At 43.5% G+C, this 61,247-nt stretch overlaps 2 protein-coding genes across 2 annotated transcripts; one reads left to right on the top strand and one right to left on the bottom strand.

Annotated features, from left to right (window-relative positions):
* Window positions 1–12,859: 12,859 nt before the first annotated feature.
* Window positions 12,860–13,819, top strand: LOC116637075 (olfactory receptor 10H1-like). The gene has a single exon (XM_032412274.1). The coding sequence runs from the start codon at window positions 12,860–12,862 to the stop codon at window positions 13,817–13,819; it is 960 nt and encodes a 319-aa protein (XP_032268165.1).
* A 9,511-nt stretch (window positions 13,820–23,330) lies between these two features.
* Window positions 23,331–24,278, bottom strand: LOC116637074 (olfactory receptor 10H1-like). Its single transcript, XM_032412273.1, has one exon. It carries the CDS (start codon window positions 24,276–24,278, stop codon window positions 23,331–23,333), a length of 948 nt encoding a protein of 315 aa, XP_032268164.1.
* Between the last annotated feature and the right edge of the window lie 36,969 nt (window positions 24,279–61,247).

The raw sequence follows: 61,247 nt of genomic DNA, 5'->3' as shown, positions 1-61,247 counted from the left end.
CTCAAGAATGCCATAAAGAAAAGCTTCCAGAGAAAATTCAGTCCCCTTAGCTCCTGATGGCCAGTTTGGTCATGAGGAAATATGATAGCAGGGCTGACAATAATACCGACTCTCTCCATAAGACTGTTGTAGGAATTCAGTGTATGAAAATACTGAATAGGAATTGTTGGATGCATCCAAAAGTGTTGGAGCAAGCTATGTATTTTTTTTTTCCCCAATATGTTGCCCCCTCTTGCATAGACTCTATCTCTTGTCTTGACCCTGTGTGATGAACTCCGTCCCATTACCTCTGTCTAAATATGTGTTGTCTACCTCTGGATTGGTGGGAGACATCACATGGATATGTCTGGGCATGGATGCTAATGGTTTTTCTTGAATGGACAAGCAAGGGAGGACCTTCCCTCCTCCACCATAATGATAAACAGAAATAAGCATAATAATAGAGACCACCAGCATTGGGGCTTTTCTTATCACACACTTTGTCCAGTGTTGTATAAGCATTATCTTTTAATTATAACATATGCACAAAAGAACATAAACTATTTGTCTCCAAGGAGATGGTTGACTGTTAATAGTTCCTCAATGTCTTTGGAGGGTATAGACCCTAAGGAGGTTTCTATGTTGATCTGAGTTTAGTCAAGTATGTCAGAATGTGAAGTGGAGAAAGAAAGAGACAGAGAGGCAGAAACAGACAAAGGGGAGACAGTTCAGTGATTAGGTAAGAACATACAGAATGTTAAAAGTGGGTTGTTATCTGACATCTTACGGAAGTCCTTTTCCCTTTCCCCCCACATTACCTTCAGTAAACAGCAAGTTCTCATTCCTGTGTTTCCTTGAGTCTATCTGGGGGATGTGTTGTAGGCACAGTGTTATGCCAAGATGGCACAAAGAGAGGTCAGGATATGAGTACTCCTAATATGCAGATGAGAAATGTTGGTGGAGGTCATACAACACCTGAATGAAGGAGTCACGTGGAGGTCTGTCTGACTTCCATGCTGGGGTTTGAGAAGCATATATGTGAGGGAGAGGGCTTTCCATTGGTGTAAATTCTTACTCAAAGCTGTGTCCAGATATTTGGGCTGCAGGCAGAAGATGTTTTATAATAATAAATGTAAGAATGGCTATCACATATGAGTGCCTGCTGCTTGCCAAATGTTGTGGGAAGGGTTTCCTGTGCATTCACTTTTCTAAATCTCAAAATAAATTATTACTTTTGCACATTTAGATATGACCCACGTCTATTATTATTCACATTTTTGAAATGCAGGAGAAATCAGAGAGGGAGACGAACCATGAGGGACTATGGACCCGGGAAACAAACTGAGGGTTTCAGAGGGGAGGGGGGTGGGGCGATGGGGTAACAGGGTATTGAAGAGGGCACATGTTGTGATGAGCACTGGTGTTATATGCATCTAATGAATCATTAGTTCAAAAACTAATGATGTACTATACAGTGGCTAACTGAACATGATAAAAAAAAGAGAAATTCCAAAGACTTTAGAAACTGTTGTCATATTCTGAGAAAGTAAACTTTAAAGAGAAACCCATGACTCTGATTCGTCATCCCAATAATTTCTTGCCTTAGAAATAATATTAAAATTGAAAGATTGCTGTTTCTAAACAATATAAATACATTAAAAATTGCTCTGTAAGTCAGAGGAGGACCATCAGCACTTTCTTCTTTTCCCTCATGTATATGGCAAAAATAAAAGCCTTCAATACTGGAAAAAAAAAAAAAAAAAGAATATCCAATGGAAAAAAGACAGTCTCTTCAACAAATGGTGCTGGGAAGATTGGACAGCTACATGCAGAAGAATGAAACTGGACCATTCTCTTACACCAACCACAAAAATAGACTCAAAATGGATGATAGACCTAAATGTGAGATAGGAATACATCAAAATCCTAGAGAGCATAGGCAGTAACCTCTGTGACCTGGGCCGCAGCAACTTCTTGCTAGACACATCGCCAAAGGCAAGGGAAGCAAGGGCAAAAATGAACTATTGGGACTTCATCAAGATAAAAAGCTTTTGCACAACAAAGGAAACAGTCAACAAAACCAAAAGGCAAACAACAGAATGGGAGAAGATATTTGCAAATGTCTTATCAGATAAAGGGCTAGTATCCAAAATCTATAAAGAACTTATCAAACTCAAAACCCAAAGAACAAAGAATCCATAAAAAATGGGCAGAAGACATGAACAGACATTTCTCCAAAGAAGACATACAAATGGCCAACAGACATACTAAAAAATGCTCAACATCACTCAGCATCAGGGAAATGCAAATCAAAAACACAATGAGATAGAATGTCACATTGGTCAGAATGGCTAAATTTAACAAATCAGGAAATGACAGATGTTGGTGAGGATGCAGAGAAAGGGGAACCCTCTTACACTGTTGGTGGGAATGCAAAGTGGTACAGCCACTCTGGAAAACAGTATGGAGGTTCCTCAATAAGTTAAAAATAGAGCTACCTTACGACCCAGCAATTGCACTACTAGGTATTTATCCAACGGATACAAACATAGTGATTTGAAGGGGCACCTGCACCCATGTTCATAGCAGCAATGTCCACAATAGCCAAACTATGGAAAGAGCCCAGATGTCCATCAACAGATGAATGGATAAAGAAGGTGTGGGTATATATATATAAAAGAGTGAAAGACAATTATCATACGATTTCACTCATACATGGAATTTAAGAAACAAAACAGAGGAGCATAGGGGAAGAGAGGGAAAAATAAAACAAGACGAAATCAGACAGGGAGGGGTGCCTGGGTGGCTCAGTCGTTAAGCGTCTGCCTTCAGCTCAGGTCATGAGCCCCGCATTGGGCTCCCTGCTCTGCCGGGGGCTTGCTTCTCCCTCTCCCACTCCCCCTGCTTGTGTTCCCTCTCTCGCTGTGTCTCTCTCTGTCAAATAAATTTTTAAAAAAATCAGACAGGGAGACAAACCATAAGAGACTCTTAATCATAGTAAAGAAACTGAGGGTTGCTGGAGGGGAGGGGGTGAGGGGATGGGGTAACTGGGTGATGGGCATTAAGGAGGGCATGTGTGGTGATGAGCACTGGGTGTTATATAAGACTGACGAATCACTGACCTCTACCTCTGAAACTAATAAAACACTACATGTTAAAAAAAAAAATGCAGAAAATGCAAATCTGAGAGATGATTTGTCCCCAGCCACTCTGCCCTGAAGTGTGAAGCAGGAATCCATTACAATCTGCATGTGTGTGCAGTTGGTGATCAGGAATGCATCCCTCTCAGGTGCCTGCAGAGAGAAGTGTGGTCCTGACTGGGAGGGAAAAGCTGTCATTAGAAGGAATAGACACCTTTCAGGAAAGAGGGCAGGTGCAGCCCCAGGCACACACCCCTCTCACACAGCCAGAGAGAACCATTGACTCCAGAGAAGTTACAGAGACACTTTGTCACATCAACACTGACAATGAGACCCTTGGGTTCCATTTCATTATTTTAGAATTATTGGTCTTAATGACTAATGCTACCTAACATGTCCTTTTCCAGAGCCTGTGACTATGTTCCCTTACCCAGCAAAAGGGACTGCATGCAGATGAGATGCAATTAAGGATCTGAAACAGAATTACCCTGGATCATCCAGATGGGCCTGATATAATTGCAAGTGTCCTTCTAAAAGGGGACAGGAAGGGTCAGACACAGAGAAAAGTAGGGGATGTGACAATGGAAGGAGGCATCGGAGTAACTGAGCCAGGAACCTTGTGCCAAGGAATGCCTGCTGCCTCTGGAAGCTGGGAAAGCAGGAGAGAGATTCTCCCCTGGATCCTCCGAAGGACGCGGCCCTGCTCACACCTTGACTCTCACCTGGTGACTCTGATTTTTTCTTCCGGCCTCCAGCATAGAGGAGGATAGATGTGTGTGGCTTTAAGTCACTAGGTTTATGTGCTTTGTTACAGCAGCCCTAGAAAACTGACCCGTGAAACGGCATCCTGTCATTCTGTGTGATTTGGTTTCATGACAAAATTAGTTTCAAGCCAGATTCTTAGGTCATTCTTCTCTATGGAGAAGACTTAGGGCATTGAGATCGCTCATGAGAAGGGTTGAGTATCCTTGGAAGTCCATCAGCAAAGGTGAAGGAGCCCTGATAGCCCAGCTGTAGGATTTGCTCATTGGCAGCAAGGCCCTTGGGGTGTGTTATGAAGATACATGTGACCATGAAGCTGTAAGGTACCCAGCCCAGGGCATATAGTCTACACCTAATGAACTCAGCGGAGTAGGAACTGGAAGATACCAGCAACATTCTCGGTGCTTGGTGTGGACCGTGTGAGCTCTGAAGAGATGCTAAAACTCCTGTGTGATGGGTCCTCTGCGTTATAATAAGGATACATGAACATGCACATCATCAGAGAGAACGCTGAGTTGCAGGGCCTGACCTGGTGGAAATACTTCCACAAAGGAAAAACCACCAGGGATCCGGAGATCTGGAACTCATCTTTTTAGATGGAAACGTGACATTTGTACAAGGCTTCTTTTTCTTTTGGATTTGTGGATTAGTCAGAGTTCTCCAGAGAACTACCAGGATGGATGTGTATACATATCTGTGTGCTATATACGTACGAGTATATATTATATAACATATGTAATAATGTTACAGTATGTTTTGAACTCATCTTTTTACTGCTTATTTCTATTTTTTTTAAATGCACAATCTTATTGCACATATAACATTTTTTCCTTGGTACTATAACAATAGTCTTGCAGCTAAAGCCTAAGTAGCTCCAACTACTAAGCTAATGGGTTATAAGATGTGTAATTTCATTTACAAATTATAATGCCTTTCCCTTTTGGCACTAATTTTAAAAACAAAGAAAGAACTTTGAAATAGTATCAAAAAGGAAAAGCTTGCTTGGCACATAGTAGGAGTTTATTAAATATTTGTAAATTGAGTGAACAACTCAATGTAAAGAGTAAATAATGTTCTTGTGCAATTACAATATGCTATAGATTATAACACATTGTTATACTGTTGCATTTTATATAATGTAATACGACTGCATCCAGCTCTGCTTCTCCCTAGACAGAGGGCTCTTTTAGGGTTACAGCAGTGTTCTTTTTGGGTTCCAAGATTCAGACCAAGTTCCTTAGCTAGAGCTCAGTGAAGATGTGATGGATGGAGGAAGGAGGGAGGGAGAGAGCATGAAAGACAAGAAGGGAGGGATGAAGGAAAGAAGGGAGGAAGGACCTGAGGGAGAGATGGAGGAAGGAAAGAGAGAGAAAGATCCAGAGAAGAAGGGGCATTCCCAGGGCCCCAGCCACCCTCCTTGGACTTCGAAGAGCTGGCATCCTGCATCCCAGACTCTGGGGAGAGACCTCTGGGAATCCGCCACAGGGGAGGGCACCAGGGAGATAAAGCTCCCGCCTGGCTTACCTGTGGCCCTGGCTCACCGTTGGCCCCGCACGTGGCAGGAGGCCTAGCCCCAGGCCCGGCTGCAAACAGGGCATCCCAGGCGGACAGTCTGCAAGCAAGGCAAGAGGAACTCTCTTTCCAGCAATGTTTTCCAGGAACAGGTGGCAAGAGCGAGGGGAGCTGGAAGGGAGAAAGCATGGGGACCATGGAAAGCCAAAGCAGAGGGAGGCTCTGGTTGGAGGAAGGGGGCTGGGAGGGCGATGGGGTGGAGGAGGGGTTACAGTCCCAGTAACCTGATCCCGCACTGAGTCCATCTACTGCCCACACTGCCTCCTTCCCCCAAAGCCTGGACCCACAGCAGTCAGGGATGCCAGGGTCCATTCCCCGGCAGGAAACGTTCTCTGTACCAGGCGTGGGGAGAGTGGTCTTGAGCCAGAGGGTGACACTGAGTTTGTCACCATGTACATGTGTTTCTTCATTTATGCGGTGCTGTGTGTGCTTCTGCATGCACTGTTTGTGTATGTGCACTTGTGTTTGTCCATATTCATTTCCTGTGGTTGCTGTGACAAAGTCCCACAACCAGGTGGCTTTAAACAACAGAAATTTATTCTCTCACAGTCGTGGAGGCTAGAGTCTAAACCCAATGTATTGGTTGGGTCACGCTCCCTCCAAAGGCTCTAGGGGAGAATCTTTCCTGGCCTCGTTCAGCTTCTGGCAGCCCCAGGCATTCCTTGGCCTCTGCCTCTGTCTTCATATAGCCTGCTTCCCTCTGTGTGTCCCTTCCTATTCCTGTGAGGACACCAGTCATTGGATTTAGGGCCCACCTGTATCCAGGATGATCTCACCTTGATCCTTACCTTGATTACATCTGCAAAGACCCTATTTCCAAATAAGGTCACGTTCTGACATTCCAGTGGACATGAATTGGAGGGGGATGCTATTCAACCCACCATGGTACCCTTGTTTGTGTGTCTCTGGCTTATCTCCATCCCATACAAGCTCCAGGCACCTGGTTTGTTCTCAGTGGAGGGGTGCAGAATGAGCAACAGTGTCTCTGTTCCTGGCCGAGTGTCTCCTGGGTTTCACTGACAGTGTGTATTTCAGAACCCATGTGTATCTGTGTGTCGGTGCTCAGCTCTGTCTGCTTATGCTCCTGGGAGCCCGATCTTGAGTCTCTGACACAGGTGCATAAGCAGAGAGAGCTGAGTGGGTTGAATAGTGTCCCTTCGAGGAGTAAAGAAGGGCACAGGGGCAGGATGTGGGAGCTAGCCCAAGTGTGCCCTGGCTTGGGGTTCTGGCTGAGAGCCCATAGGTAGGATGAGGGCTTGGCCTTTCTCCTCCCTTAAGTCACACCTATACAGGTCACTTGGAGACACCCCCCGCCCCATGGAGAGTATTGCACAGGTGCTGTTCTGGGAAGGGTGACACAGAACAAGTGCCAGACAGAGACACAGAGCCAAGAGAGACCCCCTTTTTTGGTACCATTTATACATTTTGGAGCACATACCCCTGGGGTAGGGGGCATTCACAGTGTAGACAAAGGGTACCCCAGAACAGGGTTTGGCACCAATATGCATCACCTGGAAGAGAAAGGTGACTGACAACCAGCCCAATAATGACGATAAAAAATGACCACAATGCCAACTAGCATTCCTTGAGAACTTTCTCTGTGCTAATCACTTGGCATCAAATCCCCACAGGGAACCCATGAGGGCAGTTCTCTGGTTATCCCAACACATGGTGAGGACACAGGATTTGAACCGTGGGTTGGCATGACTCCACACGGTGCATGTGTCTCAGAGGATGGACTCTGGCAGCCAGCAGAGGGGTGGAGTCGAAAGGTGAGGTGGGCAGGCACAGTTCACCAGGAGACAGGGAATGAGGCCAGAGCCAGGGCTAGCCACGGCACAGAGAGGCCGGGAGTCAGAGTCAGAAAGGTGGCCAAGGGATGAGGCAGAGAGGGAGTTGAGACTGGTATTCCTGGAATTGCTGGGCTTCCCCAGGCCTCTGTAGCCCACAAATGCTGCTTTCTTGTATGAGGGACCCCATTCTGACACTCAGCCCAATTGTCCGTTTTCCACATGGGATTCTGGGTCCTCCAAGCATTGGCTCACCATGGATCTGAGATAAAACTTAATGACAATCTTCTGGGGGAGGAAGTGAGGAGGATGGAAGCAGTGTTGTAATATTGGGGTGAGCCCTGCCCCTGGGTAAGTACTTGAAAGCTTGTCATTAAATGTATGTAATATATGTATATGATAGATATGTGTATCATTATATATATGCATGTATCATTGAGATATATATGTATCAGTGATACAGGTATAAATATGAATATATATACTTCTTTTTTTTTTAAGATTTTATTTATTTATTTGACAGAGAGAGACTCAGAGAGAGAGGGAACACAAGCAGGGGGAGTGGGAGAGGGAGAAGCAGGCTTCCCACAGAGCAGGGAGCCCGATGCGGGGCTCGATCCCAGGACCCTGGGACCACGACCTGAGCCAAAGGCAGACGCTTAACGGACTGAGCCACCCAGGTGCCCTGAATACATATACTTCTTTTCTAATTTTTCACCCAGAGCTACAGTTTAAGAGCCATCCATGTTGCTATGTGGATGTCAGGTTTGTTTTTTTCCTATATGTTGTTTAGAGCTTCATGGTTCACGCACACCACATGTTACTTTTCCACGCCCTCAGGTGATGGGGGTCTCTTAGACTGTCCCCGACTCTCTCCATCACAGACAATGCTGCAGTGAATGGCCTTGACCATGTCCCTTCACTGAGCTGTGTGTGAGTTTCAGATGGAGACCTTGGAGCAGTGTTTGTGGGACTTGGGGTAAGTGTCCCCTTAATCTGGCCATGAACCACCAAGTACCCTCGAGAGTGACTGCAGTCCACTTACCTCACATCTGGGCCAACACATAGCAGATCCAGCTTTCTAAGTCTTGCTGCTCTAGCAGGTGGAAGGGGATGCCTGTACTCACTGTTCACAGAGTGTTGCTGTTTTAAATTGAATTCCTCTAATTGCTAATCAACTGCTCATGTCTTTGTTTGCTGCTTGCCTATTGCATTTCCTCAGCTGTAAATCTCCTGTGCCCCCCCCCCCCCCCGCATTGCTCGCTTTCTATCATGATCCTGTCTTTTTTCTCCTTGGTTTTCTCATTTCTCTTTTTTCTCATTGTAGATTCTAGATATTGGTCTCTTGTCAGTGGATTTTTTTTTTTGTTTGACTGAAGTATACATAATATACAAAAATCTGCATTTATTTAATGTATACATTTTGATGAGTTTAGACATATGTGCCTATAATTGTGATACCATCGCCACAATCAAGGTAATAAACATACCCATCAACTCCAAAAGATTCCTTGTGTCCCCTTCCTCTGTGTGTTTGTGTGTTAATAACATTAACAAAATTTATCATCTTAAGTTCTTTTTTATTGACATATATGCAACTAATGAATCATTGAACACTACATCAAAACCTAATGATGTACTGTATGGTGGTTAACTTAACATAATAAAAAAAGTGAAATATAGTGACAGATAACATTGTATCAATTTAAGGTGTACAACATGCTGAGTTGGTATGTTTATATATTGTAATATGATTGCCCTTGCAGTGATAGTTAGCACTTCTAATCAGGTCACAAAATAATTATTTCTTTTTTGTGTTAGGAATAATGAAGATCTAATCTCTTAGCACGTTTGATGATTATAACACAATATTGTTGTCTATATTCTTTTTTTAATTTAATTTAATTTTATTATGTTATGTTAGTCACCATACAATACATCATTAGTTTTTTTGTTTTTGTTTTTTTACGATTTTATTTATTTATTTGACAGAGAGAGATAGCAACAGCAGGAACACAAGCAGGGGGAGTGCGAGAGGGAGAAGCAGGCTTCCCACCAAGCAGGGAGCCGGATGCGGGGATCGATCCCAGGACCCTGGGATCATGACCTGAGCCGAAGGCAGACGCTTCACAACTGAGCCACCCAGGCGCCCCACATCATTTGTTTTTGATGTAGTGATCCATGATTCATTGTTTTCGTATAACACCCAGGGTTGTCTATATTCTTAAGAAGTTTATTTTTTTTTAAAGATTTTATTTATTTATTTGTCAGAGAGAGAGAGAGAGAACACAAGCAGTGGGAGCGGCAGGCAGAGGGAGAAGCAGGCTCCCTGCTGAGTAAGGAGCCCGATGTGGTACTCAATCCCAGGACCCTGGGATCATGACCCGAACCAACGGCAGCCTCTTAACTGACTGAGCCACCCAGGCATCCCTATTCTTAAGAAGTTTTTAATGCACACTATCGTATTGTTAAGTATAGGCTCTAGGCTGTACAGCAGAACTCTAGAACTTACTTATATTGCAAATAGCTCCCTGTTCTCTGTCATCTGTTAACTTTATCCGTGATGCTATTTGTTAATATGATTCATAAATCTGATGTAAGATTTATGTAGTAAAGAAGGGCATCAATCTTTTTTGTTTAAGGTTTGTGCTTTTTTTTTTTTTTCTGTTTAAGGAACTTCTTTCTTGTTCTTAGAGCACAAAGATCCTGTTATACTTGCTCTCATTAGCTAGGTTTTTATCTATCACAATTATGTTACTAATCTATCTTGATTCTCTTTTCATTGGGATATTGAGAGTCTAGTTTTGGTTTTTGTTTGTACAGAGATACTTTCCTCAACAGCAACCCCTAAACAATTCATCTCTTTCCAAAAGATCTGTGGTGTGACTTTAACCATATACAAATGGCTGGCTCTGTTTCGGAGGTCTGCATTCGGAACCACTGGTCATCCGTCTGTCCTTGCACTAATCCTACACTGTTTTGTTTCCAAGACTCTGTAGAATGTCTCCGTATCTCAGAAGGCAATTTCCCCCACCCCCCCACCTCTTTTCACTCTTCATTTCAAGACTTCCTCAGTGATTCATGGGTCATTATTTTTTCATAAACTCTTTGGAATAAGTTTATCATCTTTCTCAAGCAATCCTACTGGATATTTCTGCAAAGATTACATTGCATGTATAGATTAAATATGGGAGAGAATGAACATCTTTATTATATTGTCTTTTCTTTTCATCCATTTATTTATATGATCTGTCATGTTTTCTATCTAATAGAGGTTTAATTGTTCTCCATGAAGCTCTTGTGTGTTCTTGTTTAGATTGTTGACAGGTTTTGTACAACTTTGAGTGATATCTTATTTTGTAATGTTTTATTATTAATGAATTTTAAACTTATGAAAAAGTTGCAAAAATAATACAAAAAATTCTTATCCTCCCCTCACCAACCCCTTCTAATGACAGGATCTTACAGAACCCCAGGACAATGATCAGACCCAGGAAATGATCATTGGTATATAACACTATATAGCAAACAACACATCTTACTATAATTTTTCTGGCTCTCCACTCATATCCTTTTTCTATCCCAGGACACAATCCATTTCATTTAGTTATTTCAACTTTTCATTATCATGCACTTCTTAGTATTTCTTTTTTTTTTTAATTTTATTTTATTATGTTACGTTAGCCACCATACAGTACATCACTAGTTTTTGATGTAGTGTTCTATGATTCACTGTTTGCATATAACACCCAGTGCTCCATGCAATACGTGCACTCCTTAATACCCATCACCGGGCTAACCCATCCCCCCAGCCCCCTCCCCTCTAAAACCCTGTTTGTTTCTCAGAGTCCATAGTCTCTCATGGTTCATCTCACCCTCCGATTTCCCCCCCTTCATTTTTCCCTTCCTTCTCCTAATGTCCTCCATGCTATTCCTTATGTTCCACAAATAAGTGAAACCATCTTAATTTTCCTTTCAACCTGAAGATTAATGAGTACTATGTAACTGTGGTAATGTCAAATGGTTCAACCTAATATTTACATTCTAAATATTTGGGAATTTTGAGTTATCCTCTTCTTATTAAGTTTTAGTTTCATTGCCAAATGGTCAGATACCTGGGTCTTTGTAATATTGGTACTTGGGAATGTACCTGCTCTTCCTTTATGGCCTCACACAGGGTCCTTTATGGTGATAATTACATGCTCTTAGTGTTTGGGTTTTTTTTTCTTTTTGTTTGTTTGCTTTTGGTGTAGTAAATAGGAATGTACATGTGTCTGTGTGTATTTGTACAGATTAAATATACCTATGTAAGTATATATTAGCTATGTACATTAATATATATATATAACAGCTCAAGTATTAAATAATATGACAGAATTAAGTCTTAAAACACCAGTAATTACAAAAGAGGTAAATGTTTTAAATACCCAATTAAAAGAGAGATACAACCATAAGTTGCTACATTTTAAGAGAATCTGATTCTGGTCACTCATGCTTGTCCTCACTCTTAACTTCTCCAGTGTTTATTATCTATTGCACACCCTATAGTAAGTACATTATATGTATAATCTTATTTAATCCTTATAACAACTTTGTCAGCTAGATATTATTATGATCAACTTCCTTTTAGGGATGAGGAAACTAAGGCTCAAAAAGATTAAGGAACCAACCCAATGTTGTTGCTGTTGGTGTAGTTGTTGGAAGCACTGTTTTAAAACAACTTCTCAAACTTATTTAACTCATGTGGATAACATGGTAGAGTTTTGTCATTAAAAAAAAAAGCCACCACGTAATACTTGCTAAGCCTTGCAAACAGCCCCGAGTTGATGCAGCAGACTGGGGATAGTAATGGCAAGATGTGCATTAACCTTTCTTTTTTTTTTTTTTTTTTTTTTTTAAGATTTTATTTATTTATTTGACACAGAGAGAGATAGCGAGAGCAGGAACACAAGCAGGGGGAGTGGGAGAGGGAGAAGCAGGCTTCCTGCCGAGCAGGGAGCCCGATGTGGGACTCGATCCCAGGACCCTGGGATCATGACCTGAGCCGAAGGCAGACGCTTAACGACTGAGCCACCCAGGCGCCCGTGCATTAACCTTTCAAAGATGGAATTCCAACCAGCACCAGATTGTTCCAATTTGAAAATTTTTATTGGAGACCCTTGCGTAATAACTTTTTTTAAAAAGAAGACTGAATTGTTGCTTTTTCCTTTAATTTTCCCTTCCTACTTAGAAACATGGCTGGAGGCATTGACAAGCTCTGAAGAGGGGCTCAACCCAGGTGTGGCTGAATAGAGACCCTGAGTTCCTTCCACTGAGATTTTAAAATAGTAGTTATTATTATTATTATTATTATTACTATTACTATTATCATCATTTCCTGAGTTCCTACTACGCGCTAGGCCCTGTACTATGCACTTGAGGCTCACAATCTTCCGTGAACCCCAAGCAGCTCCAAGGATCACTGACAGTCATCATGAGCAGCAGATGGTGGAGGGACTGGCCATGGTCTGCAGGGTGAGGGCCCCCTCTCCCTCCGGGAAGTCCTTCCGGGCCGGGCTCAGCGCAGACCCGGAGCTCCTGCCCACCGGGCTGCCTTCCCTCTCTCCCCACCCAGTGATGGCCACCACGCTGGGCCTGAACCACAGCTCCGTGTCTGAATTCATCCTCGTGGGCTTCTCCACCTTCCCACCACATCTCCTGCCAGTCTTCTTCCTGCTGTTCCTGCTCATGTACCTGTTCACCCTGCTGGGGAACCTGCTCATCATGGCCACTGTCTGGAGCGATCGCGGCCTGCACACGCCCATGTACCTCTTCCTGTGTGCCCTGTCCATCTCCGAGATCCTCTACACCTTGGCCATCACCCCGCGCCTGCTGGCCAACCTGCTCTCCACCAGCCGCACCATCGCCGTTGCGGCCTGTGTCAGCCAGATGTTCTTCTCCTTCATGTTCGGCTTCACCCACTCCCTCCTGCTCACTGCCATGGGCTATGACCGCTACGTGGCCATCTGCCACCCCCTGCGTTACAACGTGCTCATGAGCCCCCGTGGCTGTGCCTCCCTGGTGGCCTGGTCCTGGGCTGGTGGCTCAGTCATGGGGCTGGTGGTGACCACAGCCATTTTCCACCTCAACTTCTGTGGACCCCGTGAGGTCCACCATTTCTTCTGCCACGTGCCACCACTGTTGAAGCTGGCCTGTGGAACTAATGTACCAATAGTGGCCCTGGGCGTGGGTCTGGTGTGCATCACCGCCCTGCTGGGCTGCTTTCTCCTCATCCTCCTCTCGTATGCCTTCATCGTGGCTGCCATCTTGAAGATCCCCTCAGCTGAGGGTCGGCACAAAGTCTTCTCCACCTGTGCCTCCCACCTCACTGTGGTGGTTGTGCACTATGGCTTTGCTTCTGTCATCTACCTCAAGCCCAAGGCTCCCCAGTCTCTGGAAGGAGACACCCTGATGGGCATCACCTACACGGTCCTCACACCCTTCCTCAGCCCCATCATCTTTAGTCTCAGGAACAAGGAGCTGAAGACTGCCATGAAGAAGACCTTCCTCAGCAAACTCGATCCCCAGAGCTCCTGAAGTGGTTTCTTTTGTGGCAGGGGATGTGTTGGGTAGAGTCACCTCAGGCTTCCATCTATAAAATGGGAATGATTATGCTTCACTGGTGATGATTCTTTTTTTGTAAGATCTTATTTGTTTGAGAGAGAAAATGCACAAGCAGGAGGAGTAGCAGAGGGAGAGGGAGAAGCAGTCTTCCCTCTGAGCAGGGAGCCCGATGTGGGGCTCGATCCCAGGACCCTGAGATCATGACCTGAGCCGAAGGCAGATGCTTAACCGACTGAGCCACCCGGGTGCACCTGGTGGTGATTCTTCTATGTGAATTCCCCCACCTGCCTTCTTGGCAAGTACTCTAAATTCTAGGTGTGTTTTCTCTCCTTTCCCCCAGTCTCAGTGACCTCATTCCTCCTGGATTCACTGGGGTCACAACCTCCCCAATATTGATCATGTATGTCAGCTTCCTCCTGGTTCCTGTGCCTGAGGGTGGCTGGGGGTGGCGGGTGGAGGCGTCATGCCCACATCGCTGTGTTGGGAAGCTTATGTGCATTGTTTATCACAAATATGTGAATGAGGGACACTTGCTTTGCCCAAAATACATAAATTGTGATTGGGCACCTACTGTGTGCTGAGCATTGTCCTCTGCTCCAGACACATCATTGCTCTCGTTCTGAATACCATGTTGAGGAAAAGAAAGCATTTTTGATGAAGAAAATGATTGTTCATTTTTTTCGTTCTTCACATTTTTGGTGGAAAGGTGTCTCCCCCAAGTGTTGCCTTTGTTGGCTGAGCCGAATGACTGAGTATGCAAATTACAGAAAGAAAGAGAGGCAATCTGAATTTCTTCTTGGGAGAAAAGATATGTGTGGACAGGTGGTGCAAAGATGTGGGAGAGGACTAAGGAAGTGAGGACTGGGCTGAGGGAAAGGACTGGGACAGGAGGAAAAACCAGTTGCTGGAAACTGACCAGGACATAAAGGAGGTGATGGGCCCAGTGACTGGCGAAGAAGTTTGAGGAAAGAACGGGCATGTAAATGGGCATTTTATAAGGTTTATGAAGTTGCCATCAAGTGCCTGATGTAAATTCCCCTTCCCAGACTCCCTTGAAATCCTCAATAAATATCCATTTCTCTTTCATGTGTTGTGGAGTCAGATATATTAAGGGGAAGCATCCACAGGCTGGGTCCTGCTTCAAGGGAGGTGCTCAGGCAGAGTCAGGCAGCCCCTTGGGGTTCTGCCACATTTTTAAATGAGGAAATGGGCAAAGTGAGGTTTGGGACTTGCTCAGGGTCGCAAAGCCAGCAAGGTGCAGGGATGCAGTATGGAGTCAGCCCAGTGAGTCCTCTGGGGTAATGGGTCTCCAAGATGGGGACACATCACAGTCACCTGGAGGGCTGGTTAGGTCACAGGCTGCTGGGCCCCCCTCCAAAGTGTTTGATTTGACACATCTGTGAAAGGGCTCTAAAATCTGTATTTCTAACAAACTCTCGGTGCTGAGGCTGCTGGTCTGATGATGACAGTTTGGAAACCCCTGCTCTACAGAATCTTTAGCTCAAAGATAGAGCCAGATATTTGAGTTGGAAACAAAAGTAACTTTCTTTTTTTCTTTCTCTCTCTCTTTCTTCCTTCCTTCCTTCCTTTCTTTTCCTTCCTTCTTTCCTTCTTTCCTTCCTTCCTTCCTTCCTTCCTTCCTTCCTTCCTTCCTTCCTTCCTTCCTTCCTTCCTTCTTTCCTTATTAATAGTTATGGTGATAACAGCTTCCATTTTTTTTCCCATTTTGGGGGCCATTTATCATCAGCTAGGTGTGGTCTTTTAAAAAACAGCTCTATGGAGATGTACTTCACATACCATATAATTCAACCACTTAAAGATATATGTAATCATCACTGCAGTCAATTTAGAACATTTTCATCACCTCCAAATAAAACCTTGTACCATTTAGCTGTCATCCCTCTTTCCTCCCTCCCCTCCAGGCTTAAGCAGCTACTAATCCACTGTCTTTATAGATTTGCCTGTTCTGGACATTTTTTTATAAAGGGTCATACAATATTGATATTTTTGTGTTTGGCTTCTTTCACTTAGCATGTTTTCAAGGTTCACTCACATGGTAGCATGAACCAGTGTTTCATTCCTTTTTATGGCTGAATGATATCCCATTGTTTGGATAGACTGCACTTTGTTTATCCATTCATCTGTTGATAGATATTTGGTCTGTTTCTGACTTTTGGCTATAATGAGTAATGCTGCAATAAACATTCATGTTCAAGTTTCTGCGTGGACATACATTTTCTACATTTTCATTGGGGGGGGTATATACCTAGGAGTGGAATTGAGGGATCGTATGGTAACTCTATGCTAAATCATTTGAGGAACTGCTAGACTGTTTTCCAAAGTGGCTGCATCATCTTACATCCCCACCAGCAGTGTGTGAGGGTCCCAGTTTCTCTACATCCTTGCCAACACTAACATATCTAACTTTTTGATCATAACCATTCTAGTGGTATCTTATTGTGGTTTTGATTTGATTTTCCCTGATGACTACTGATAGGTACAGTCTTAAATGATTTAATACACAGCAGTTCTTTTACTTCACAAGGAAGATCATATTATTAGCTCCATTTTGAAGACGAGGAAACAGAGATATAAAGAGATTAAATCCATTGGTTAAAGTTCTTGCCCCTGAAGTGGAAAAACTAGAATTCTTTAAGTTGGAACTGGGGATCAGAAGCATACATTTCTCAGGGGTTACAAGGAGAGGAAGCCAGTGTGTTCCAAGAAGGGATGAAGACCTGTATTGGAAAGGAGGGACCAATTTTAGCAAGCACTAATGAAATGAGGCAGAACTGGAGATATGCTGTTCTGGGGGGGGTGGGAAGGTTAGGAAGAAACACCCAGTGTGAAAGGATGGGAGAGACACGTTATAAGCTTGACAAAACTGGCTGTAGCATTTCTGGTTTTGGTTTTCATTAATAGATGTATTAATATAGAAAATATTGTCATGTTCAAACACCAAATTGTTTGCTCTAAAAAAACTCGGAACCAAACTGAGGGTTACAGAAGGGAGGGGGTGGGGGTGGGGTAACTGGGTGATGGGTATTAAGCAGGGCACGTGTGGTGGTGAGCACTGGGTGTTATACGCAACTAACGAATTGTTGAACACTACATCAAAAAGTAATGATGTGCTATATGCTGGCTATATGAACATAATAATAATAAAAATAAATAAATAAATAAATTGAATTGAATTCCACAAAAAATTAAATAAATTTTCTATAAGAAAAAAGAAACTCTGACCCCTTTTGAAGCCAGGTTCCTGGGTTATATTGAGAAGATTCGAGGTAGTTAATTAGCAATATTTGGCAACATCCTTTGCCTCCCTTACAAAATGAGAAACAGTCCCAGATAGTAAGAGCCGCCCCTCTTAGAGTTGTCATATACAAGGTATGTTTAAGTGACCAGCACAAGTCTTGGGGTGTAGCCAGAATTTGTCTGGTCACAGATCCAGAGACATCTTGGAGTATACTGGTTGGCCTGGGAAATGGGTAAGAGACTGTGAATTTGAAAGAGCTGATGGCAAAAATGGCTTCTGGATTATATCCAAGAAGTGTCAGTGTGGCTCCCTGTGGTCATCAGAAAATCAACTTACTCTAGTTTGATTGACCAATGTCAACGCATTCTGAAATTTAAATAAACCATGTGTTTAGTCCTTTGCTTTATTTAGTATTAGTTGTTTTGAAAATGTAAAACAACCAGAGAAACTGAACTTAGTGAATGTATGTTGTTTCTGTAAGTGACGTATTCTAAACTCCAAGGGCTGGGTCAGGACAGATGTTTGAGGCAGGACTACGAAAGCACAGCGTTGCATCCCATCTTTATTTAAAATGTTGATGTGCTGTTCATCATAAATTTTTTGCATTAATTTTGACTTTTAAAATGCTGCATTAAATATGATCTATCTAGATCACTGAATTTTTTGGTGGCCCCTTAAATTTGGTGGTCAAGGTGAATGCCTCACTTGCCTGACCCTAGTCCCTGCCCTGCTAGACTCTCCCTGCCTTGCCCCACCCCCAATAGCCTTGCATTTATTTTTCCTGAAAAGGACCAAAAAATAGAAGCCATCATTAACTTATCTGGTGACAGAAAATAGGAATAGGAATAGGAATATATGCCAGAAAGTCAATGTAAACACAGCAGGATCTTAGGTGATGATCCTTGACATCACAGAGGTAGAGACAGCCCCCCACCCCTCTGCTCACTAGTGCTGACCAGGACTGGTCCCCACACCCAGGGGTCCTGTCCCACCTCCCCTTTAGTATTCAGCTCCCACTTTCTGAAGTTCCCCCCACCCCCTCCATTCTTAACTGTTTGCCATTCCTTGCTAATGGTCCCCTTTGTGCCACATTCTTTGGTATCCCCCAAGGCAGAGCCAGAGCCCAGAGAGGTGATTAAAAGGCCTGGAGCACAGAGAAGGGCTGTTGTTGGGGACATCTCCAGACTTTAGGGGACCCTTCCCTCCCTGCACTAATTGGAGTGTTTCAATGTTAATTGCTGGAGGCAAAGGCCAGCTTAAGAGATGCAATTTACTGCCTTCACCTCTATTGTTCTGTTCTCCTCCAATGTTGACCTTGACCCCCTTGCCTTGTCAGCTCCTTACTCAAGGGTGTTTTCCTCCTCCTCCTCCTCCCCCTCACCCCCACCCCAGGCTATCTCTGTCCAGAGGCCAGAGGGATCTTTCTAAAGGGAAAATCTGAAAAATCACCAGTCTGTTTGTATACTCTTGAGATACAGTACAAACTCTAGTGTGGTTGGATCACTGCTTCATCTCCAATTCTATCCCTCAGCCCTCCCCTGCTCTCCAGCCCCACTAGCCCCTTGGCTGTTCTGTAATAAATCAAGCATGCTAGGACCTCAGGAACTTTGCATAGGCTGTTGCTTCTACCTGGAACACCCTCCCCTTACTCTTACACATCCTTAGGTCTGACCTTAAATGCCATGTCCTCAGGAAAGCCTTTCCTGATTTCCCCATACTAAGTTACCACCCCTATTATAAGCAACTCTTATCATAGCAACTTCTTTCTTTTTCTTCATAGCATTTATCACAGTTTATCGTATATATTCACTAGGTTGATTATTTGCTTAATATCCACGTCTTTCTCTCTCAAGTACAAGCACTGAAATCAGGGGTTATGTTTAATCAGTTTAACATTGTATCCCTAGTGGCATCTAAAAAAGTGCCTGGCGCACAGTAGATGCTCAATAACTGTTGAATAAATACAACAAGGTTTGTCATCACTGGTACTATTGACATTTGGGGATGGCTCATTCTTTGTGGTAGGGGCTGTTCTGTGCATTGTAGGATGTTGAACAGCATCCCTGGCCTTCACCCACTAGATATTGTAGAGCATCTCACCCTCCTTCAGCTGTAATAACCAAAAATTCTCCATAAACTTCCAAGTGTCCTCTGGGGAGCACTGGTGAGAGTCATGCCCCTTTTGGTGGCCGTTAGTGCTTGGTCCATATCTTGGTGAGAGCCCTGGTATTTCTGTGTGTCATTCCATCAAGAACCTAGAAACTCTTCAAAGACAGGGAATAGCAATGGACCCATCTCCATACTACCAAAACTAGCACAGCATTTGAGACACAGAAGGTTGCAAATAATTATTGAACAGGTCTTAAAAAGTTCTTATTAATTGAGTGCCATTGCATGCCAGTCATTGTCAATTGCCCTACATAGATGATATTTAATTCTCAGAACTATGCTAAGGGATGACTACATTATTATTAAACCCATTTTAACGATAAGAAACTGAGGCCAAGAGATGGGATGTGATTTAACCAACGCCACTTTGCTTCATCACTTAACCACTGCACAGGCCTGTTTGCAATTCAGAGCATCTTTTTATCTCTTGAGAGACCTAGGTTTCACCAATCTCTAGTGCCATTAGCTGTTGCCATGGTGATGAGTCATGGGGACCATTCATGGAGGCTAGGAGCCATAGAGAGGAGGATATTCCAGGAGAAGAAAATTCTGGGAGAAGAGGGTTAGATCAGGAAGTTTAGTTGGAGCAGCACTTCTCCCAATGGTGCCCCCTGCTGGACCCCAATCCTCTCCACTGAAGACCTACTCCTTCTGCAGCACTGATAACAAAGATGGATACATCAAAGTTGATGGCTCCAATTGGTCATTGCCTCAACTCACACCTCTCTCCCTGATCCCAAGCTCATCAAACAAAACTTGAAATTATAAGGCCATCCTAAGTACTGTGGATATCCTTGTGCCAGGCACCATGCTAAGCCCTTCACAAGCATTGTCTTACTTCAGTCTTTTTTTTTTTTTAAAGAGTTTTATTTATTTATTGAGAGAGAGAGAGAATGATAGAGAGAGAGCATGAGAGGGAGGAGGGTCAGAGGGAGAAGCAGACTCCCTGCTGAGCAGGGAGCCCGATGCAGGACTCGATCCTGGGACTCCAGGATCATGACCTGAGCCGAAAGCAGTTGCTTAACCAACTGAGCCACCCAGGCACCCCAATGTCTTACTTCAGTCTTAAAACTATCTTAGAAGGTAGATGCTGTGCATTCTTTCAGGGTAGGCTCAGAGAGAGGAAGTGAGCTGCCTAAGCACAAAGAGCAATGTATGAGAGCCAATTTCCCCACCCCACTGCAACAGTGTTAACAAACTTGAAAATTTTTTTGGACTTCTGCTTGGATAGACAAAAATGTACCTCACAGTTACATTCATTTGCCATCATTCTTCTAAATTGATTTATTCAACAAATATTTGAGAACTTACATATACTGTGTAGGCATATAGCAGTTTGCAAAATGGGCCGAGAGTCCCTGACTACCTCAAACAACATTCTGGGGGCAGAGACAGACAATATCCAACAAGCAGATATATGCAGGTGGTAATAAGCACGTGTCAGATAACGCAGATCAAGAGACATAGGACATGGCCAGGGTGTTTCTATTTTGTGTGGTATGGTCAGAGAAGGGCTCTATGATTTTTGAGCAGAAATGTTTTCAGGGAATTAAGATCGAGTTGCTGTTTCCTGAGATAGAAAGATTGTGGAAGAATTGTGTGTGTGTGTGAGAGAGAGACAGACAGACAGAGAGAGAGAGATAATGATAACGACAATGAGAACTTCCAAGAGTTAAGTTTTGGACACACTAAGTTTGAGAAGCCTACTAGATATCCATGTGGAGATATGGCGTAGGCAGTTGGATAGGGATGAAGATAAGAATTTGGGGGTCACCTGTGTGCAGAGTGTACATAAAGCCCTGCTTTATGTGAATTTATCTGCCCTGATCCCTCATTGTGAGGCTATAATGAGATAATGTACATGAGGGGTAACAGGAAATATGCAGTGCAGTGTACATTCTGCAAAGGAAGATGGTCTGGGTTTCCCACTTTTGACTGAAATTGTTTCCTACATCCTCCCACTTCATGATAACATGGGATATTTTTATTGCTCAAGTTACAGAGAAAAATTGAATTCAACTTTAGGACAAATGAAGAATAATTTACTATTCAACTTAAACATGAATAAACATATTTTCTTTTTTTTTAGTTTTGGCTAATTTGACTAATTTATTGCTTGTGTATTTTAATTACATGTGTTGTTGTGTAAAACAGTATCACAATAAACTAATGTCCATTAAGTATTATGATAAATTGCCTTTTAAAATAATTCATAAGTTCATATTCAGAAACAATTTAAGGAAAACTTTTTTAAAAATTTCATTTATAAGTAATCTCTACACCCAACATAGGGCTGAAACTCACAACCCTGAAATCAAGTCACAGGCTCTACCAACTGAGCCAGCCAGGTGCCTAAAGAAAACATTTTTTTATTGAGATATAATTGACGCATAACATTGTGTAAGTTTAAGGTGTACTATGTGTTGATTTGATATATTTACATATTGCAATATGATTACTACTATAGCATTAGCTAATACCTCTATCATGTCACATAATTACCATTTCATTTTTGTGGTGGGAACAACTAAGATCTAGTCTCTTAGCAACTTTTAAGTTACTGGTACAGTATTGTTATCCATAATCACTATGCTATGGGTGAGACCTCCAGGACTTATTTATCTACTGGTTGCAAATTTGTACCCTTAAACAACATCTCCCCAAACCCCCCTCAGTCCCTGGTAACCAACAATTTTACTCTGTTTTCACGAGTTCAGCTTTTTTAGGTTTTGCATATAAGTGATATTATACAGTATTTGTCATTCTCTTAAATATACATATTTTCAACAAATTATAAATACATATAAATTATGTAGTATGGTCAACCTTAAATCCCCCCCTCATGCCCACAGGGAAACATTAAGCCGGTCTGATCATGAGATATGCCTTTATCCTGGACTCTGCACTCATTGTGGCCCAACAAAGAGCTCCCCACTGGCCTGTGTGCCACATCACTCTCTAACACAACAGGGAATTTCTCACGGTGGGACTTTTTCCTTGAACTTATTGTGGAGATGTCTCTGTTTCTCTGCAGCTGCTTAAGATGCACACTTGCAATGCAGAGGTTTCCTTGATTTTGTGTGTGTGTGTGTGTGTGTGTGTGTGTGTGAGTCTGCTTTATTACTGTTTCTAACTGCTATTGCACAGATCTGTGTAATGCCGAAATTTTGGGTGCTTTGTTCTCCTTTGTTATAATCTAGCTTAGTCTTTTGTAGCCTTGCAAAATCCATGCTGTAGGTACCCATTGCTGCCTAGTAGAAGGTGGAGACCCGACATCTTCCATTTTTCTTCATAATATGGATTAATGATCATGGGAGTAATTAGACCACCCTGGCTTCTGGCAGGAGAAGAACAGATCCTATGTTTGATGCTGCCTGATAAAGTGTCCTGCAGCAGGTAAGAATCATGAAATCTGATTTTCTCTGTGTGTCATCATCTCATACATCTTAATACACTCTTAATGCTGATTAACCATTGCCTTCAAGGGTACTTGTAAACCTGAAAGCATCAGATAAATTTAGGTTATCACATGTTTACAGGGTGCCATTTCTTTTTTTTTATGTTATGTTAATCACCTTACATTACATCATTAGTTTTTGATGTAGTGTTCCACGATTCATTATTTGTGTATAACACCCAGTGCTCCATGCAGAACGTGCCCTCTTTAATACCCATCACCAGGCTAACCCATCCTCCCACCGACCTCCCCTGTAGAACCCTCAGTTTGTTTTTCAGAGTCCATCGTCTCTCATGGTTCATCTCCCCCTCCGATTTCCCCCACTTCATTCTTCCCTTCCTGCTATCTTCTTCTTCTTCTTCTTCTTTTTTTTTTTTTTTTTGTGCGGGAGGGGGGGGGGGGGGGGGGGATGGGGTGGCTGGGTGATAGACATTGGGGAGGGTATGTGCTATGGTGAGCACTGTGAATTGTGCAAGACTGTTGAATCACAGATCTGTACCTCTGAAACAAATAATACATTATATGTAACAGGGTGCCATTTCTAATGGTAGCATCTGATAACACAATTTAGCTGTTTCCAAGTAATTCTTCCCAGATCATCATATTTTTTCTGGGTAGAGTTTGCTGAGGAAAGTCTTCTTCATGGCAGTCTTCAGCTCCTTGTTCCTGAGACTAAAGATGATGGGGCTGAGGAAGGGTGTGAGGACCGTGTAGGTGATGCCCATCAGGGTGTCTCCTTCCAGAGACTGGGGAGCCTTGGGCTTGAGGTAGATGACAGAAGCAAAGCCATAGTGCACGACCACCACAGTGAGGTGGGAGGCACAGGTGGAGAAGGCTTTGTGCCGACCCTTAGCTGAGGGGATCTTCAGGATGGCAGCCACGATGAAGGCATACGAGAGGAGGATGAGGAGAAAGCAGCCCAGCAGGGCAGTGATGCACACCAGACCCACGCCCAGGACCACTATTGGTACATTAGTTCCACAGGCCAGCTTCAACAGTGGTGGCACATGGCAAGCAAAATGGTGGATCTCATTGGGTCCACAGAAGTTGAGGCAGAAAACGGCCATGGTCACCACCAGCCCCATGACCGAGCCACCAACCCAGGACCAGGCCACCAGGAAGGCACAGCCACGGGGGCTCATGAGCACGTTGTAACGCAGGGGCTGGCAGATGGCCACATAGCGGTCATAGCCCATGACGGTGAGCAGGAAGGAGTGGGTGAAGCCGAACATGAAGGAGAAGAACATCTGGCTGACACAGGCTGCAAAGGCAATGGTGTAGCATGTGGAGAGCAGGTCGGCCAGCAGGCGTGGGGTGATGGCCAAGGTGTAGAGGATCTCGGAGATGGACAAGGCACACAGGAAGAGGTACATGGGCGTGTGCAGGCTGCGCTCATTCCACACAGTGGTCAAGATGAGCAGGTTCCCCAGCAGTGTGAACAGGTACATCAACAGGAACAGCAAGAAGAACATTAGCTGAAGGTGGGGGAAGGTGGAGAAACCCACGAGGATGAATTCAGTCACCACTGAGAAATTGCCTCTCTGCATGGAAGCTGCCTGGGGTGAAGTGTGACAGAGAGAGGTCAGCTACTGGATGGAGAAAGGCTTTCACCATACCTGGACCTGCTCAGGAGGCTGCCCATGATCAATGACAGCTGACATTTGTGAAAATTAGTAGAGGGAAACCTCACTAAAATGCATTGGGAGGTTTCAGCAAGGAGAGCCCTCACATCCTGCCCCTCCTGGTGGATTGCAAACTGGACAACCAGATAGGAAGAGGTGGACTTGACCTTGGGTGTGGACACTACTCCCCACCCCTAACAGTTGTCCCAGTGAGAAGCCACTATTCTTTTAACTCTCAGTTTATTCTAATGGACTTTTTATAACAACCTTCTTGACTTACCCGTTTTCTCCTTAAAAAGTCTACCTTTCCTTTGTTCCCCCAACCTGCCTTTGGTTTTTCGGTGGCTTGTTTGTGCTGGATTGTGATTCTCTTTTATTCCCAAATAAACACATCTTTTGCTGATACAGTAACTGGCAGTTTTTATTTTTAAGGTTAACACACTGACTGAGTTCTCACTCTGTGCCTCTGATGATTTAACCCTCTCATTAACCTAGTAAGGGAGGTGCTGTTTTTATCACCTGCATTTTGAGTATCTTGAGCATACTCATTGAGAATATTGGTGTGCATAGAGGTTGGGCAACTTGCTCAAGGCGAAGCTGTCAAAATGGCAGAGCTAAGACTTGAGCCCATGACTGGCTGTCTCCAAAGACTATGCCTTTCACATATCCTTCTGGGTTGCCTCCCAAAATGAAAATATTCCTCCACTGGAGCTTCCAGCCGTTGTCACTGTGTTCTCCTACTCCCTTCTGATAAATCCTATTCTCATAGCCTCAGAGACCACAAGATATCCCTGCCCCATGGCTACAACTCCTTGGACGAACTTGCCCCTCTAACTTAAAACAAATCAAGGGCGCCTGAGTGGCTCAAATGGTTAAGCATCTGCCTTCAGCTCAGGTCATGATCCCAGGGTCCTGGGATCGAGTCCCGCATCGGGTTCCTTTCTCAGCAGGGAGCCTGTTTCTCCCTCTGCCTCTCTCTCTTTGGGGCGCCTGGGTGGCTCAGTTGGTTAAGCAACTGCCTTCGGCTCAGGTCATGATTCTGGAGTCCCGGGATCGAGTCCCACATCGGGCTCCCTGCTCAGCAGGGAGTCTGCTTCTCCCTCTGACCCTCCCCCTCTGATGCTCTCTGTCTCCCATTCTCTCTCTCAGATAAATAAATAAAATCTTTAAAAAAAAAAAAAAAAAAAACAAATCAGATTCTTCCTCTGGAGTTACCCATGCAGGGAGTCAGAAGTAGGAGGCTGAGTAGAAATAACATTCTGGTTGTTTTCCAGCTCCCATGAGTAATGTCTGTATGTTCTAAGGCAACAAAACATGTCCATCAGACAAAGGGACATGGGACCCAGCCAACTTGAGTTTGAATTCTTGTTCTGCTTACTGTGTAAACTTGAGTAAGTTTCTCCACCACTCTGTACCTGCATGTCCCCCTGCCTACTTCAAAGAGTTGTTATGAGAAATAAATGTGTTATTCTTGGAATGAGACCTGACACACAACACAGCAAGTGCTACCTATGATAAATCAATACACTAAGTGCACAAATGTACATAGTCTGCGATCAGGAAATAATCTCAATTTAATGAGATTTCAATGTCTCTTTATAAATAACTTTTTATTTTATTTTATTTTATCTTATTGTTATGTTAATCACCATATATTACATAATTAGTTTTTGATGTAGTTGTTCCATGATTCATTGTTTGTGTATAACACCCAGTGCTCCATGCAATATGTGCCCACTTTAATACCCATCACCAGGCTAACCCATCCCCCGACCCCCCTCCCCTCTAGAACCCTCAGTCTGTTTCTCAGAGTCCATAATCTCTCATGGTTCATCTCCCCCTCCGATTTCCCCCCTTCATTTTTCCCTTCCTACTATCTTCTTCTTTTCTAAAAAATATAATGTATTATTTGTTTCAGAGGTACAGGTCTGTGATTCAACAGTCTTACACAATTCACAGCGTTCACCATAGCACATACCCTCCCCAATGTCTATCACCCAGCCACCCCATCCCTCCCACCCCCCACCACTCCAGCAACCCTCAGTTTGTTTCCATTTATTTATTTATTTATTTGACAGAGAGAAATAGCGAGAGAGGGAACACAAGCAGGGGCAGTGGGAGAGGGAGAAGCAGGCTTCCTGCAGAGCAGGGAACCCGATGCGGGGCTCGATCCCAGGACCCTGGGATCATGACCTGAGCTGAAGGCAGATGCTTAACAACTGAGCCACCCAGGCACCCCTTGTTTCCATTTTTAAATGATCTTTTTATTAGGCAATATAAAGTTTAAAAGTGCTGTAAACCACTAATCTGCTTTCTGTCTCTTATTTGCCTGTTCTGGACACTCACCTAAATGAAATCATACACTCTATGGCCTTTGGGGTCTGACTTCTTTCATTCAGCATACTGTTTTTGAGGTTTATCCACATTGTAGCATGTAGCATTCTGAGAACTTGGTTGCTTTTGTGGTTGAACAATATTCCATTGTATGGATAAACCACATTTTGTCTATTTACTCACCGTTTGGTGGACATTTGGTTTGTTTCCACTTTTTCACTATTGTGAATAGTGCTGCTATGAATATTCATTCTTGCAGGTGTTTAAAGCGTATCAGTGTTTGCCAAGGGCTGGGGAGGGGGAATGGGAAATGACTGCTAATGGACACAGGACTTCCTTTGGGGATGATGAGAAAGTTCTGGAACTAGATGGAGGTGGTGGTTTCACAACACTGTGAATGTAATTAATGCCACTGAATTGTATGCTATAAAATGGCTGAAATGGTAAATTTTATGTTATAGTATTTTACCTCAATAAAAAAAATAGGGAAGGGCGCCTGGGTGGCTCAGTCATTTTAGCATCTGCCTTCGGCTCAGGTCATGATCCCAGGGTCCTGGGATCGAGCCCCACATCGGGCTCCTTGCTCAGCAGGGAAGCCTGCTTCTCCCTCTCCCACTCCCCCCTGCTTGTGTTCCCTCTCTCGCTGTCTCTCTCTTTGTCAAAAAATAAATAAGAATCTTTTTAAAAAATAGGGAAAAAGGGGTCAATGCCCCCTTAGGGGGCACAGGTCCTTGATCAAGCCCGGACAGATTGATAGTGAGAAACGAAGAGGGGAGCAGCTACATTGGTGACTGGAGGCTGCATTCTCCAAATATCATCAGTTTCCAGAGTTTCTTGGCTTCCTTTCCCTGGAGTCCGTTGCATCCTTCCTCCACTTTTGGGTCAGCACCTGCCCATAGGTCCCCAAGACTGTGGCCCCAACAACGTCCCAGTCAGTCCTGACACTCGGAGATCTCGGAAGGGTGAGTCAAAGTCAATGACTTGGAAACAAGAACCTCCGATAAAAGGCTGAATGGGTGAGACCAGGGTCATGGGGGTTGTGCTCACAAGCCTCCAGCGGCTCTCCAACATCTAATGCAAGGTTTCTCAACTGTGGCACTCTTGATTTTTAAGACCAGATCATTCTTTGCTTGGGGGGCGGGGGCATTCTGTGCCTTATAAGGTGTTTGGTCGTGCTTACGCCTGCTTAGTCGTGACAACCAAAAATGGCTCCAGGCATCACCAATGTTCCCATGAGGGCAAACTCAACCCCAGTTGAAAGCAATGATCTAGATAGTGCAGTTGCAATTCCTTGGCATGTTCCCTCTGCCCCAATCTTGGTTCCTTCCTTCTCCATCCATCAAATGCCTATTTATCTTTAAGATTCAGCTTAAATGTCATCCTGGACATTCTCTTCCCAAAGCAGATTTAATCACTCATTCCTGAGTGCTTCCAAAACAATGACTCTTGAGTGAGTTTAAAACTCCTTGCTCCTAACTTTATCATGAACCTCATCATAATGGGTCATGCTGAAGATACAACTATCTCTGGCACTGGATTTTGAGTTCTTGATGAGAATAGCTACCCTTTATTGGATGTATCCTATAGACCCAGCACCTATGCTTATGCATTTTGTGTTAAATCTTTACTCCAACCTTATAAGGCATCTGCTATGATCCCCATTTTATAGATGTGGCAGCTGAATCCCACAGAAGACACATCAATTGCCCAAGGGACCACAGCTCTGGAATAAGAAAGCCAGGATATGAACCTATATTTGAATGACCCCAAAATTTATCTCTTCCTAACCTCCCTGTCATACTCACCACTTACTGGTGGCAGTTAATGAATGTCAGAGGCCACTCCCAGGATCTGGGAGATGTCAGCTTCACCATGCTAGACCATTCCCACACTCCCTCCCCATATCAGTTAAGATCACAAAAATCCACGGCCATGAAGAAAGAAAGGGAGAGGATGTATGAGAAGACAAGAAGTCACCATGTCCTGAGGGGGTGGCCCAGAGCTGCATAAAGCACCCTCTGGAATGAGGGGGATGCAGAATGCACCTAAGAGGGGTGCCTGTTCATTCTGGAAAAGGCAAAAATATGGAGACAGTAAAAAGATTGGTGGTTGCCAGAGGCTCAGAGGGGAGAGAGGAAGGGATAAATAGGTGGAACTCCAGGGTGGTGGGGTAAGCTGGTGAACTGTTCTGTATGATACTGTAATGGTAGATACATTACATTGTGCATTTTTCAAAACTCACAGCATGTATAACAGCAACAGTGAACCCTAATGTAAACTGTAGGCTTTTGTTAATAATTATGTGTCAATATTACCTCAACAACTGTAATAGAGGTACCTCACTAATGCAGGATATTAAGGGGAAAACTGTGCAGGGAGAGAGAGGGTCTATAAGAAATCTCTGCATTATCTGCCTAATTATTTTTTATTTATTTTATTTTATTTTATTTTATTACTTATTTTATTTAAATTCAATTAGTTAACATATAGTGTATTATTAGTTTCAGATGCATTCAGGAGGGCACGAGATATAATGAGCACTGGGTGTTATATGCAACTGATGAATTCTCAATTTTTAAAAAGATTTTTAAAATTCAGGGGCACCTGGGTGGCTCAGTCATTGGGCGTCTGCCTTCGGCTCAGGTCATGATCCCAGGGTCCTGGGATCGAGCCCCCATAGGGCTCCCTGCTCAGCAAGAAGCCTGTTTCTCCCTCTCCCACTCCCCCTGCTTGTGTTCCCTCTCTCACTGTGTCTCTCTCTGTCAAATAAATAAATAAATAAATCTATCTTTTAAAAAAATTTTTTTTAATTCATTTGTTTGAGAGAGAGATTGAGCATGAGCAGAGGGAGTGGAGGTGGAGAGGGAGCAACAGAATCCCCACTGAGCAGGGAGCCTGGACATGGGCCAATCCCAGGACCCCGAGATCATGACCTAAGCGAAGACAGACGCTTAACTGACTGAACCACCCAAGAAGGATCTCTGTTCAATTCTTCATAAACCTGAAACTGCTCTAAAATGTGAATCCCATTAATTTTTTTAAGTAGAAAAAAACCCATAGACCCATGATGGGCGTGGGTCCAGGACAGCAGAGAGAGGGACTAAAACCTTCCTGGCATTGATCTACCAGAACACCTGCTGATTCTTCTGTAGATAAACTAGACCGTCCCAGAGAGAGAGAGAGAGATCTGGCTAACTGGAACTTAGAAGAAACCATGGTGGGGCCAGGTCCTGCCCATATACACCCCTAAGGCTGGGTTTCCTGACATCAGCATTAGGGACATTTGGGGTTGGGTCGTTCTTTGTGGTGGGGACTGTGTGTGCATTGCAGGATTGAGCTGCATCTCTGGTACCCATAGATGCCAGTAGCACCTCTCAGTTGTGATCATCAAAAGTATCTTTGCATATTGTCATATGTCTCCTGGGGGGCAGAAGTGCCCCTGGCTGAGAACCACACGCTAGGTCTGCCTTGCTTCTCAGACCCCATCTTTCTTTACCTGTCTGCCCCCATCCTGGCTGTCTCTTCTTAGTCAAACTGTTTGGTTTCCCTTCTTTGCATCTTCCTCCCCACTTTAGACATCTCCTACCTGCCTTGTTCTCTCCTTCTCTTCATCCTTAACTCTTCACCATCACCCCATCTGTCCCTCAGGCCTCCGTGATAGTTTACACCCCTGGAGGTGGCTGGAGCCTCTCAATCCTGAATCCTCTTATCTCTCTCTTTTCTTTCCCTCTCCCTGATCCTTTACCATTGGTTTCTGGGCAGGACAGGGAGGGGAGAGAGGTGAAAAGTCAGAAAGGTATCCTGGGTAACTTTGAGTGGGTAACTTCTGTCTCTGTACCTCAGTTTCTCACCTATCCAATGAACCTCCCTCATAAGGTAATGTGAGCTCCAAAAAAGGTAATACTCCAAAAAAGCAATCATCACACTGCCTTGAAGCTAGAAAGTGGAGCCCCACCTGTTGCTCCCATGCCATAGACTCAAGTTGCACAAGGGATTGTATAAACAGGGTGGCTTCGCTGAGTCCAGGACAGATGCTGGTTCCCCAGGTCTCTCCTAGTCAGGTGGAATGTGGGAAAGGTAACTCACCTGGGGTCGAGGCTCTGCATCTGCCTCTGCCTCACTCCAGCAGGAGGTCCTGGGTTGGCGTTGCTCTGCAGGTGAGGGCTGGACTGCAAAGCAAGGAGTTGCTGCCCTGAGCATGCCAGCTGGGCTGGGGTGGAGCGGGGGTTACCTGAGCCTGCCTCCATTATTTACGCTGCCTTGTTCCCTACCTGCTGCCTTCTCTCACTGTGGTCCTACTGCTTCTGCCTCTGCTTCAGGGATGCCAGGACCCCTTGGGATCCTGCAAGGGAGGGTGTAAACTCAGAGAGACTATGTCCTCACTTTCCTTCCCTCCCTGCCTGCCAGAGGTGAGTCAATTATCTGAGCTTCTCAGGGACTTAAGCAGAGTCTAATGCTTTGCAAATTTGGGATTTGGGACCCTGGCTTCTGATGTTGAGAGGAGAGTAGCCCTACCATGGGCCACTGGGGCCAAGGAATCTGCCTAACATGCCCTCTTGACCTTCATCCTTCCCCATCCAGGTCACTTGCACAATTAAATGTCTTTTTAAAGATTTAAAACATAAAAAAACCCCACAACTATTTGTTTCTTCTTATTAAAAATTGAAATGCCACAACTAAAGCTAAAAGTCATGCAATGGCCAGCCATGCAATTGTGGTGGTGAACTTGACGGGCATCCTTCCAGAACTTTGTATGCATGTGGCATGTGAACAAACATAAAATAAGATTACTATTATGAGTTTTTGTTGTGGTTTAAGGTAGGTATCTTTCTGTAACTTGGTTTTTTTTCACTCAACATCACAGAGTGAAATCCATGTAGTTTACAGAGACCAAGGTTTCTGGACCTTGGCAGTACTCACATTTGAGTCTGGATCATTCTTTGTGGTGGGGGTCGTCCTGCACATTGCAGATGTCCTGTACATTGCAGAACAGGACAACCTGTTCTCCACCTGCTAGATGCCAGTAGTCTCCCCACCCCAGTCATAAAAAAATGTCTCCAGATATTGCCAAAATTGCCCCTAGGTGAGAACCACTGCTATAGAACCACCCCATTTTTATAAAATCAGTTTAACATTCAATTTTATGAATATGCGCAGTATATACTTAGCTAATAGACACTTCAGTTGCTTCTAATTTTTCACTGTTATTAGGAATAATGTAATATGTATCTTTGTATGTCATTTACTACCCACAGGCACTATCAAATACAAATTAAGTAGCGAGATGATCAGGTCATAGGAAATATGATTCTTAAATTTAAGAAGAATTGTCAAATTAAACTGCCAAGTGGCTGTGTTAATTCACACTCCCAGCACCTCTGTGTCAGAGGATTTATTTCCCCACATCCTCACTAATGCTTGATTGTGTAAAACTTAATTTTGCCAATATGGTTGTCAAGTGGTCTCGTCTCCTGTTGTGGCTTTAATTTACATTTCCCTAATTACTGGTGGGGTTGAAAGTCTCCATTGGTTTTTAACCATATGAGTTTCCTCTTTTTGATATGTCTATCCAAAGCCTTTCCTCATTTTCCTGTTGGATTGTCTTGTTCTTATTGATTTGCAGACATTTTTGAAGAGATTTTAAATACTAATTTTGTCTACCATTTTTTTCCTTTGCCTTCTGTTTCTTATGCCTTACTACTTTTCCTGTCAGAAACATTCTCCTTGGTTTCTTCTTTTTTTCATGATTTATATTTTTTTATTTAAATTCAGTTAGCCAACATATGGTACATACTTAGTTTCCAACGTAATGTTCAATAATTTATCAGTTGCGTATAACACCCAATGCATCGTCTTTGGTTTCTTCTAATGCTTTTATACTATAGTGTTAGGGTTGGAAAACTACCCCTCATAAATTTTCTGTTTCTATAAGTAAAGTCTTATTGGAACACAGCCATGCCCATTCATCAACTATGACTATTTTTGTGCTATGAGGACAGAATTGAGTAGTTGTGACAAAAATAGTGTGACCTGCAACGTTGAAAATATTTACCATCTGTCCATTTACAGAGAAGGTTTGCCAGCCTCTCAAACTTTCTACCAAAAAGTACTATGCAAACATTTCAGGCTGGATTTCAACTTATTTTTTAAGACTTTTTTTAGAGCAGTTTTAGGTCCTTGGCATATTTAAGAGGGAGGCACAGAGATTTCCCATATACCCCTTGCCCTGCATAGACTCCCATTATCAATATCCCCCACCAGAGTGGTTCTTTTGTTATAATCAATGAACCTACATTGACACATCATCATCACCCAAAGTCTATAGTTTACATATGGTTCATTCTCATTGTACATTCTAAGGGTTTTAACAAATGTATAATGAGATGTATTCATCATTATGGTATCATACAAAGTATTTCCACTCCCCTAAAATCCCCTGTGTTCACCTATTCATCCTTCCCTCACCCCTCCCACCCCTGGCAACCACTGATCTCCTTACTGTCTCTATAGTTTTGCCTTTTCCTGAATATAATGTAGTTGGATTCATACAGTCAGTAGCCTTTTCAGATTGGCTTCTTACACATATTGATAGCATTTGAAGTTCCTCCATGTTTTGTGTGGCTTGATAGCTCACTTCTCTTTAGTGCTGAATAATATTCCATTGTCTGGATAGACCACAGTTTATCCATTCACCTACCGAAGGACATCTTAGTTGTTTCAAGTTTTGGCAATTATGAATAAATCTGCTATAAACATCCATGTTCAGATTTTTATGGACCTAAGTTTTCAACATCTTGGGATCAATACCAAGGAGTATGGTTGCTGGATTATATGGTCAGAATATATATAGTTTTGTAAGACACTGCCAAACTGTCTTCCAAAGTGGGGGTACCATTTTGCATTCCCACGAGCAGTGAATCAGAGTTCCTTTTGCTCCACATCCTAGTCAGCATTTGATGTTCTCAGTGTTCTGGATGTTAGCCTTTCTAATAGGTCTGTGGTTGTAATACTTATTTTTTAATGTCTAACTAGTGTTCTAACACAAGTTAATAAATAGTCCACTGATTTGAAGTGCCACTTTTAACATAAGTTTACTTATATGTGAATCTGTTCCATGACTCTTATTCTGTTCCACCGTTTTATACATCTATTCCCATATAATATAATGCTGTCTTAAAAAATTATTTTAGTAATATATTTATAACATGGCATATATCTTTGATAGTAACAGTAGTTGTAGCAGTTAATAATGACTAAGATTTGGTCAGTACTTACTCTGTTCCTGGTAGTCTTCTAAGATTATAATTACATAAACAGATATATATGTGAGTCATCAATTCTCACAACTCTATGAGCTAGGTACTCCTGGCAGCCCCAGGTTCCAAATTTAAGAAACAAAGGCATAAGGAGGTTAAATAACTTGGCCAAGGTTTTTAGCCATGAAGAAGTGGATATTTGAATCCTCCATATTGTTCTCATCTCTAATTTTATCATCTGTTCCTTGTTCTTTTTTATTCATATTTGCATGAGATATTCTTACACAAGTATATGTTCATGTGAATTGTGAACTAGCATTTCAAATTTCATGTTAAAAAATTTTTTATGTTAAGTTAGCCACCATACAGTACATCACTAGTTTTTGATGTAGTGTTCAATGATTCATTCGTTGCATTAAAATTTTTATCAGGTTTTCATCATTTTACAGATTCATTAATTTTTACATTATTATATCTTTGGTATCTCTCTCCATTTATCTAGAAATTCTTTTATGTCCATTAGCAAAATGTTATAGTTTCCCCCATAAATGTCTTGCTCATTTCTTGCTAGTGTTATAGTTAGATGACTCATAAGTTTTGTTGCTTTTGTGAGTGGGATATTTTTTTCCTATTATATTGTGTTCATGGGGTTAATTATATAAGAAAGCTATATTGTTAGTTAATTCTCAAAGCTTTCCTAGATAATCACTATTGGAAAATATTAACAACACAGATTCTCCCTGTCCAATCCTTATACCTCTTTTTGTTTTCTTGTTCTAGTACATTGTCTAGGTCCTCCAGTACAATGCAGAAGAGGAGTAATGATGGTGGGCATTCTTTTCTTTTAATTGAGATATAATTGACATATAACATTATATTAATTTCAGGTGTACAACATACGGATTCAATATAGGTATATATTGAAAGTAGGCGTTCTTATCATTTCTCATGTTAATGGGAATCTTTCTGTATCTCACCGTTAGGTAAACTGCTTGATTCTTTCTGTTCTCTACACCTGGGTGCAGAAGGCCTCATCTTTTAATGTCCTCTGTCCCTTCTTGGCAGATTCAAACTCTATCGACTGTATTTCCTATTATAAACTGTTAGTGGTTAAAGGTAGAAGCTTGATTGGATTCAGGTTCTAATTTTTAGGCAACATTATCTCATAAGGGGTGTTGTGTGTTTTCTATTGCTTCATATCAGGAGGAATGTAATGTCTGACAGACATGTTTTTAGTGATGCTAGGATTGATCAGTGGGTTCTGATGTGTGTCTGGCCTATTCATTCTACTTTCCTTTCATGGAATGGTTGCAGCTTTCATTGGTCATCATTGCCTAGGAGATTAGAGCTTTTATTACAAAAGGTACACAGTCTCTGCTGAAAGCTGTGCCTAGCAGGACTGGGATGGGGAGCAATTGCCAACCTTTTCCTGGTGAGTCCAGAACATCTGGGTACAGCCACAGATCCCTGTGTGAATGGGGAGGGCAAGAATTCAGCCACATGTGGTCCTACTCATAGGACTGGCCATACTCAAGAAAGTTCATTCCCTTGTACCTTGGAGGAGAAGGGCTTGTTCAGATCTGTCAACTTGGAGACTTCATGTTGGCCTTGCTCCAGTTGAAGGCTATCTTATGAGCTGTGTCCTTCCAAAACTCATATGTTGAAGTCCTAATCCCTGGTACATCAGAATGTGACTGTTTTTGGAGGTAGGATCTTTAAAGAGGTGATTAAGGTAAAATAAGGTCATATGGGTAGACCCTAATTCAATATGACTGGCGTCCTTATAAGAAGAGGAAATTTGAACACAGACAGATACAGAGGAAAGACAATGTGAACACAGAGGGAGAAGATGGCTATTTACAAGCCATGGAGAGAAGCCTCAGGAGAAACAACCCTACTGACAACTTGGTCTTGGACTTCCAGCCTCCAGAACTGTAATAAAATAAATTTCTGTTATTTAAGACACACAATCTGCACTACTTTGTTATGGAAGCACTAACAAACTAATACAAACTGGATGCAGACTTGGAGTAATTGTCTCAGCTAGCTTCTCTATGCCTCAGTTTCCCCATCTGTGCAATCAAGTTGTGGAACCTTACCCCCTAGGAAGGGCACTCAATGAACTCTGCCTATAAAGCCCTAAGCATAGTATGCAACCCACAGTGGGTGCTCAACAAAGAAGGTCTCTATTATCATGAAAAGAACAGAGATGAGTGACTCAGAGAAACCAATAGGTGATACTGGGAATAAGAAAAAGAAGAGAAAGGCATCTAGTAGCAGGAAAAGAATAAACCAAGGGAGTAACAAAGACACTTGTATTTCCCATAACTCCCTTGTCTGGCTCATTTCTACTCATTTTTCAGGCCCCAGGTTAGATGTTACCACCCCCTGGAAGACTTCCACACTCTCTGATCTGGGTCATTTGGCCCCTTGAGCTTCCAGAATGCCCCCATAATTTGTCCTTCACTGATCCATTGGTATTCACAAATGTCTATCAACTTGTCATCTCTCCTACACACAAGATTGGGTCTGCTTTGCTCACCATGGGTCCCCAGCCTGTACCACGGTGCCTCACGTAGTGAATGTTCACTGAATACACACCACTGCCAATGGCAGAGTTTGCATTCAGGGGTGGACCTTAGCAAAACGATTTAGGGATAAATGCTGCATTCCCTTCTGTTATCTTTCTGCTCCACCTTGAAGTCTGCCTGGCACATCCTTGACCCACACCCCTGGCACAGAGGTAAGAAAACAAAAAAGGTTCTAGGCATTGTTTTGCTCCTTTCCTGTTTCTCCTCGGTCCTTCCTTCCCCTTTGTGGAACTTCTGATTCTTGACATTTCTCCTACCTTCATGAAAGCCTAATGCACTCAGCCAGCCCTGGTCTTTGTGCTATGCCTGGGGGAGTTTGGGCAGGTCTGTGCTATCTCCACGTGGCAGTATCTAATACTTACACTTCTCAATCTTCTCTCCTCACCAGGACTTTTTTTCTGGTGTCCTAGTCCCTCAAGGCTGTGGCTTTTCACCATACTAATTTATACCAAACTATGAATGGTTGTCTTTGGTATCATGGGCTAGCACTTGTATTTATCAGGGGAAATTAATATGCTAACTCAAAAAGAAGTGAATCCTGGGGTATTTAGACATACTGGAAGGATCTATAGAAGTAAGATATGAGAGCATGTGAACAAATTAAGGCCTTAAAAATTTTGGAGGGATTTTAAAGATTAGCAATGATAAAGATGGAAGGAAAACGTTTGACCTGAACAATTTGCATCTTACCTGTTGCAGCAGCACATAAAAGAACTAGTCTGGGTTTAAGGACATACACACACTAAGTCAGAAATATGCAAATATTTATTGAGCACTTACTGTGTGCCAGGCACCAAGGTACAAAGATGAATGAAGCCAGATGCCTTCCTCTGTGGAGTACACAATCAGATGGGGAAGAGAGATCATTACCCTGGAGAAATCCAGAAGGTTAAGTGGGACAGGATTTGTTCACCAATGTTCAGTTCTGGCAAAACTTTTATTTTCCAAAGTCCAGTAAGGTGATAAAAACAATCACAGTAGATACAGTAGAACTTGTTGAAAGGATTATCTCAAAAATAAAAATAAAGTAGCAGAAGTTACAGCACTGGGTGTTATACGAAAACAATGAATCGTGGATCACTACATCAAAAACTAATGATGTATTGTGTGGTGACTAACATAACATAATAAAATAAAATTTTTTTAAAAAGTTACATTCAATGAGTCTTCATTGTTTCTTTCTGTAAGTCTCTCTTTAAAAATAAACAGGTTCCTCAAAAAGTTGAAAATAGAGCTACCCTATGACCTAGCAACTGCACTACTGGGTATTTACCCCAAAGATACAAATGCAGTGATCCGAAGGGGCACGTGCACCCCAATGTTTATAGCAGCAGTGTCCACAGTAGCCGAACTATGGGAAGAGCCTAGATGTCCATCAACAGATGAATGGATAAAGAAGATGTGGTGTTTATACACAATGGAATATTATTCAGCCACCAAAAAATATGAAATCTTGCCATTTGCAACGACGTGGATGGAACTAGAGGGTATTATGCTGAGCAAAATAAGTCAGTCAGAGAAAGACAATTATCATATGATCTCACCGATATGTGGAATTTGAGAAACAAGGCAGAGGATCATAGGGGAAAAGAGGGAAAAATGAAACAAGACGAAACCAGAGAGGGAGACAAACCATAAGAGACTCTTAATCTCAGGAGACCAACTGAGGGTTGCTGGAGTGGAGGGGGGTGGGAGGGATGGGTGGCTGGGTAATGGACATTGGGGAGGGTATGTGCTATGGTGAGCGCTGTGAATTGTGTAAGACTGATGAATCACAGACCTGTACCCCTGAAACAAATAATACATTATATGTTAATTTAAAAAATGTGTTTAAAATAAACACTTTATATCCCTGTCTGGCACAAAGGTGGGCATCATTCTCAGAAGCACCACACAATCTTGTTTTTACAATGTTGGTGTTTGCTTCCATCCAAAATCCTGTTACATCTCATGAATTGACAAAACCTCAAGTTCTGGGGGCTTTGTTTCCCAGTGCCTTGTGACTCCATTAAAAAAGAGTTGAATTTGTGATGTCTATCTTTTTTGAGCCACAGAAATCTTTGTCCAGTGCTTATTATGCACAGAGTCCTTTGACAGGTGATTTATATTTTATTTGATAGAATTCTGATTACCACCTGGAGAGATGGTTCGCTTCACTTTAAAGGTGAGAAAACAGTAGTGCTGAGAGGGGAAGTTAACTAATTCGCAACAACAGGCTAGAAGGATGATTGAACAGCCCCCACTTTATGAAAAAGAAAACTCACACTCAAAGGGAAAGTGAACCAATAAGAGACATTCAGCTTATTCGAGAGCAAATGGGGAATTTGAACCTAAATCTGTCAGATTTTGAAGCCAGTGCCCCACACCATCATGAAATCCCAGTGTTTTGCTCTTGACTCAACATGGGCAATCTGTCTGATCCAGTATCTCCCTTTTCTCAGAAGACAAATGACAAGCGGTGTTGGTGAGGATGTGGTGATGAGGAACCCTTGTACACTATTGGTGGGGATGTAAATTGGTCCAACCACTATGCAAACAATATGAAGGTTCCTCAAAAATTAAAAATATACTTTCAAGTTGGGAGGGGGTTAAGGAGAACATAAGTCTCTAAGGAATTTGGAAGCAAGGTTTCCTCAAACTACATCAAAAACTAATAATGTATTGTATGGTGACTAACATAATATAATAAAATTAAATTTTAAAAAAAGGTTTCCAGGACCTTGAGGGGCTAGCTATTGTTAGGGAAAAGTGATTTATTACTGTCTAATAAAACCTTAGTCATGAGACCCTTCAGATGTATATTGGTGGACCATATGCTTGGGGGATGATTGCCAACTTGAAAGTATATAATGGGCCACTCCTCATGACCCCATTGCAGCTCTTTCTGCCCATGGGTCCTGTCCCCATGCTTTAATAAAATCACCTTTTGCACCAAAAACAAAATTAAAAAATAGTTCTGCCTTATGACCCAGCAATTCCACTTCTTTTTTTTTTAAGGTTGAAGTGTTTTTTTTAATTAAGTTCAATTAGCCACCATATAGTACATCATTATCCACTTCTGAGTATATACCCAAAGGAAATGAAAACAGAATTTTGAAGAGATATATGCAATCCTCCATTTAATGCATCATTATTCATAATAGCCAGGATATAGAAACAACATAAATGCCCATCAGTGGATGAATGGGTAAAAAAAAAAATGTGATATATACAATGGAATATTATTCAACTATGAGAAAGGAGGATATCCTGCCATTTGTGACAACATGGATGGACTTGAGTACATTATGCTAAATGAGATGTCAGACAGAGAAAGACATGCACTGTGTGATATTACTTACACTTGGAGCCTAAAAAAAAACAAAAAACAAAACAAACAAACAAAAAAAACCAACCAGACTGGTGGTTGCCAGAGGAGGGAGGGTGGAGGAATAAGACTGGTGTTGTTTAAGAGTACAAACTTACTGAAGTCCCAATAATTCATTTTTGCTTTCATTCCCTTGTCTTTGGAGACATGTCTAGCAAGAAGTTGCTGCAGCCAAGGTTGAAGAGGTTGCTGCTTGTGTTCTCCTGTACAATTTTGATGGATTCCTGTCTCACATTTAGATCTTTCATCCATTTTGAGTTTATCTTTGTGTATGGTGTAGGGAAATGGTCCAGTTTCATTCTTCTACATGTGGCTGTCCAATTTTCCCAATACCATTTGTTGAAGAGACCATTTTCCAAGATCTATACAGAACTTATCAAACTCAACACCCAAAAAATAATCAAGTCAAGAAATGGGCAGAAGAGGGGCGCCTGGGTGGCCCAGTTGGTTAAGCGACTGCCTTCGGCTCAGGTCATGATCTTGGAGTCCCTGGATCGAGTCCCGCATCAGGCTCCCTGCTTGTCAGGGAGTCTGCTTCTCCTTCTGACCCTCCCCCCTCTCATGTGCTTTCTCTCTCTCTCATTCTCTCTCTCTCAAATAAATAAATAAATAAATCTTAAAAAAAAAAAAAAAAAAAAGAAATGGGCAGAAGACATGAACAGACATTTCTCCAAAGAAGACATACAAATGGCCAACAGACACATGAAAAAATGTTCAACATCACTAGGCATCAGGGAAATATAAATCAAAACCACAATGAGATACCACCTCGTACTTGTCAGAATGACTAAAATGAACAAGTCAGGAAACAACAAATGTTGGTGAGGATGCAGAGAAAGAGGAACCCTCTTACACTGTTGGTGGGAATGCAAGCTGGTACAGTCACTCTGGAAAACTGTATGGAGGTTCCTCAAGAAGTTAAAAATAGAGCTACCCTATGACCCAGAAATTGCACTATTAGGTATTTACCCCAAAGATACAAATGTAGTGATCCAAAGGGGCACCTGCATCCCAATGTTTATAGCAGCAATGTCCACAATAGCCAAACTATGGAAAGACCCCAGATATCCACTGACAGATAAATGGATAAAGAAGATGTGGTGTATATATATACAATGGACTATTACTCAGCCATCAAAAAGGATGAAATCTTACCATTTACATCAATGTGGATGGAACTGGAGGGTATTATGCTGAGTGAAATAAGTCAATCAGATCTGATAAGTCAATCAGAGAAAGACAATTATCATATGGTTTCACTCATATGTGAAAGATAAGGAATAGCGTGGAGGACCATAGGGGAAGGGAGGGAAAACTAAATGGGAAGAAATCAGAGAGGGAGACAAACCATGAGAGACTCTTAACTCTAGGAAACAAACTGAGGGTTGCTGGAAAGGAGGTGGGTGGGGGGATGGGGTAACTGGGTGACGGGCATTAAGGAGGGCATGTGATGTGATCAGCACTGGGTGTTATACACAACTGATGAATTACTAAACTCTACATCTGAAATTAATCTTGTGCTATATGTTGGCTAATTGAATTTAAATAAAATACTAAAATAAAAATAAAGATAAAAAAAGTACAAACTTGCAGTGAGTAGTAAATAAGACAGAGATCTAATGCACAGTGTAATGAACATAGATGATATTGTACTACAATCATCAAACTTGCTAAAAGACTAAAATTTAATTATCTCAACCTCTAAAAAGAAAGGGCAATTATGTAATGTGATGGAAGTGCTAAATATTGCTATAATGGCAATCATATTATAATATATTCATATATCAAATTAACATGTACAACTTAAATTTACACAATGTTACATGTCAAATATATTCAACAAAAAATAAAGTACTTAAATAAAGAATAAAATTTTGTTTCTACCTTTAAAAAAAAAGAAAACAAACACCCTGAGTTCTGACATTGGGAAAAATTAGTTTATTTCAAAAACAACTGGGTCTGAGGCGCTTGAGTGGCTCAGTTGGTTGAGTGCCTGACTCTTGATTTCGGCTCAGGTCATGAACTCAGGGTTGTGAGATTGAGCCTCTGCTCTGTGCTCAGCAGGGAGTCTGCTTGAGATTCTCTCTCCCTCTGCTCCTCCCCCTGCTCATGCTCTCTCTCTCTCTCTCAAATAAATAAATAAATGCTAAGTGAAATAAGTCAAGCAGAGAAAGTCAATTATCATATGGTTTCACTTATTTGTGGAACATAAGGAATAGCATGGAGGACATTAGAAGGAAGAGAAAAATAAAGGGGGGGAATCAGAGGGGGAGACGAACCATGAGAGACTATGGACTCTGAGAAACAAACTGAGGGTTTTAGAGGGGAGAGGGGAGGGGTGTGGGGGATTGGGATAGCCCGATGACAGGTATTAAGGAGTACACATACTGCATGGAGCGCTGGATGTTATACGAAAACAATGAATCGTGGATCACCACATCAAAAACTAATGACGTATTGTATGGTGACTAACATAACATAATAAAATAAAATTTAAAAAAATAATAATAAATAAATAAAATCTTTAACAAAAAGCAACTGGATCTAAAAAGAGTCTTCAAAAAGGCTTAGCCAAATGGTTTCCTTTGAGAAGTTTCCTGACGGCTTCCTTCAGATCTCGGTTCCAAAGACTGTAGATGAAGTTCAGCACAGGGGTGACCATGGTGTACATCACTGTGGCTGCCAAGTCCCTCTGGGTGGTATGTGTGGATGCAGGGTTGAAGTAGACCCCAATAATAGTCCCATGGAAGAGTGAGACGACACAAAAGTGAGAACTACAGGTAGAGAACGCTTTCCACTTCCCCTAGGCTGAGGGCACTTTCCACACAGCCACAGCAATAGGTGTATAAGACGCCATGATGCACACAAGAGAGATCAGAACCACTGAGCCCCCAAGGACCAACACCAGCATCTCATTGAGTTGGGTGTTGGAGCAGGAGAGCTTGATCAAGGCATTGAGGTCACAAAAAAATTGTGGGATCCTATTGGTGCAAAAGGACAAGTGGGTCATCAGGATAGTATGGACCATGGAGATGAGGTTTGCTGAGATCCAGGGTACTGCCCCCAGCAAGGCACACCGAAGGATGCTCATGGTTGTCACGCAGTGCGATGGGCAGCAGATGGCCAGGTAGCGGTCCTAAGCCATGGCCGAGAGAAGGATGCTGTCAGCTGCCCCAAAGGCAATGAAGAAATACATCTGAATCAGGCAAGGCTCAGAGGAGATGGTGCTGTGGGCACATAGGTGGTTCACCAGCATCTTGGGGTTGATGGTGGAGGTAAAGCAGATGTCAAGAAGAGACAAGTTGCTGAGGAAGAAGTACATGGGGCTGTGGAGGTGAGGGTCCAAGAGGATGGCTAAGATGGTGAGCAGATTCCCCAGGCACCCAAACAGATACAGGCCGGAGGAGAGACCAAGGAGCACCTGCTGTTGGAGGCGCTGCTCGGAGAGGCCGAGGAGGATGAATTCAAAGACTCGGGTCTGATTGTCCATGTCCAGGCAGTACTAAAGCCAAAATAAGGGCATCCACTTGAGTGGACTCCTGGGGAAGAAATGGATCATTGCATTATTGTCCTTCCCACCCACCCCTCATGGCGCATCCCACCCATCAGGTTCCTCATCTGTTTCATGGAACTGATCATTCTAACCTCTTAGGATTGTTACAAGGATTAAGTGAGAAAAATATGTATAAGGGCCTTAAATCCATACCCGACATGTAATATAGACAATTATTTTTATCAGTGTGAACTTCCTGTGATGCTATCAAAATAAAGAGCGATATATGTTAATTACCTTGTTTGTGGTGATTATTTCAGAGTGCACGCATATATCAAAGCATCGAGTTGTACACCTTAATTATATACATTTTTATCTGCCAATTATACCTCAGGAATGATGGGGGGAGAGAAATAAAACCAAATAAACAACCTAAATAAATAGGCTTAATATTTTCAGGATTTGTTTTAAAAAATAAAAATAAATAATAGTGATTAAGGGCATCCACTCTGAAGCCAGACAGCCTGGGGTTAAATCCCAGCTCTGCCACTTACTAGCTGTGTAAGTTAGGCTTACTTAACCTCTCTGTGCCTTCGTGTTCTCATGTGTAAAGATTGCTAATAATAATAACTGCTCCACAGAGCCGTTGAGAAGTTGTGGTGGGTTAATATGTCAAATGCTGACCTTATGAATTTTTCTGAGAGTTAAGATCCCTTAGTGGTTGAGAGCAAGGGCTCTGGGTTCCGACAGACCCTGTTGGAATTCCACCCCTGACACTCATCTGCTGTGTGAGCCAATGACAGACACTCCCAAAGCCTCAGGTTCTCGGGAGGATTAAATGAGACAATTAGTGTGGTGCTCTATAAAGGCTTCTTTTAAAGGCACCACTCTAAATTGTTACAATGACATGTATCTTTTTTATCAGTCTCCCTGTCAAGTTGTATAAACATGGCATGGATTAATGATATCTTGGTATAGGTTATTTCCAAAGGGAGCTAATTTCACTCATTTGATGCTTCTTAACATCAATGTTAGAGAGAGACAATCTTAATTTGTCCACAAATTCTTGCCCCATGTCCCAGGTGGTGCTTGCATTATCCTGACCCTGGCTTCCACTGGGCAGTCCACTGACTCTGTCTAAGTCCATTTAGGCTAAATTATACTGCAGTAACTGCCCAAATCTTCGTGGCTGACAGCAATGAAGGCTTATTTCTCTCTCAGGCTACATACATGCCCATGACAGGTTGCTACGGCTATGCTCCATGATGAAGTCACTTCAGGGCACAGGCAGATGGTAAACCTTTGTGTCTGGGACACTACCAGTTATCACAGCAATGGAAAAAGTTAATTTTAGGCTGGCTCCTAAGAACTTCTACCAGGAAACAGCCTTCTCTCACCTCCACACACATTTTAATGGCCAAGTCTGATGTCAAGGGGGTGGAGAGGTAGAAATCTCACCCAGGGAGCAACAGTACATATTTGTGACCAACAATAGACTCTCCAAAGCCTTCCATTCACCTTCTACTGAAGGCTGAGGAAGAGAGTGAATACCAGTTTTATTTGTGGGTTGGTTTTTGTTTTTTTTTCTTTTGTATCTCTGGACCCCTCCCCTGTAATCCACATACCATACATATTACATGGTATGCTCAGAGTACGTATGTGGTATGAAAATATTTATAATACAAGTGGCAGGTGTCTTAGTGCGGGGTGGGGGTCTCCATCATCTTCCCTACTTACATTTTTCATTCAATGGATTAAATTCATTCTGGATTTCTGGCTCAGCACCCACCTCTTTTCAAATTCCTACTTGATTATCCTGTTGCTTCCTGGACATCACTCCCAGACACTCCCAGGCACTCTAGTCTCACAAGGTCCGAAATGGGATCCCCCTGCCAGAGCTGCTGAGGTTGGCCCTGGGAGTCATGCACTGCACCATTCCACAGGGTGCACAACCTGCACAACTGGGCATTGAGGACTGGGCACTGCCCTCCCCTCCTGCTTCTCTCACTTCCCAACAGTTCCAAATTTGTGGGTTTTTAAACATTGTCTTTGTCTCTTGGACAGAAGCAGAAAATTCATTCCCAGAGCAAGCATTCCAATCCAGGTCACCATGGACTCCCACGTGGATGATCCACTGTTCCCTGGTCTCCCCATGGCCACTCTTGCCCACCCCCCACCACAGTCCTGCCGCCAGCAACTCCATGAAAATATAGATGGGGATCCAATTCAACTTCATGCTTCCATGGCTCACCACTGTTCCTCTCATTCCCAGACCTCAGTTTCCATCTTCCTGCTTTTATCTCTGTCTTAGAGCCTTTGCACCTGCTCTTCCTCCTCCCTAGAAGACTCTAGCCCCAACTTTGCCTCACTTAGGCATTACCTTTACGTCTGCAAGTATCCCTTTCCCACTCATCCCTCTATTGGCCAAGCCCAGGGATTCTCGACCTGGGCTCTACTGACATTTGGGGCCAGATCACTTTTTGTGGCAGGGACTGCCCTATGTATTATTGCAGGACACTGAGCAGCACCCCAGGCCAGGAGCACCCCTTCACCCCAGCTGCAGCAAGACCCCTTGGGAAGGGATTGAAATTGCCCCCCCCCATTGAGGACCACTGATCTAGGTTGAACCCCCTGCTCTCTCCTCCCACAGCACCTGCCCAAATCGACTAACTTTGAGTAGGACAATGATGTTTATTTGATGGAAATCCACATTGAGCTGATCACTTGACACATACCACTCCACTGAACCCTCAGCAAGTGCATGGGGCAGGCAGCTGAGACTCCACACCTCACTCCTGCATGGAGCTGGAATTCAGCCTAAGCTCTGGCTCTGGCGCCCTCTCTCTTAACCAGCTCATGATGCCCTGTCCACCCACGAGGCTGTGACACCAAGCTCTCTAAGCTCTGGCGGGGAACGCTGAGCAGGCAGCCCCCCAAACTCTGAGAAGAAGTTCCGGGGAGGGATCTTCTCTGAGACCACTCCCTTGCAGCTTGTCTTCCTGACACACCTACTTGACCAGGGGCTACTGTACCCCTGGCAGATCCCGGACCTTTCAGCGGCTGCATGTTGTGTTTCCAGGGGGTAGGGGCTGCTGCTGCATGGCTGGGGAGGAGGAGCATGTTTTCTCCAAGAGCATGAAGCAGAACCATCACCACAGTTTATACCAGACTCTCTGACCCCTGAGACATAATCCCCAGAGAACCCTGTTGGAGGGAATACAATTAGCTCATCTTCCCTAGTGTGCCTCTGAATCTAGCACCCTTGCAGGAAAGAAGTTTGTCATGAGGACATGGACTTTCTTCAAACCCATATCTCTTGGTTGACAGAGGGATAGCATGGTACTCAATGTTTTCCATGATGAAGCTTTTAAATATATTATTACCAATAAATTATAATTTATATGTATTAAGTATTTGCTATGCAGATAGAACTGTGCTAAGCATGCAGTGTCCTATAATTCTCACCACCATGAGTGTCTGCAAGACTACCTAATCTGCATATATATCTTCATGCATAGTTTTTAGTTTTTCACTAAAAAACATCAGAATATCTGCAGTTCTTAAAGTCACTTAATGTTTTTGTGCAATGGCAAATGTGGTATTTTCTTTTTTTAATTTTTTATTTAAATTCAATTAGCCAACATATAGTACATCATTATTTTCAGATGTAGTGTTTAATCATTTATCAGTTGTGGGGCGCCTGGGTGGCTCAGTTGGTTAAGTGACTGCCTTCGGCTCAGGTCATGATCTTGGAGTCCCGGGATCGAGTCCCGCATCGGGCTCCCTGCTCGGCAGGGAGTCTGCTTCTCCCTCTGACCTTCCCCCCTCTCATGCTCTCTCTCTTTCATTCTCTCTCTCAAATAAATAAGTAAAATCTTTTAAAAAATGATAATAATTTATCAGTTGTGTATAACACCCAATGTTCATCACATCATGTGTCCTCCTTAATGCCCATCACCCTGTTACCCCATCCCTCCACCCACCTCCCCTCCAGCAACCCTCAGTTTGTTTCCTATAGTTAAAAGAGTCTCTCATGGTTTTTCTCCCTAAATGTGATATTTTCTAAATATTTCTTTGTCTATCAATTTGCTCTTCATTTATAAAACACAATCTCCATCACCGGGCTAAACCATCCTTCTCCTAATGTCCTCCATGCTATTCTTTATGTTAGCCCGGTGATGGGTATTAAGGAGGGCATGTACTGCATGGAGCTCTGGGTGTTATACGAAAACAATGAATCGTGGATCACCACATCAAAAATTAATGATGTACTGTATGGTGACTAACGTAACATAATAAAATAAAATCTAAAAAAATAAATAAATAAATAAAACACATCTCTATGCTGATTTTGGATGCAAAAAACTTGGTACACACTTCTAAATTCTAAAGGTGTGTACAGATGCTTTAGTATCTCTGTGAAAACAATGATATCATGTATGAAAAATGATGTGTTTGTATCTTCCTTGCCAAATTTTAATACTTTTGTTTCTTAGTGTTTTATGGGGTACTTTTTGGGGGGGTGTCTCACTGCCTTTTCTAGGTCCCCCAGAATAATGTTGAAGAGAAATCCATAACTATGGAAACCCATATATTGTTCCTGAGCTAAAATGGAATGTTCTCAACACTACACTGTGAAGTATGATAGTTATAGTAGGACTTCATGTAGATACCACTTTTATGTTCAAACACTTCTGTTCTATTACAAGTTTGCTGAGTTTCTTTTTGATCACGTTTACCTTATATGAATTATTATAAATTGCATTGATGAATTTAAAATGTTATGTAGAATGTTCCTCGACACAAATTAGAGGAAATATATGATAGACCCCTATGTCTCAGCTTTAATAATTATAAACACTTGGCCAATTGGATTTCTTATATACAATCTCCCACTTATATGATTTATTATTATTTTTAAAGATTTTACTTATTTATTTGACAGAGAGAGAGAGAGAGAGCACAACTAGGCAGAACAGCAGGGCAGAGGGAGAGGGAGAAGTAGGCTCCCCACAGAGCAGGGAGCCCAACATGGGGTTCGATCCCAGGACCCTGGGATCATGACCTGAGCTGAAGGCAGACACTTAACCGACTGAGCCACCCAGGTGCCCCTTGATTTATTATTTTAAAGAAAATCCCACACAGTACACAAATTTAACCATATATATTACCCATACTCATGTTAGTATGTATTGCTAACATATAGTGATATCTATCTATCTATCTATCTATCTATCTATCTATCATCTATCAATCATCTGTCTATACCATGCCATTAGCACAACTCACAAATAAATAAAAATGCCTTTGTGTTTCCTGATACACAATCCATACTCAAATATTGTGATTTCTTCAAAAACTTTTTCAGATCAAAACCCAAACACGGTACACACGTTAATTTAGTGATGTCTTTAAGGTTCTTTTATTTTCTAACAATACTACATTTGCCTTTATTTATGTCATTTTTAAAAAACTAGATTATTTGTCTTGTAGAAAGTCCTACACGATATATTTTGCTCATTGTTCCATCCTGATGTCATTTCTCATGTTCCTCAACAGCATTTAGAAGTAGAGGCAAGAAAGGGGAAAGATGCTACCAAGAGGACTGGGGCTTTCAGGAAGCCCCCTTTTCTGCAGAAAAGTTGGGGAATTGTTATGAGGTCACTTTTCCCAAGAGTGCAGACAGAGGAAAGGGAGCAGGCTCAGCAGACCTGTGGCTTCTCACAGATCCAATGATACCAAAACACATGGCATATATCAGAGGACCAGGAGCCAGACTTCTCCATGAAAACACAGTCATAGTCGGAAGATTTGGTATCAGTCCAGTTGCTGTGAAAACACACACAAGCATCAGCCAAGTCCCTTAGCCACAGTACTGGGGCAAGCCACACCGAGTCATGCCCAGCTGGGTTTCTCACCGTTAAGATCCCAGAAGAGGATAAGGCTACCAGGGGAGGGTCTAGCCTTGGGGATATGTGAGAAATCCCTAAAAGTAAAATATCCTAGCCATATCTTATAGCAAGTGTTTCTACATGAAGGAACTATTGACATTGGGACCCTTATCATTATTTGTTGGGGGGGACGTCTTGTGCATTGTAGGATATCGGGCAGCATCACTGGTCTCTACCCACTAGATGCCAGCAGCATCCACTCTCCATTGTGACAACCAAAGATACTGCAGTCAGTGCCAGATAGCTGTAGGGAAAAATCACCACCTTCTGAGCACCACTGTTTTAAAATAATCATCTGGTGCAACTTCTTGCATTATAAATGAAATAAATGAGGCCAAAGTGGACAAATGACTTTAACATCCCTGGATCTCAGAGATTAAGTTTCAGGACATGATGCATTTGAATGTCTGGTATATAATAGGTGCTAAGACTGTCAAAGCATCCCACACCCTCTTTCCTAAACATTCCTTGAAATGTTTACAACACTCATGCATTCATTCATTCCAAAACAGCTGATTGTGCATCTGCTGTGTACCAAACCCTGTACTGGGTACTGGAGACAGATCAATTAGTTGGATGCCTGCAAAGGAAGATCATAATTAACTCAGCCACAAAACTCTACATAGTGTTAAGGGAGCTGGATTAATTCATTCTGGGCGAAGGATGGATTCCTCTATGAAGCTTGGCACACATATTGTAGCTCACCAAGCCAATAAAATGTGTTCTAGACAGATGACACAGCGGGAGAAAAAACAGAAAGATCAGATGCAAGACAGTGTTCAAAAAGATGAGTCATTTGTCACATAGCTGTGGCAAGGTGGTGGAGAGCCCTTGGGAGTGTAGGAGATGAGAATGTAAAGGTGAATGGAACCCACTGCGTGGGCATTGAAAGGTGACATCTAAAGATTCTGGGTTATCCATTTGACATTGAGGAATTAGGTGTTTCCTAAAACTATATCAAAGGCATGTTTTAGGAAGATGGCCCCTTGAACTTGACAAGAACATGAGTTCATGAGGGTAAGACTAAGTATAGGATATATAGCAATCATCCTGAACTGAGCTGAGGCAGAAGAGGTGGAAATTAAGGCAAGCAGATGTACTTGAGATGGGCCAGGAATCTAAGCGTGAAGTTCTGGAAAAGTGTGTGGACTTGAAAAAAAGTTCAAGAACAGACGATGACCAGAATGTGAGGTCATCGAATCATATGTAGAGGGGTTAGGACTGGATCTCCTGGGCAGTGATTCCTCGAGTGTGTTTTGTAGGACACTAGAGGCTCCAGATACATCCAGATGAGATGTGCATCTCAATAAGCTTGGCACATCACACACTGCCTACTCCCTCCTCGAAGTGTATGATTCTCTTCAATGTACTAAAGACACCGAGACTTCCTACAATAAAGAACTTCCTATTTAGTGTTGTTTAATTATCATCTATACACCCACTCACGCACATGCACACACACACACACACATACACACACCCTTCTGCAGCTAACAAAATAACATTAAGCATGACAATAGGAAATATGACAGTCAGTTTGGTTTTGGCCAAAACCAGACACTTGAAGCAGTTTGGGAATCTGTGGGAAGATGTCTTCAAGATCCAATGGGACAGACGAGCTCAGGTGTTCTGAGTCCCAACAGGGACACTCACACAAAGGTAGGCGCTGAGCCATCTTGCCACTTGTGAATGCCCTTTGGGTACTGTTTCCTGAGGCCAATCCAGTAGCCAGTATTTTCCTTTGGACTCAGGAATTTCTGCATGAGAAGAAGGCAGATTAAGTCAAGAAAGACTATAGCCAGAGGTGAGAATGGCGGTGGAAGCAGTCCCTGAAAGGGGCTAAGACCTAGGGGACCCCTTGGGCAAGGATGTTGTCCAAAGCAGCATTCTTGGCTGAAATAGGCTGAAAGCTCTGCGTAGATCTCTGTTTCCACCATTATTATGACCTATGTGGTCAGCAAATTATGAACACTTATGGCCCTTAGGCTTTTCATTTATAAAATTGGGATAACAATGGCAGGTGCCTTCTAGGATTTTCTGAAGTTTCTTTTTTTTTTATGTTCAGTTAGCCAGCATTTAGTACATCATTAGTTTTTAATGTAGTGTTCAACGATTCATTAATTGCATATAACACCCAGTGCTCATCACCACACATGTCCTCCTTAATACCCATCACCCAGCTACCCCATCCCCCCACCCCCTTCCTTCTGTAACCCTCAGTTTGTTTCCCGGAGTCCAGAGTCTCAAGAACCCAGTGTGGGTCCTAGCTGAGCACTGGTTAAGAGGTAGTTAGGATTATTCAAGAGCATGGTTTACAGGGTGAGAAATGTGGACACTGTCCCCTTAGAAAGTGTTCTGGTAATCAGTTGGGTTCCACTGACAAATATTGAGTCCACTGAACCATAATGAGTGTGTCTAATCTGGTTCCCGGCACTATCGACACAGAGTCAGAACCACCCCTAGCCTGGGAGTTCTTCATGTTAGAGGAGATGAACCAGGAATCTGGCAGCACAGTCCAGTGTTGAGGAAGAGGGGGTGGGAAGGATGTTGAAGGACAAAATTGGATCTGATAGAGAAGGAGTAGGAGTTGTCGATGTAGATGGAAAGAAGCGTTCCAGACAGAAAGACCAGCATGAAGAATCACCCAGAAGCAAGACTGAATCCTGACCAATACTGCATGCTAAGGCAGTGGAAGGGTATTATGAAGGGCAGAATGAAGGATTTGCACTAGATTCTACAGGGGACAAGGACATGAGCTTGCAATGACTTGACGGGTCCCCAGTGCACCCCTCCCCACCTTCCCACCTGCTCTGCTTAGCTGTTGATGATGACCAAGTGAGCACCCTTCTCAGCACAGTGATCCTTGGCTTCGAACCAGTCCTGTTGCTCTGTGGAAAATAGATAGCAGGAGCCCTGGAATGCCATCCAGTTTTCCAGGCAGGGCTCACAGGAGGATTCTGGAGAAGGGGAAAGAGGTCGGCTCTATTGGAGCTAGGGGCTGCACTGGCCACTGAACAAAGCCTCCAGTGAAATGATTCAAACCTGTGCATATTTGCCACTTGGCAAAAGTGAGCACAGTAGCTTCCCGTTTGTTCATTCAAGAGCTGGGCATTATCAGATGGCAGAGTAATGCCATGAAGGGGGCCTCAAACTTTATATGAACATCAACCCTCACGGAGGGTCAATTAAAACAACCCTACACACACTCATGTGCTGCAAGAACCACTAGCATCAACAGTGCCCAAGAGAACAACCTTCCTTTCCAAACTCCCACTTCCCACCACCCAACCTGCCCATCTCCTTACCGTTGCCTGCCCGCAGAGCCTCCATTTGCCAGAACACCTCTCCCCACGTGATGTCCCGCTTGTGCCCAGCATCTGCCAGACCCTGCACAACTAAGGGGCCCAAAGAGAAAGGCAGATCAAGACCTGGTGGTGTGCGGGGTGGGAAAGAAGCCCTCCGTCCCATTCAGCACTCATATTTGATGTCCAGTTGCTTGAGTTCTTCTTGCATCTGGTTGAAGAACTGCAGTAGTAGAAGAAACACATGCTGATATGCTCTAGACCTTTCAACACACAGTTCTTTTCCCATTCCCCAAATTGCAGGCTGAGACAAGGAGGGCAATTTCTTTCTAGAATCATTAAGCCCAGCAACGCTATCCAGCCACCCCCTACTGACCCATCTCTGCCCCAGCCCTGTGGTTTGGGGGCCTGGGTCCATGTGATCACCCATTCCCACTGACTCAACACCTTACCCTCAGCCAGGAGCACACCGAGGATGAGAACTAGCAGAAGCAACATCAGGGTCATTGCCAGGCAGAAAAACTTCCAGGGGCCATCCTGGGGCAGCTTTTGGTCCTGCTGTGCTGCAAGGAATGCAGGAAGCATGAGGCAGCGCCCACAGTCTCTGAAAGTGCTAGAATCATGCTAGGAATCCGGAGGGATGAGCCTGAACCAGGCCCTGGAATGGGAGGCAGTGAGCACTTCCTGGTATTGAGGAGGGCATCTACTCCTGACTTCAGCCTCTTGACTCACCTGGTTCCCCTGGCATGGGTGGAGATTTTCCATCCAAGGACGTGAAGTCCTGTAGCCTGATGTTCTCTGTGGCTGCTTTCACCTGTGGCTGCAGCTTGTTCCGTCTAGCTACCCACAGCCCTTCTGGTTATTACTGAAGACACACCCATCCTATACTAGGAAATGCAACCCCCCCCCCCATGTAAACCATCAGATGTTTCCTTCCGGCTCAGTAAGGCCCCCAAGATCTCTAGATGGCTTATCATCAAGTCATGTCACAGGGAGATGGCATTAGCACCTTGGAAAAGGTATTCTGTTCCAAATATTCTCTACAACTTTGTTTCTCTCTCAGTTTGGGGGACAGTAGCAGCCCTAGAAATCCTCCTCAACGTTTCCAATGCATTTACACCTTTAGGCTTCTGGTTACAGTCGTTTCAAAAGATCTTGCATTTTCTTAGAGATAAAGTTATAGCAATTTCAACATTGGAGTTATGTTTATGCTCTCTCAGAGCATGTAGCCACTCATCCACCACACATTGATTTATAACTTTATGTTTTAAACAGAGAATATGGTGCAGTAAGGAGGACAAGCAAGCTAATGTAATCAAGAGGCTTCTATTTATCAACCTGTTGTTAGGAAATGTTCATACATCATGTCATTTCATGGGTCTTTTTCTCTCCGAATGCCGTTACAATTTTTCTCTTTTTCTTTGGTTTTCTTCAGGTTGACTAGGGTGTGTGTGTGTGTGTGTGCTTCCATATGCTGTTTGGAATTTACCCAGCTAGGGATTTGCTGAGTTCTTTCAATCTGTGGTGTTTTTTTGTTTTGTTTTGTTTTTGTTTGTTTTTTTAAAGATTTTATTTATTTATTTGACACAGAGAGACACAGCGAGAGAGGGAACACAAGCAGAGGGGAGTGGGAGAGGGAGAAGCAGGCTTCCCATGGAACAGGGAGCCCAATGCGGGGCTCGATCCCAGGACCCCGGGATCATGACCTGAGTCGAAGGCAGACGCTTAATGACTGAGCCACCCAGGCGCCCCCAATTTGTGTTTTATCTTTCATGATTTTTAAAAGTTCTCAGAATTCTGAGCCCCAGATCTCCTACTCATTTGTTATGATGACCTGTCATATGCCACCTACTTATCAACCTCAGTTTCCCTATTTGTAAAATGGAAATAAGTACCCCTGCTTATCAGGAGTATTCTCTGCATTGAGACTACGGTATCTGGTGATTCACAAGCCTCCCATATATATAGTTATGGGTCTTTTGAAAGGCATAGTAATACTCTTAGACTTGGCCAAGCAGGATGCCTACCTGGGTCCTGAACATCTGTGGGCCCTCAGTTTCAAGTGCCTTCCTCCAGGGGAGTCCTCCTCTGCTATCTGGGGTCCAACAGGACTGTCAGTGCTTCTAGGAAGAAGGCCCCCAGGACCACCGTGAGTTTGAGTGGATCTCGTCATAGGAAAGAATTGTCTCAAATTTTTCACTCCCTCTGGTGCCTGTCACCTGCCAGGGACAGCCCTGGTCCCCATTTCTTTCTCTTGGGGCACTCTTAAACCTCAAAACTCAAACACCGCCCCCCCAAAACACCACATATATGAGTTTTATTACAGGACCTTTAATGCCAGGCTTGAGAGTTAGACTCTGCCCAGAAGTGGCTTGCCACTGAACTCCACACCAAGCATCTATTGAGTGTCTACTGTGTGCCCAGCAACTGTTACAGGCACTGGGACATAGAGATACATCTTATCCTGTCTCAGATCCAGGATGGAGGAGCCACTCCGCAATGTGAGGGAGACATCTGCTGGTCACCGTGGGAAATGTGAAGGAAGGGACGTTCTCCCTGGGACTGAAAGGATGAGTAAGCCTCCTCTGGGCTGATAGCAGGGAAAAGGAATTCCTGCCACAGAAACAGAGAACAGTAAAAATAGAGAGTGGGAAAGTGCATGGTTGGATCATGTCCACATGCTGGGAGAGCTTGGGGGGAGATAAGCCTGAAAGGGCTCCTACTCACAGTCAATGAGTGGGGCTCAGAATTCTGAGAACTTTTAAGCCCACAGGCCTGAAGACTGGACAATGGAGTATGGAGTGGATCTAACAAGGGACAGGGACATGCCCATGCACTGTCTAGAGAAGGACTCTGCGGCCCCTCCTGTCCTCACCTGCTATGTTTGACTGCTGATAGTGATGAGGTGAGCACCCTCCTGTGCAAGGGAGTCTTGGCCTGATTCAAGAAATGGTGTCTGAGGAGACATAGTAGCAGAAACCCCCAAACACCCGCCAGGCATTGGGCTGGGCTCACAGGTGGATTCTGGGGGGAAAGGCAGGTTCCCCTAGGGCTGAATATGGGACAAGTCTCCTTCAATTCTAACACCACTCCCATTTTGCATCTCTAGGCTAAAATGAGATGGGAGCATGTTCAATTTCTTGAGAGTACCAGACTCTCATCTCCAGGTCCCACTGCATCCCTTATGCCCCACTCCCATCTGCTTCAATCAACCGGTCTCAGGTCACATGTTACCTCCTCCAGGAAGCCTATCCTGCATCCTGCACCCCAGACTTGGCCAGAGGCCTCTCTGACTCCTAGCTTGCCCTGAAGTCCCCCATCACATGGTGCTGTCATCACCTGATTATGGGTCTGTGTCTCCCACTAGACTTCGACAGACCTCCTGAGGGCAGAGATGGCATCTCACTGGGAGCATGTTGTGTTCCCAGCACCCAGAATGATAAAAATTAAATGGAACAATAAATACTCAATAAAATGCATTAAAGAAAACAGTGAAGGAAGGGTATGCACAGTGCTGTGAGACCCCACAGTGCAGACGAGAAAAGAGGTAGGTGGTATCTGAGTTGAACTCTGAAGAATGAACAGTCCCCAGCACACGATGTCAGGAAGGGAATGGCAGGCAGAGGAACCAGCATGAGCAAAGGCATGGAGAAGTGCCCAGAATGGGGTCGGGGGAGGCTGGGAAGTCAGACGGGGTCACAATGTGAAGGGACTTGGAGGCACCTTGGATCCAGCCCTCTGGAGCCCGAGGGAGAGTGGGCTGGAAGGAGGTACCAGCCTGGACTAAGGGTCCTGACAACACTCTCCTCTAAGCTCTAGCCCACTGGTGCACCAGAAGACCCAGAATGTGGGGGCAATCTGTTGGGATTTCCTAGCACAACTCAAGTCTGGAAAGGACATCACAGAAACAGATGTTCAATCAAGAAATGAATTCAGCACTAAGGAGAAAGAGCTTTTGTTGCTGCTTCTGGATGCCCAGAGAGGTCAGCATATAAGGCTAAGGTCACAGAAGAGGGTCAATAGTAAGCCAGGAGATGGAGTGGAGCCCAAGGTCTCAGTTCAGCTGCATTTTGCAGCCCTACCTGGAGGGGGCGCTGTGACCCTGGACAAGTGGCTAGGCCCTCTTGGCCTCACTTTGTCTTTTGCGAAATGGGGCTGAATGATAAGAAGAGACACAATGTGTGTAAAGAGCCTGGCACACAGTAGGTGCTTGGTCGAGGAGAACTCTCCCCCCCCCCCCACAACGCCCATTTCAATCTTTTCCTTGAACTATGGGCACCATGCTTTCATTTGAATCACAGGTATTTTTGTGTACCTACTGTGTGCCAAGCAGTGTGTGGCCACTGGAGATAAAATGAGCAATAACCAAAGTCTCTTTGAACCACAGCCTTGTAGCTTTGCTCAGCTGTTCTGCCAGGCAGGACCCATGCCTTTCTGGGTCTCTGCACTGAGTCTGACCCAGGGGTGACCAAGAAATATTGTCCAAGTCCTATCCTACCCCAGACATTCATCAGCCCCCAATGGGTGCCGGAATCTGTGCTCACAGCTGCAGACGGAGAGATGGGTCAGACCCAACCCATCCCCAAGAGTAATGTCCTGCACCTGCTTCCCTCCATGGCACCCTGCCCTCACCCAGGGCATGTGAGGCAGTTTCCCCTGTGTCTTCCATCTGATCCCAGGCACACGAACATGGCAGGACTCATTAAGTGTCAGTGGATTTCATTTTCGGATCTTTTTACCTCCATGGGTTTCAGGGAAGTCAACGGGGCTGTAGCATCCTGGGAGTCTGCTGCACCTTCATGACATTTATCTCCCAGGATCTAAATGACTCCATCACTCACCTATCTCTCCCCCTTGCCCGGTCTCTCTTAGAGGTGACACTTAGGTCCAGTCACTTTCCATCTCAGCACAAACTAGAAACACCGTGAATGTGTATAGGACAAAATTCCAACTATGGATTGGACAGTTAAGTCAATTGAAAAACTCTTCAAACCCTTGGTCCTTGTCTTGCTTAAAAGTCCCCCCTCATTTTGCTAGGCAGCTGAGGGAGGAAGCCTCATGCTTGATCTGCTCTTTGATAACTGGGTAAAGTCGGAACAGGACACACTAGCTGGTTAGTTTGATAAGCATGACCAGCCTTGGTACCCAAAGCCTGTGCGCCAGATAACTCTTATCTCCAGCTCAGATGAAGTCCAGCCCCAGCTAGCATGTATCCAACAGCGGTGTATGCAACGCCTGAGCCCTTCTCTGGGGAGCCCACAGTGACCAAGACTGACATGCCTGCTCCTGTGGACATGACAGTAGAGGGGAGAAGGCGGATGATGAACACCTGATTTTAGACAAGAGGGTGATGAGTTTGAGGAAAGGAAAGCAATTGGCTACAAGAGGCCAACAACCTAATCCACAGAGAGTAGGGAGGCTGGGGGTAGGCTGGGGCCTGGGTTCATGGGTAAAGTGACATTTCAGCTAAGACACTCTGCTCCAGGGGCAGAGTGAGAGGAAAGGGTACACCAGGCAGAAGAAACAGTGTGTGCAAAGGACCTGAGGTGGGAAGATAAATGTCCATCCAAGGAGCAGAAAAGGCCAACATGACAGGGTCTTGGGCAGCAAGGAGGGGTGAGTGGCTCAAAATGGCCTAAAATGGCAGGTGGGGATCAGATTACAGAGTACAATACCCTATATTCCCAACAGGCATTAGATGACATACATTTTACAAGAGGGATACTGGCTGTGATGTCAGTGAATTTCAGATAAATTAAGGAATAGTCATTCACATTTCGGTGAAATTTTGCATCACATAGGCTTTCCATAGGGTTGTAATGAAAGTCTCGTTTCTTTTCTCAGCCAGTTTTATTGAACACCTATTAGGTGCCCGGCTGTGGGAACACAATACTAAGCAAGTTCAGATTGGTCCTACCCTCTCAGAGCTGCCAGTCTAGTGGGGATGGAGGGGAGGTGTTGACCAGGTAATATCTATAATGCAGTGCGGTGAGCAGTACTGTGGAAGTAGAAGCCTCAGCTGCCCTCAGAGCACTGGAGATCTTACTCTTACGCTGCAGCGTGGAGCGCTCATGGTGGCCACACTCGGCACCCGGTGCTTTGCAAGCTTTGGGTTCTGCTGCCCAGGACCCCAGTGTGCATGTTGTAGCATTTGGTGTTTGGAGCTCTGGGAATCTTGTGGCTTGGGGGAAGAGAATGTCACCTCCAATTCCCACTTATGTCTCTTGGCGCTAATCAAATGTCCAAGTTTGGGCTTGAGCCTAAGTCGGAAAACTATCTGGGGACCAATCTCGAGAGTGGGGTGACTCTGTGGCTCAGTCTCCACCTTAGCCCTGAGCTATGCATCAGAGCTCATCTGCCTGCAGCTCTGTAGCTGATCCTCAGGGACTCTTTAATTTCCCCAAATGAAGTGGAGGTGGGGAATTGTGAACCAACTTTTTTTTTTATGTTATGTTAATCACCATACATTACATCATTAGTTTTTGCTGTAGTGTCCCATGATTCATTGTTTGCATATAACACCCAGTGCTCCATGCAGTACGTGCTCTCCTTAATACCCATCACCAGGCTAACCCATCCTCCCACGCCCCTCCCCTCTAGAACCTTCAGTTTGTTTCTCAGAGTCCATAGTCGCTCATGGCTCGTCTCCCCGTCTGTGTGAACCAACTTTTAATGAGCCCTTAAGTGCCACTGAGAATCCCATGGCTTGTTCACTAACAAAACTTGGAATTGGTTTCTAGGGATTACTATGCCAGCAAAGTTTGGCAGATTGTGCTGGGAGCATGTCCCACTGGGCTCTTTAATGCCTGTTACGTCTATGGTATTTTTAATCTACCTGTGTTCTCAAGCAAGCATGCCCAGGAGCCCTGACTGATGGCACAGAGAGCGTTGGGGTGGGGCTGGAGGTGGCAGGTTTAGATGAATTCTAATTTCCTGCTAAGGAGACCCCATGACATCACTTCAGCTGAATTCTCTGGTGACTTGTTGTTTTCTCTTTTTTTTTTTTCCTTTAATTTATTGTTTTCATTTATTAAACAGAGACCAGCTGGCCACCAGTGTGAACTGTTCACTTCTCTTCAGGTTCTTAAACACAGATCAGTAGGCAAGGGGAGACTTGGGTGGAAGCGTGGATAGCTGCCTGCCTTAGGGCACTGACTCACATCAAACAGACGTGGGTTCAAATCCCGACCCTGCCACCTTCTGGCTGTGTGAACTTGGTGACATAAATTGACCTCTCTGAGCCTCCCTCTGCAAACGGGGAAACTAATAGTAATAGCACCTGCCTCATAGTGCAGTGCTTGTAAATGCTCAGTAAGTGCTAGGTAGTGTTGACACAAAAGGAACAAACCTTTTAGAATCTCTAAAAGTAAGAAAGAGTTTTATTCCAGCCCAAGTTAGGACAGCTGCCCAGGAAACACACTCTTCACAGGGAAGAAAGTGCTCCTGAGAATGAAAAGTTTTATCAAGGTTGTATACTTTTTTATATCTTGTAAAGTTCAAAAGATTACAGATTACAGATTAGCACTATACATAGTGCACAGTTCATAGGCAGGAATCATGAGTTTTATCATAAAGGAATGCAGGGAGCAGGTGCATTGATTAATCTCTCAAGGACAAGACAGTTTTCCTTTAAGCCACTCATTACAAAACAAATGTACGATGCATGGCTGGCAGGTCATAAATCAGGCTTTTGGTTTGACCAAAGTTTATGTACAGTCATTCTGACTTAGAAAAAAAATTTAAAATGGCTTCTGTTGCATGTCAGGCCTTTAGAGAATTTTCGTCTCATCACGAGTATCGCTTTATCACTCAGTAGAGTCCTGTAGGTGTGTGAGCCAGCCAACTACCCCATGTCTTGAGACCCAACATTTGCTGAGTGCTTTTTTTTGCTCCAGGCTTGGGAACTCAAGCACAGAGCAAGGCAGATGAGGTCCCTGCCCTCCTGGCATTCATCTTGAAGTGGGAAGAAAATAATTCACAAGAATGAAGGAGCAAATAATCAAAGAGTTACACATTTATATTTGTGTCTTAAAGGGAATTAAAAGCATGCTGTGATTTTAAAGATTTATTTATTTATTTTAGAGAGAGAGCAGGAAGGGCAGAGGGAGAGAGAGAATCTAAGTAGACTCTGAAGAGTGCGGAGTCCAATGGAGGGCTCCATCCCAGGACCCTGAGATCATGACCTGAGCAAAAACCAAGAGTCGGACGCTCAACTGACTGCACCACCCAGGTGTGCCAGCATGCTGTGATTTTAAAGCAGTGTGTTCTAGGCATTGACCTGAATGCCTCCCGTGTTTATGCGATTGTTGCACTACACACATGATGAATGACTAAGACCTGGAGTCCCCATGAGAGGAAGAGTTTTCTCATGATTAAAAGCATCCAAAGAAAAAATAATAAAATAAAATAAAATAGCATCCAAAAAGGAAATGGCCCACCCAGGGGGGTAGGGTGGGCTTCAAATAGAAGCCTTGCACAGCCACCGTGTGAGGGGGGAAATGACTCCCCCATTGGATGTGGAAGGAGTGACAGACTCCTCAATCCCTTTCAGATTGAACAGAGACTGTTTCAGTTGTCAGGGACAGAAATGTAAATTTGAG

This window comes from Phoca vitulina, unplaced genomic scaffold (assembly GCF_004348235.1).
Source record: "Phoca vitulina isolate PV1807 unplaced genomic scaffold, GSC_HSeal_1.0 scaffold13, whole genome shotgun sequence".
In the NCBI taxonomy this organism is placed as follows: domain Eukaryota; kingdom Metazoa; phylum Chordata; class Mammalia; order Carnivora; family Phocidae; genus Phoca; species Phoca vitulina.
The sequence above is the reverse complement of the archived record's forward strand: the minus strand, read 5'-3'. Positions and strand labels throughout refer to the sequence as shown.

Excerpts from the sequence above, each read along its gene's own strand:
- LOC116637075 (XM_032412274.1), top strand. The coding sequence starts at position 12,860 with ATGGCCACCACGCTGGGCCTGAACCACAGCTCCGTGTCTGAATTCATC.
- LOC116637074 (XM_032412273.1), bottom strand. The coding sequence starts at position 24,278 with ATGCAGAGAGGCAATTTCTCAGTGGTGACTGAATTCATCCTCGTGGGT.